Source organism: Saccoglossus kowalevskii, chromosome 7, assembly GCF_978046115.1.
Source record: "Saccoglossus kowalevskii chromosome 7, keSacKowa6.1, whole genome shotgun sequence".
Classification (NCBI taxonomy): domain Eukaryota; kingdom Metazoa; phylum Hemichordata; class Enteropneusta; family Harrimaniidae; genus Saccoglossus; species Saccoglossus kowalevskii.
Window position 1 is genome coordinate 30,137,483 of NC_140647.1, and position 72,089 is coordinate 30,209,571.

Genomic DNA, 72,089 nt, shown 5'->3' on the forward strand with positions numbered 1-72,089 from the left:
TAATTTCTTAAACAAGTAGAATTGAAACAATCGTAACCAGGTAAACGTAATTTCAAATATTCATACGCGAAAACGATGACTCATAGATTCACGCGTCCGCACCTGTATCTCAGACACATCAAATATTGTATTAACCAATATATTAATATTCCCACTATTTCAATCATGACATGTCCATCTCACAATGGAGATAAAAGGCTAGCATGCCCAAGGACACATGAAGCGCATCAAATAAGAACATTGTTATTTAGAAAGAAACACATCCCGTACTGTTCATTTAAATATATAATATATACTCTAAAAGGTCAGAATATTGAATACTAGTAGTCGTCTTCATAATTTCATAATTTTAGTGTAACACGTCTATATCGCTGATATTTGTACAGTAAAACGGACCCACAGACACGTGTTTATGAAGTAAAATAAATGTAATTTCTAAAGCAATTTGTCAGATCATCTGATAAAATTACATGTTCGGGTTTCTTGTAATTGTTATATTGTGAGATGACCTTTTTTTGACGGTAACATTTCATCTAGGTGACTGAATGCATCGTTAGGCAACGTACAGTGTTTATTGATGTGGATACTTGTGGTGGAAGCTGCTACTTGTTTGCCAACCTGGATGGTTGGGGGTTAGATTGTTGAATATTTTAGTGCTTTTCAGCGTATGGCGTTTTCTTATGCGTATCATCGTATAGTTTGTAAGTGTATCCTGTGTGCAAGTCTATTATCAGTTTATTTAGTCTCCCATGTACTGTAAATTAAAAAGCCATGATTTACCTGTTCATTAATTGAAAATTAATAGTCGTACATGAATTTCAAAGCATTTAACTATATACTTTGACAAAGTATATTTACACATATATTTGTAGATGTATACGGTAATACATACATTAATAAATTTGCTACACAAGATGAAATGAAAGGGTAATGTTTGAACCAAGAGGTGCTTGCAAGAAAGTGAGCATATCCTGTCCTACTAGCATCACCTGTCATCGGAGTAGTCAATTTATTACATTATAGATACAATGATTGATGTTGAAACAATCAGAGATCATCTGCCTAGGTAATTTGTAATATTTTGTTTAGGATGTCCACCATTGAAAAGCTTATATAAAAATCCTTCTGATTTAACAATATTCTATAAAAGTTTCTCAAACGCATCACATTCAGTTCAGGCTCTAGTATATTGAACAAGCTGGGTAATGTATGCACCATATGACTATAAATAAGGGGGAAATTGGTAGTGGTACAAATCATCACTTTGGTCATACATTTGTCTTGTATCTAGTAGGAAGGTTACGCTTAAAATCAAAATCGAGTTAGTTATATACATATGAGATGAAAGAACTTGATTCAGTGAGTTCAAGTTCAGGTGAATATATCATAGAAAAAAGTGTAGAAAAATAGAGTATCAGTTATACCTGAGTTATGACCACCAGACTTCACAAAAAAAAGCACAAATATAAACACATCTTTTGTGTAGAACGGGTTTGCATCAGTTGTTAAAATGTACTTGTATTGCGGTGATATATTAAAACTTGATATCGTTGAAGCGTAATTTAAATATGCCATGTACTATAGTGGGAAAGTAAAAAGTAACAAAATAACCAAGGTTGAGATCTTTGAAAGTTCTTTGTTTAAACAGTTAGAACCTGTTATGAATCTTGCTTTATATGATGTTTTGTGCAGCTTAGCTATCCATGGAGCTTGACAAGTCATTGATTTTTTTCCAGAGCGGAAATCGCTAATGTTGTCTTGAATGACTAGATGTTTGTTAAAATGTCATTCTTGCTGGATGTAGACAGTTTGTAGGCAGAATTACTGAATGCAGCAAGAAACCATGTTCCTTGATTAAACATCATAATAATATCTCCTACAAACAAAGACAACAGTATTAGCAGCTTCATTATCAGAGGTATTAACATATTTGTAATGAAGAGAAGAAAGACGTTTGCATGCTTCCAAATTACAAAATTTATATTAGGGCTTACTCCAGAAGAATGATTGCTGTGCATACTGCACCTCTAACAGCTTTTATTCATTCTAACAGTGTGCCAGGTTCAATCTTCTCCAATTTAGATCACTTATTAGCATACTTTTCAACACGAGGATTTTTTAAAATGACACCGCCAATTGATTTTACGATGCTCAATGGATGTTGCCACATGTCATTATTTTTTGAAGAACAAATTTATTTCAATCAATGTACTATGCAGCCAATCGTTTAAATTCGTTTTTTGTATTAAAGTATTCATTGAAGCAAATAATATATTACGCATACATAGACAAAGGTTAATATTCCTTTAACATCTTCCACTCGACTGATCTTGTTTATGTCTCACTTGGATAGTCCGGTTATTCCATATTCTTTATGTCTAAAACAATTGTATTATTCACTATGTCCCAATATGATTACAGTTGATTTTTCGTATTATCACTCTGTCTCGAAAGATTAATAATACCGGATGATTGTATACATTAAAAAATGATAACTGAGATATGCAGTTTGCCCTCATACAAAAGCGACATTCATATACATATATCTGCATAAATCTGCAAATACCTCAAATAACATGAATATTAGAAAGCCGGCGTGTTTCAAATATCTATTCTTAGTGTGGTAGTTTAAATTATATCTGATTTAGTCACGTGGCAGTGCACAGGCAACTTTTAGTTTTTTTAAATACGCTAACATATTTACAGTTCAAAAATAAAATAGGCAAAGTAATAATGTGAGTTATATCCTAATAGGATGTTCATGTTTTTTTAGACCAAATTTTATAAAGTGATGCTTTATAGATTTTTAAAACTGATCGTTTTGGAAAATAAAAATAATAACAAATATAGCTACAAAGCAGCATTTATAATAAATATAATAAATACCTGGTATTAGATTAAATGACACATAATGTGCATCGGAACACATAGCAAAAGTGTATGTAGTGTCTAATTTGCCTAGTGGATTTGAGGGCTGGGAAATTTTACTTATTTAATGTGACTTCACGCGCATTCGACATGAATAGTTCATTGAATTTAGACATTGAACCAATGTAGAGGATAATCATTACGACCTAGTACGGAATGGATCATGTTTACAAATTTATTTTATAGAAAAATTTTTAAAACATTTATTAAAGATTAGTTAATTGTGATATTTTTCAGCATGATTTAATTATTTTGTTTGATATTTAATCTTTGAAAATTAGTCCACGATTATGATTTATCTTCAACAAATATTACTTTAGCAGTATAGATGAATTGATTTAAAATCACTAGAATGTCGATTAATATAAACGTATAGATAAATCCGGAGTGCACGTATTCTTATACTTTCATTGTTACATCAACAAGCTGATACTGCTTTTTCACATATTATTTCACCACTTTCGTTCAGTCTGTAATTCCTCAAGGCACAGTTCTAGGCCCTCCCTGTTCTCTTCAAACTGTTCGTTACTGATCTGAAAACAGTGAACACCCTTGCATGCCGATGACACAAAGATATATTCAGCTATTAAAATTAAAAACTCAGCTTAAGCATGATCTTTAGGAACTACAAAACATGTTTACATCCTGAAAAATGTAAGAAAATATTAGAAGAAGTGTCTAGTGAGAAGGATTTGGGTGTCACTATTGACTTTTCTGAGTATGCCAGTAACTTTGTCTTGCTATCAAACCACAAGTCGTTGTTGTCGTCGTCACACTTTTAAGTATAAAACAAAAATAATTTTACATCTATCCAAGGCACTCATAATGCCTCATATGGAATATACATCATGCACATGGTCTCGATACTCAAAGAAAGATAATACTAATATAGAACGTGCTGAGAGGCGTGCAATAAAACTTGTTCCAAAAATACGAAACCTATATTATACTGAAAGACTGAGAAGCCTCAAACTCCCAATGTATTTTATGATTTTGCAAACAAATTATTACTCGATATATATATATATATCAGTATCACGACTAACATGGATTATTTGCGTAAAGAGCAGAATAGCCTACAGTGGCAATTAATAGTTTTTGTAAAGCTGGTAAAGCAGTTTTGTTCCGTTTATGTAGTATTATAACAAACGATTTGTTCTTCAATTAAAGTTATTATTCATATAGTGCAAAGAAGGGAAATTAGCTTGCGGCACATGAAATGTGATTAACGATGATAGATCATTTTAAAATATGACTTGATGACACATGACATGTAAGTATATATAACAATACGTTATTTATTACGTTATTTAAATCACGTTACCTTATCTTTCTAATTCGTCCTTGCTTCGTGTAATCTAATTTACAGCCACGAATATATATAAGTCTACCGTTACGTCAGAATTCACATCAGTGTTATCCGACATTTACTGTTTTAACAAGGTGAATTCGTGTACGATTCGTGTGAGTGAGAATATCCGTATTAGTTTGCAGGGAATACAGAAGTTAGAAGGATTAATAGCTTCACCAAATGTTCGACACTAAAACTAAATCTAGTTTATGTGCGGAGATGATATAGTGCGGGACGCTATCGTTTGAACTATTTATGTGTCTGTTGTTTAACGTATTATGCATACTAATGACAGAAACAAACTGCAGTGTTACCTGATGACAAACGTGTATGGCAATCTGAAATAGAGTAGATGATGTAGCAATTTGAACATAAATGTACATACGATTTTTGGAGTATAACTCTATTCCTGCGAATTGTGGGTACCGGACATTATCTTTCATTATGATATAGGTTTCAAATCACAATAGAATTTGTATCAAGGCAAAGAGCCGCGTAGTTACTTGAATATAATACTATGTTTGCGAGGCATGGTGTGATTCTGTTTTATTTAATAACATAGTGTAATAAGCATGCCCTGGACTCGTGTTTAGCAAAAACAAGCTGTTTTGAAATGGCGGACGGATACACCCAGAGTGAGCTGTCAGCTGCAAAACACAGGGAACTAACTCAACTCTAAGAGCTACGTGCGTTAGAGCTTTAAGCTACTACAGCAAGCCTCAGAAGTATTGGAGCAGCCAATTTGCAAAATGGCTGGCGAAATGGCTATATATATGGATTTTGACTAAACAGTTGGCTTTCGAATATCGCTGGCGCCGACTCGTGGTCGCATCCACTCTGGGCGAGTCTATATTGCATTAGGGGACATAGAATACTTTTCCGTAGGCTGGTTCATGTCTTAATTTTCCTGAATGATTTACATTCGCGAGACGTGATAATTTAGAAGTAGTTTCTCTGGTCAGACTGAGAATTACCACAGTCAAATGGCGTACAAGTGACAATATGATAATGCGATTAATTCACTGATATTCACTATATGGGGGTAGCCATCTTGAACACTGCTTGAAACTGAATAAAGAGACAAGTTGGGAAATAGTTTCCTACAAATCAGGGAATAGCAAACTTTCACATTCAAATGATCCGTTGAGGTAACATTAAGCCTACATTAAGTCTACCTCATTCGTCGTTTTTGCGTGGACTATCCCTTGTATACGAACACCTTATTACACGAAGATCATAAAACACTTTCCCTGGTATATTTGAAAGCGAAATCGCCATCCAACTGAAAGACCGTCGCTGATTAGCTCTTAAAGTATGACGACCGTCTTCTACTGTTATATAGTTACACCCAGAGTGGACGTGGCCACAAGACGGCGCCAACGAGATTCGAAAGCCATCTGTTTAGTCAAAACCAAAACAGTTCGCTAGCGATTTTCTAAATTGGCTGTCCCAATACTTACTGTAATTGTCAGACAGGCGGTCGGGTGGAGATGGATGGAGAGTGGAGATTTATGATTTCAAAACTTGTTGTTTGTTTTTTGACAGAATGTAATATATTGCATCTGTTTTATCTAACCCCAATAAACTCACGCACAAGACTGGCCTTAAATTAAATGTGTTTTTTCCTGTAAGATATCACACACACCTAAACCATGTTTATCATTACACGCAGGGTAATTCTATTCAACACCAAAATTGGTTATAACATCAAGGTATAGGCAACAATGAGGGCACAGAAAACAAGAATCATTTGTATTTATAATATAAAATACCCGCGGCGCTAAAACAAAAAAATGAGATGGGTTACATCATAGCAATAAAGATTTATGTAATGTGTATAATGTACAATGAGTTAATAGAGTCCATATGTGGTATTCTGTGTTATTTGTTCGTTTATTTTTGTACGTTCCGTAGCGTTATTTGTTTTTTTTATATACCGTAAAGGCATATATTATATGGACACGTGTTAATTCAAAAATGTATGGTTATTAGATTTTAAAATAGATCTTTCGATTGGAACACATGTACAAACCATATGCGTAGTGCGATTGTAAAGGATTATTTGAGGACATATGAATTGGTTTGATAATTAAAGTAATTTCTTATTACCACGTTCTGTATTACATTATTACCGTTTCTAAAAACGCGCAGATAATAATTTAAAAGCATTGTCGATGTTGTTCTCCATCTGTGATGCTATTCATTGTTATAGAATAAAGGAATGATCATTTGGAAGTCTTCAGAGGATTCTAATTTTAATAGCAACATTACATTATTAGTGTGTATTGACCAACGGCGCCGTACGTTTCGACGATGTGTTGGCATTTCTGGGACATCCGATTTTATCATTCTTCGACAGTAGGAACGTGTTTTCAAGGCATTTTCATATTGTAGTAAATAACTGCGATATTGTTATTCCATGGTGTGTTCACTCATTCGGTATCACAAAGGTAACTTTAGCTTATTGTTACACGAATTATTGAAAAAAGCAGCACGTGCTTCTTGAATATAATTGGTACAACATGTGGAGCAAGAAACAGTATTCTACGTTTTGACTATTGATCTTTCTGTCGATTTGATCATGCATACAGTTATATGTCATCCAGACTGCGTTGAACGGCTTTACAAAACGAGGTAACTTGATTCATTATCACAATGCATACGATATGGCGAGTCATCTTTGTTGAATCCTGATTGACTAGTATTTTATGCCTAGATACCCTGGGCCATTCTCGTGTATTCCCTCTGGAGTCCTGGAGAAAGAATGCAATGTTCAATGTTTGACGATCTCGCAGACGCAGTGGTATCATTGGTAAAACAAACAAAAACACAAATATGTATACAAATATACATATGAAAACCCATGATGTATTCCTTATATTGATTTATAACTATTATCGCTCTTTCGCACATATGTTGTTCGATACAGTTATAATTTTGCAAAGTGTGCACGAATTTGTGTACAGTCTTTGTTAGTTCGAGTATAAACTTGTACAAGCGTGAGTGTGTTGCAAATTTGTAGAAACTCATTTCATATTGGAATTTTTTTTTAATATCGAGTATAACTTCATTAATCGTTATGCAAAAAATACCAAATTTAAGGAAATGATATAACCGTAGTTATACACCATATATTCTGTAGCATCACAAATATGTAATAAATACAATATAAAATATGATCATTTAATGATGAGAACTGGGTCCGACGTAGTTGTCAGTATAGTTCCTAATATCATCGACCATACAAGATTGAAACGAGGGGTTGGTAAAACACAATGAAACATTTACGTTGTTAGCACTGGATGATGAAATATCCTTCCGACCGCTCTTATCCGGTTTAAGCTGGAATAATTATTGTAATATGATCCTATAATTGTGGCTGGGGGATAGTACAAAACAAAATATATGATCATGCCGCAAGAAATAGAAGACAAACCATCTTTTCATAACCTTCTCAGTTTGAGCTGGATTAATTTTCTGCAACATGATACTGATTACTGTCTGGTTGTGCAGTGTTTTTTATACTATCAACGTCTAGGGAGAAATACAGGACATGATCGCTCGAAGTAATATGTTTCCGTGTCAGCTGGATTACTTTATAGTAACAAGTTTCCTGTTTTGTTTAGGTGTACATGATATGAATATATGCTCTTGTTAGGGGAAGAGGAGACTCGATTCCCTCTCCTGATCAGTGCAAATTTTGGTTTCTGTTGGATTGATTCATAGTAACACGATACACACCACTGTCTGATTGTGCCATGTAGGGTGTGATCATATATGATAGTATATTATGTATATTATGCTTGTGCTGAGCTACCAGCATCTACGAGTGGTCAATTGAGCTGCCCAAGTAACAGTGAGGTTTTTCCGGCGAAATCCTGGCGGTTAGAAAAACATTGGAATAGCTTTTCATGTATTTTCATGCATACGGAATGGTGGTCCTAACCGGGACATAATTCTTTGAGGTATAATTCTTCTAAAAAGCAGCTTTAAGCAAATTTAGTGTACAGGGTTTGGTAGGGTGCGGCAATGCACTGCAAATATCGCATGGTAAGCGGAACTTGTCTTTAACCTGCTTATTAAGTTGAAGAAATTGACGTGTAAGTGTTATTTTATTCTTGAACTGGTATGAGATGCTATTTGTCAACTAATGTTTCATTTATTTTTGCTTCAGCCTAAGCAGCAGAAGAATTGAATGTACCCACACATCTCACTTCATAAACATATTAAAATGGAAACAAATACAATAAGAAAAGCGTCCTCTCGACAATTGATATTGCGCCAAGGCAATTGACTTTGACACCTGTATGAGTGATCTAGAGCAGTACAATTGAGCTTCACTTAGTAATACAAGTTGTATTTAAAGACCTGCATAAGCTAACACGTAATGACTAGGGCTAGTTTCAGGCAATGATGTGATTCAGTGCGTGTCATATGCTTTCAAAGTCAATAGCATGCTGCGCTTATATTGGAAACTTATGAGCCAACTAGTACAGGGAATATACACATGATAGTCCGAAGCCCGATGTGCGAGAGGGATATTTCGGTCATAGAGCTGTGAAAAGTTTTTTATTTGATGTATTGATTGTCGTGTCGTGTCGTGCTCGTGGGGAATGGGATGACATTCTTTGGCTTTCATGTGGTTAAACTACATATTTTTAATGTTGATGAGTTTGGACAACTATGAAGAGCATATGCATTTAGCTGTAGCACAACTTCAAGCCACATAAAATGCTTGTTCTTTTTATATGGACTGAGCATCTACACTGAATTTATGATGAATTTCGCCAACAAGGAAATGCTGAACACAGGATATTGACACTACAGTCTGTGAATAATCCCAGTTCATGGATAAGCTTATAATTACCACACACTCACGCGTTAGCTTACCAAGAACTATATGTCTTTTACTGACCAAAATGAATGAGACATATTGATTTTATTATTGTGGTATGTGCTGTACTGGAGTAATTTAATCCTTATTCAGATACATCCATTGATTTCATGTCTTCACTACAACTTTCAGGACCACTGGAAATGCATTGCAGCCACCAACAACCTCACTGTAGTGTCTACGATTCTAAAAGATGCATTTCAGATATGGCTGAGGAAGGACTATTTATTTGCCCCATGTTATATTTCACATTAACATTTGTGTAAACTAAATGGAGTCCCCAAACATTTTTTTTTCTGCCACGTAATCATTTGGTCTCTGGCTTCTAGATCTTCAAATATGTCTTAACAGTCATGGATGTGGTCTTACAATTTGAATATATGCAGATTATCCGGCAATTAAAGATGCATCTACAATTGTAACTCTCTTAGCCATGAACCAGCTACTGGCCAAGCATAGCATTTCTGTCGAACACAGGCATGTTGAAATCAATTGGTACCATAGGATTGTGGAGCATTGCCGAGCAGTTGTTTGACTGTCGTTTTGACCAGAGCTGCGACTTTTACCAGGTGCTCAGAAAACCTAATGGGCGTTATTGTCATTTTGACCTTGAATCAAGGAGAGCACTTGCATAATGCCTAAAGTTGCATAATGCCTAATCAGAATGTTTACCAGAAACACACTCGTCAACTGTAGTAGTTGATAGAGCATAAGCTGCCCAAAGTGTTGGTGGTTGTAACCTCTCCCTGCCTGACGAAATGTAGGAAGGTCATTGATCTGATATGATTCTTTCAGGTGTACACTCAGTCACCAAAAATGAGAAGCATGTCTTATATCATCTGTTTGGTGGGCCACTTTGGTTTGGTAGGTGTGTTTGGTAACACAAAGCTTCTTGTATGCCACCTGAGACTAAACTACTAAGCACCAAATCTCCTTTTTATTTGCTTGAACTTGAAGTCAGCCAGACATAGTTTCATATATGCCTTATGTGTTGTCCAGTCAGTCTACACTAAAATGTTGTGTATGTTAAGATTTGTAGACACATAGAAGTTTAATGTTACAAGCTGCACAGTCTTTTGATTGAGCATTGAGCTGTAAGATGTAGTCAACCATTTTGGCATTTCTCAGCCACAAGCTTCTTCTAGATAGTATTTCATGAATTCAGCTATGACATCAAACTTTTTTGATGGACAGGTTTGTGTTTGTTTGTGCTAATACATATACTCCACAGAGGACACTATGAAGTAGACATAAATGGCCCACTCAAGTTAGTTGTTAATGATCCTTATTTTCCGTGGGTTGTGGATGGTAATAACCATAAAGTTCACCACCATTATTCAACCAAATGCTAGTCAGCTGTGTAGATAAGAGTTTCAGCTACCTCAATTACGATATTAAAACCTTAACTGAGAACAAGCACTTTTTATGCATTTTGAACAAAATTGGTAGCACTTAGTCACTTGGCTTTTAGGATATGACAGATTTACACCAGAAGATGTGATAGAGCCATACATATTTTTCTGACACTAAACCTGGTTGATTTAAGACATGTTGTAATGTGTCAACCTCAACCTCTTTGTAGTAGTTTTTTCCTGGAGCTAATCACATTATTGGTGAAAGATTGCCTGATTAGCAAAGCTGACTTGACTAAAGCGTACATCTTGACTATCGAGCCAGTCCTAAAAATCTTATGAATCGACTGAAATGCAGTCGAGAATTACATGATAACTTACATAATAAACTAATCACTCATCATATCAGGTGTCCAAATGTTTTTTGTGTCAGACCTGTACATAACTTTCAGGAGCGTCACATACATTGAGGCTTTCAGGGAGGCTAACCCACGCACTCATGACAGCATGACAGCATGAAAGCATGGCAGTTGGAGGACAAAAATCCTTATTGTACCTCTGTAAAATAGGTAACTACTCAAGTCTTATTTTGAATGGGGGCGCACACCTCTTGAAATATGGCTTGTCCTTGCGTTCCTCTTAAAGGCTAGCTGGTATCAGGCTTTAATTTTTATGCTGATAATTGCATTATAGTCCATTGAGTTCCAGAAGGTTTCATGACCATGTCCTACACATGTCTCTGAATGTTGTTGAGAAGGCTGCCCCGGACCAGGAATTTGTTTATTAAGTCATAATTCTAGCAGCTTGATATATACAAAATGACTGGTCAATAAGGATCTCATCAGTCAGTAGGCATGGGCTTCTGTAATGATTGATGGTCTTGTGTAATTTGTAAACGTGGCCATTTTGAAGCACGAACATTGTAACGGATTTTTTGCAATCAAAATCTAAAGGCCAGACAATTGGCTTGTTCCTAGTTGCTTTACAAATCACTTCTCGCACACCCGTTTGTAGATCTGAACCTGCCTTGTCTGCATAGACATTATTATAAATGTGCACTACATCCTCTACAGAGATTCGCATTATGTTGAAGTTCTAACTCAGTTTTTTAATCAAATTGAGCTAATTTGTTGACGGTCTCTCTTCCAGCCTGTAATTTGGCAAGTACAATTTTTGCTACTTGCTACAACCGTTCTCTCCCAAATTCAGCATTTACTTGTTCAAGTGTAATACCTTGTATGAACCTATTTCACTTAAGTTTATTGTTCAGCCATTTGATGCTCAATTGTACAGCATTGCCAACCTAACCCTTTTCAAATGTAGCTCTTTCATATTCTCTGTTGTTTAACCAATTTGCCCACCTAAATTTGTAAATCAACAACTGCCGGGTGTTTATGAATGCGTTTTAGAGCCTGTATTTACTATAAGAATAATTAACACAGGGAAACTCGTAGCTTCACTTCCTGATACTGAGTACGAATTACACATATATTTTATTTAACAATATACAGCATACAGTGTTTCCAATCATACACTATCCCGCTTCTGACATTAAATGTCACAAGGTCGGATCAATTATTAAGCCAAAGCACCCAATAATAATAATAATAATAATAATAATAATAATAATAATAATAATAATAATAATAATAATAATAATAATAAATTATGTGTGTGCTCTTACTAAGTTAATAATTACACAATTTGTGTAATATAGGGTATTTAGACTGATGGTCACCAGTATAGTACAATTCAATTACATATAAATAGACATGAATGCACAGTTGCCAATTTTACACATACGACGCCCAGGAATAACCATCATTTGTTAGGTAAGCCATAATTATGCTTGATAATCTTACCCTTATTATTGTTTGCCTCTGCAAGAGTTCAGAGATAAGCGCGACATTCACCATACACCAACACGGATATGGTTAGCCATAAAAAATAATAGATACTTTAAATTAAAAAGCATGGTATAATAAAAACCGTGTGGGTGCTGCAATATTTGCTCGTGCCTGAATTTCCAGACAAGTGTCAAGTTATTGCGCATGCTAGAGAAATACAGCAACCATCGTGAAGTTCACAAGTTTAAGTGTAGAAATTTACCTTCGCAACTGTATCCCCAGATTGCCTTTCGCATTACACGTCATACGTATATATATATTAAACGACGATTCCGGCTGTGGTAATACGTGAATCCGCTTACCGCATTTCAGGGTTGCCCAAGGCGTGGACCCTCATTGTCAGTCAAAATCTTGAGAAGGAACCGTGTGGAACCACTCGGTTATACGTCAAATACTGGCCATGACATAACAGTATATTGTATCAATCTCTCAATGGTTGTTAACACATTCATCCTCCAGATTCCCATCAGACATTTGTAGGTATAGTGTTAAATATATTGGCTGTTTATGATATGATTAAATACATAAATAAATCTTTCGTGTTAAACATATAATCCGTTTTAATGAATAAATGGAATGTTTTTTTCTTGGCAATATCTTGTTTCTAATTGTCAAGCACTTCAAATGGTCACATTGGAAATTAGTGGCATTTACGCATTGAAACCAGCCGTAACGTTTTTTTCAATGGCAGCATCAAAACACCACTTTTATTTTCACAACCGTACACGAACCTTTTCACAGTAAAGCTTGGCGAATATAAGAGTATTCTTCAAAACCTCTTTCACAACAGAATATGAAAGAGCTTAAAATAAGTTTCTTTATACCCTTTAGTAATTGGTATATCATAATGGTACTTCAAGTCACATAATGACGGACCTGTAATGGTGTAATGTGTAACGCGTCAATGTCCTTTGGTATTTTGAACTTAGCCCCTGCAAAGATAACTCTAATAGCTGCTCTGAGATGATGAGAATAAGTGGGTGAGTACAATGAAGTATAACAATGGAAATAATATACACTGCCTTCATTGTGTTTATTAAAATGTGTAAATAACATATCCAATGGTAAATCTTTCTATAAAAGTCGTATATAAAAAATTACAAATCCACACACACAAAACAAACGAAAGATATATGAACTCCACGGTATACATGAAGTGATGTCACATGTGTCGCCCGTAATATATCATTCTGATGCATAATCAAATGGTTTCTGAATGAAATCTGATGTGGGTATCCGACAGGTTAGATTGATACGCTGTTGTTATTGGAAAGAAAAATGACAAAGCTAGTCAGCCTCTACTAACCCACAGTTTCAACGAAATAAGCCCGTGTCCTTAGATAGTTATGTACCTATTCAGAAAAATAAACGTTAATATCTTAAGACAACTTTTTTATGACCCAGACATAAATATAACTTTATGTGGCGTTTTATGGGCCCATTATGAGTAACCAATACAATCTAGAAAATTCATCTTTCTCTTTCCTGATTGGGATAATGGTGTAATCCATTATTTGTCATTATCGATGCGCATACACAGTTAGAAACACGAATATAAATAGAAACGTCGCACTGACTTTTTTATCTTACAATATCAGAGATATCCCTGACAATATCTAAATATATATATATATCTGTCAGTGATTGCTTTTACAGTACAAAGGCCTTTTCGGGCCAATGTCATCGACTGATCAACTGCTCGGAAACGTGGTTTATTATCTGCGTAGTAGATTCAAATGGCAGATGTAGGGATATTTTGAAGGAGAAACGTCACTTGAAACGAATGAGCGACTCGCCTCGTTAAAATCATAAAACGTACTGAAAACTATATACATGAAAATGACTCGAATAAAGATTGACATACATCGTATCGTAAAAACCGTTTTCATGGGAACAATACATATACAGATAGCGTATATTTAGGTGAAACGTAAACTCTGTGAAGTTATTTAGTAGAAACATTTGAAATCACATTACCGGGGAACCGAGAAAACATATGCTTGGGCAAGACAATAAATGTCGCTTCAATGGGATGTAAAAGTGAATGAAGAGATTTTTAATGTCCTGTAATATATTGCCAATTTTCAAAATACAGTAAATAGTTGAGTTAACTATGTGAGTGAAGTTTTGCAATCGCACATGTTATATTATCAAAACGAATAGCACTGGTGTTGTCTGCACTCGACTCCCCCGAACATTACTAATATCCATTTGTTTCATACGATTATTAACACAATTCTCAACAGTATCTTTTAAAAGAAGGCGGTGATGGGCGATAATTTTATAAAGGTAGTCAATATATAAATAAACATTTCCTGGTACATATGTGGTTTGCCAGTAATGAGGTACTTTCAATTCATTTAAGACTTCAACGTTAACTGAAGTACTGACCGCATAAATTAGTAAATCAATTCAAAACTATATAAAAAGATAATTTCAATTACTAGAGGCAATAAGGTGAGTTTGCGACATAAGTTACCCATTTATAATCTATAATAATGCTAATTATTTTATTGCAGTAACTTGATTAAAGTATTGAAGACGTTGAAGAATTGGAACGTTTGTAAAACAACGATTAGTATTTATGTCCACTCACGTAATGTATCTTGACGCGTTTTTGAAGTTACTTTATAAGGTGATTTATGTTACCTACTAAGAACACTTCACATATGTACGAGGAATTCAATCAAGCTTAGAAACAATTGCCCTCATCGCATTTTCCTTGAGCAAAATATACTTTCGGAGATTGTGTTGATTCCATTCTGATGTTTTATTTTAAATAGGTTATAATAACAGCAGTATGATTCTTTATTAATCGTATGATTCCATCCATCACGATGGTGCAGATGTCTTCATGTGACGTTATTAGGTTATAGTCGAGATTGTGCACACAGAGAATCAAATGTAATCCGAGTCACTAAAACACGTTTACTAGTAACTGGTGTTGTGCTAATTAAATATATACATCAAAAGTAATCCCAGTAGACTGATGCATACCTTTATCAGTGTAAACCTGCCATGCTGTGAGTACACTTCACATACTTAGGCATGTTGCACAAACCACCAATACATATAGTCTGTACTGCTCCGCTTTGTCCATCTTTCTATTATCGAAAGGGAACTTTGCAACATTCCCATGTGTTTACCATTGATTACAATTGCTCTTTACATCTTTGTTTAGCGTCTGCACTATACTGTAATCTGGCTTCAATTTTCTCGGATCAATAGATGCAGAATATTTATATGTTTATTTCATGCATTTGTCTTCACTATTACAATTTTGAATTCTCTGTGGTGACGCTCTATGGCACTATTTAGAAATCCATTATTATTCAATATCAAGATTTGTCCTCCATATTAACCTAGCACGTCCAACGCAGTGTAATATTCCCCATAACAAGTAATAATAATTTTAATCTTATTTGTACAGAGAAACAGATTTAGCAGATAATGGCTGAAAACATCAACATCCAGGATTGATTTAGTGAAAAATATTGAAATCATTCAATAAATCCGGTATTGTATGATCATGCATTAAATAACGTGCATAAATAATTAAATCAGTTTGGAGGGGGGGGTATTAGCTCGTCTAACAGAACAGCACAACTAGCTGCTTCGGTTGGCGGGTGCAACGGGCAAGATAACGTCACTGTTTTGTGGCGTAATTACTTCACTGATTTACTGCCTTCTGTGAACGATAACAATAATGAAACCTATGAGAAGTCTGGAATATCGGATATTGCATTTGAACACGGTATGATTGTTGCTACATCAGAAATCAAAAGTGTTATTAAAAAATAAGTATGGGTAAATCAGCAGGGTCTGATGGTATAGTTGCAGGGCATTTGATGTATTCTCGTACTATCCTCTCATACCATGTCTTGCTGTCGTTATTGCTCACTATGAGTGACGTTCGTGAATATTTGCCTCAGCTAATGTTAGACACTGCATTGGCTCCAATTGTAAAGAATACGTCTGTAGATACTAGTAATTCTAGATTATATGAAGTTATCATTTTGACTAGCTGTGATATGTGTTTGGAAACTAGTGACCATCAATTTGGGTTTAAAGAAAGTTACTCAACTGTGTATGTTTTATGTTAAAAAAGATTATTAATCTATATAAATATAATAACTGCCCATTTTTTTCTTTTTTTAAAATGCCTATTTTTTTACAATTAGAATATTAGTGTTCTAATATCAATATTATGTGTATGGGGATCCACTTCGTCCTCCACTGTGACGTACGTAATCAATATCTTCAAAACGAAAACCGAATTTCGTTGTGTGGCTATTTGTCATTATGAATACAATAAACAGATAACTTCAGAGCGCGACGGCGTATAAAAACACAGTATTAGGAGGCATCGTGGTAAAATGGCTTTGAATCTAGACTCTGAAAATCGGATTGTCAATTCTGCAGTCGCGTCTGTACCATGTAATTATTCCCCTGAGTATGGAACTGCACTCTTTGAGCGTCTGAGCGTCTCCCCATCCAGCAGTAGATAGGTATGGTGATGATATTTAGCTAATGCTCCATGAGTTTACAGGCTACGATAGTGATGATGGTTTATGAATTGATTTGTATGGCCCAGTTACTAGGTCTAATATTGTAAAGCGCCTTAGCATTTAAGCAATTCCATAATATTAAAGCGATTCACCCCCCCCCCCATCTAGAAGCTAAGGTGTAACACGCGGATGATCATGTTTAACTGTCAAAGCGTAAAATGAATTTGATTTATCTTATAATTTTTGATCGTAAATAATTAGTACTGATGTTACAATAGCAGTTGAAACATTTCAATGAAGCGTTAAATTTATTAAATACAAACGCCACATTGAGAATGCAATGAAAACAGACACAAAATGTATCAATATATATAGTTCCATATGCCTCGCTTGGTTTCCTTTAACTTTCAATTTATCCACTTGTTTCAGAGATGTATATGGTATGTACAGAATATACACACTGTGTTTTGTGTTGTCATGTTGTGTTGTGTGGTGTGATGTGATGTGATGTGGTGTGTTGCGGCGAGTTGTGCTGTGACTTGGTGTAATGTTGTACTGCTTTGTGCTGCCCTGCGCTGTGTGGTGGTGTGGTTTTGTGTTAACATTATTTTTCATCGAAGTAATAAAACAATTTTACAAGACACAGTAATATTTTATGTTAACACAAACAATCAAATAATAAAACACTTATCAATATTAAACCCACATATTACTGAATCGGTTGTATAACTTTTACGTGTGAAGTTTAGTATTTGAATTCCGAAATGGTACACGTTTCCTGCAGCTCTATCGCTATGCGATATTTAAGCCGGATCACTTTCTTCTTTGTATGACTATACACTGTGTGCACTGATCCGGTTCAGTTACTCAATTGACATAGATAAGGCATATACAAGTTTCAGTAGGGATCATTTGTATAGTTAAGATAATTACATTTAACATCACTTGTATGATGACATCAATGACCTACTGTTTAATATCGATGTTTTATGCTTTGCGGCCTACGTGTGTCTTAAAAAGAAAACACGTTGTAGTACGTTGTGTCAGTTACGGTATTTGAAGAATATTAATTGTATCTTCATGTCCGTGCCGACGTTTCAAGCGTGTTGTTTCCTTGCACGGGCGCCGATGTCGACAAGGATCCAATATTGCTTCTGGCGATGCCACCTTCTGCTTGATTCATAGTACCGACGGTCGCCGAGTGCTTCTTCAAACATCGCGGCATAACGCCACGGAATGATTTCCTGAAGTTCTCACCCATAAAGGCGTAGATGAAAGGATTGAGACAAGAATTTGCATACGACAAGCAATTAGCAAATAGATGATAGTAATAGATATTCTCTGTAGCATTGTAACTTTCTGGGTCGACTCTGGTCCAGATGGTTTGAATGTGAATAGGCATCCAACAGATGAAGAATAAAAACGTTACCATGAAAACCATTTTGGTTATCTTCTTCTTTTGTCTGAGACTCTGTGTATGATGAGTCGACACCTCACCAGGTGTTACGTGGCTCCATAACTGACATAGCATTTTGGAATAACAGATGGTAATAATACAAACTGGCAGAGCGTAGACTGCAATAAAAGTGTACACGTACCACCCAAAGTCCCATTGTAGTGTGGGGAAAACGTCATAGCAAAATGGACGAACACCGAACCAGTTAATGTAAACGACTTCCCGGTATATGGCAACGGGGATTGAGACAAGACAAGAACCTGCAACATAAACAATGTAACTTGTTATAACAGTGCCATAAAAAACACGACGCCGGTGTCTTTAATTTAAGCTACCGTTTACTTCCAGTGACACACATATTCTTATCTTATTTCAGCGTTTTACGTGTTTTACATTTAGCTGTATCCATGTTATGTATATCAACAATATACACAGTGTGTAGTGTCACGTTGTACAATGTCATACTTATTCGGTTCTGCACTTCAATCCCATAATGCAGTATTATATTTGGTAGAAGATTATACCTAAATAAAGTCATATTGTTTCCAAGTTGAGGTAACATGAATGAGATACTATTTTTCACACTTCTAACATAAAATCCGGATTCACAATATATTGCTTTATATTAAGATTTCCACGGGGATTTGGGGTTGCATTTGTGTAACCTGGCATTCAGATATATTTTCGGGGCTTGCAATATGTAGTACGCGTTCGATTTCAATTCTTAGGTATGAAAACGCATTGCATGACAAAATTTAGTATATTTCAACTAAGTGGCGATAAAATCGCAAAGCATTTGTATGATAGCAAGACCAAATCGGCAGTTTTCACGAGAACACGTCCCCAAGTATGATGCTTTTAGTTTAGTTGTGATTGTGATTTGTGAAACAGAACTAGACAGCAGACTAAGCGAGTGGCAATGATGGACGCAATGATGACGTAACGTATTCGAGTCGTATACTCTGTAGCAAGGAACGTCCACGTCGTGGTGTGAAGTTTTTTTGCAAATGCGTTAAAATATTAACAATGTTTGCAATAATAGTTAATACTAGAAATAAAATAATTATTATTGCTTTACAAGGTTTACCTGTTTTCAAATTGATCGATTGATCACACAACCGCGAACACCATTAACAGTGCTCCTAGTTGCATGTTATCAATGTCGTTAGATATTTATACCAGTTTACACACTTCAGTTTCATGTCACAATGCTGTCAGATGGATTGTCTCCATAATAATCATTGCTTGCTAATTTGCAGCAATGTGACGAAGTTTCGTGATAATGCATGTGGTTAATTTAGTTGTGGCCACATCTAATGTTTCACGTCATGATTTTATTTCACCGCATTCTAGAGCTACGCTACATGCTGTTAAATCGTATCGGGGTTTCAGATCGTGTTACAGTGATCAGTGAGCGTACGAAATTTATGTGAGCACCGCTGTGAATTATAAGGGTCATTGCAGAGTATATTCTCATATCACGTTTCAAAAATGATGCCTTATCTTGCAGACATGGGTGAAGAAATCAGCGTACTAGGTTACGTTATGATGAGACACGTTTTGAAGAAATGACTCGACTTCAATCAAACACATTAAGCCGTATACAGACATGTACAACTAAAAAGAAAGGGTGGTAAAGCCGTATATTGATGCGTTCTGTGCTGTCTCATTAAATCAGGATGGAGTGATATAACAACAATCATTTATAAATATAACCACATAAAGATGATCAAATCTTACTGAAATGTTGGTTTTCATACAATTGTGTGGGCAAAGTGACCACATATAATGCGATGCGAAAACTAAGGATAGAGTAGTCGCCATTTCGTCGTTCTAATCCTAGATAATTTGGACATACGACGCACACTATTATAGGAAATGACACATAAAATCATTAGTAATACACCGCCAGAGAGAAACGTAGCCTTCCTGGAATGCGACGTATTTGATATTTTGCCATGAGCCCGGTAAATTGTCATATTGTACTGTAATCCCTGAGGTTCGCTTGACAAAAATGAATTTTAATAGATGACGCCTTTTGAAGACATCGTCGCAACCCCGCGTCCGTCTTTTTTTTACTTGCAAGTGGAACTGTTTTATTAACAATAAAAATCGGGAAAAAATAATAAGGCTGAAACATGCATGTACTTCGACTCATTGCATATTCTGCATCCGGGGTTTGAATTCAGATTCATTGTAAATTGCTCAAGTACTACGTATACGTACTTGAGTTAGACCGGTGTTATATTGCAGACAAATGACATCGTACAACGCATTGAAGTGACAATATTAAGCAAAATATAAACCCTGATCTTGTTCATAACTAATTTATTGACAATTTATACTGACAATATCGACAGTATACAACGCCACACATCATCACTGTACTTACATAACCAGATAGCAGCAATGGCACTAATGGCCACCTTAGGAGTGCGAGTCTTCAGAGATTTCAGTGGATGCACTATAGCATAGTATCTATCAACACTCATGGCAGTCAGTGTAATGCATGTCGCTTGAACTGTTACCTGGGGATGACAGTTAGAATATCATGAACAACGTGTAGGTAGCTATGTTACTGTATCGTCGTATCGCTGCGATTGCAACAAGTTACAATATGTTGCGTGCCTGTTGAAAACAGACGGTCGGTATTGTGATTATTGCGTAAGAATAATCGTCACGTATGCCTGTGTGCTGCAACAAGAATATGTCATCGGAATCACTGTAAATACTACTATGAAACAATGTATGAAATGATTGTCGATGTATCAATATGATTCATGCGTCTATCTTGTGGATTAGTATAGTACAAAGAAAAACAGAAATCCCAGATGTTCAGCATGTGTCTATAACAGGTTAAAGTCGGCCATTCATAACCGGCTCACGAAACCGTGCGTGATCGCGTTAGGAAAAGTTGTATTTCACTGCAGTTGGATTAATCATTTGATTGGGCGCGCGAAGGAGCTGTCGCAACCAATCAGCGTTGCTGTATCATAAATGTGAAGCTCTAGTATACATATAGTATAGTATAGGTTTTGCGCTGATTCATCCGGAGTCAAAAACAGAAGGTCTATATTCGTTGACACATTTCTAAAATTTTCTTATATCAACGTTAAAAATTGTTTGTGGGCAAGTGAATGAAGACGATTGAATGTCTAAATATTTGTGCAAACCGTTTTTTTAGTAAATTGACCAAACTGTCGAAAGTGATAACGTATTGACTTGCCGGGTCCGGTCTATTATTTCATGGTCAGTTCACAGAGAAAAATCTAGCAACACGTTTATTTCTATATTCCGCCATTTTTAATTGTATCAAGTAATATGTCGTTTCTATCGTGAAAACTGATTGGGTAATGCAAATGAGCCAAAGTGAATCTTATAATCGTTTGAGGGCGTGGTATATACAGCACATCGTGGTGAAATTCGCCAAGGATTTATGCTGAGGTTTCGGTAGAATAAATGGTCGAAATGGTTGAACTATGCACGGCTATCGCTAATATGGATTTTATTTCATCTGTTTTAGTTGAATAGTCAAGGATGATGCACCAAGCCTTACTGCTCGCCCTTACTATTAGCGAATGAAAATAAACAAGTCTGTTAATGTCATAGTCCCCGTCGTGCGTTTAAATATATTATTGATATATACAATTGCAATGAGCTTAGAAAGCTTTACACATTCATTGAGTTTAATTCTAATCAGTGATTGGCCAGTATTGGAGGAAACACGAATTGGCTTTCTCACTAGCTATTCGTATATATATATGTAGTTTTGTTGTTTGAAATGCACATGAAACACTTTTTAGAATAAGTTTTAATTTTGTTACATGTAGGGAAAAAAGAAATGTTTGAATATAATACATATATTTTACAAAGTACTTCTTCATAATCCAGAAAGGTGTCAATAACTGTAGAGTTCCAGAATTAAATTGCGGGACTATTGATGTCGATATTTTCTAATTAAATTTGCACGTCTGAAAAATGGTTAAAACATGATACTACCGGTAACATCCAAGCGGGCGAAACGACCACTTGGCGTAGTCATAATTGGTAGTTACAGTGAGTGTAAAGTAATAATATTTTAGTTGTTTTTCCAGATAAGCAATGCGCGATATTTATAATAGTACAACAGTTTTCGTTCATAAACGAAGGCTTGATAAGTCAATAGGTGGTCATCCTCATGGAAAAGTTATACAGCGTATCGCCGATAAATTTAAGTTTTCTATGTACAATGTGAGCGAATTTAGTATAAATAATACAAGTGAAGCATTAAGAGGCGGTAGTCGTCGCACCGCGCATGTGCGAGAAATGGGTCTTATACAAACGAAGATATTGACTTTTGCGCACTCCAACGAGTACACACAGAAAGGTTACCAAGCTTTAAATAGGTTTGTTTTTGGTGTTTTAAGGTGTCGAAGGAGTCGCCGGTGGTAACTAGTGCAAAAGGTGCCAAGGGCAAAAGTCGTACCTGTGATTTCATTAGAAAAGCGCATTGGATTGTGGGAAATTCAATGTTGATCAACACAAATGTCACACATGCGCGGCGCGACGACTACCGCCCTTTAAAAGGAGAAACAGAGAAGTCATTGAAAATTAACTACGCCCGCGTCGTCTGGATCGCGTTCACTGTGACAAAAATATACTACGTGACTATGGCGGGAAGAGGCGCATATTGTTTGTTTTCTTCGAAACCAAAACTGTAAGTGTATACCGAACTTCAGACCAAACACAGCCGGCCCCGTGCCTGGCTGATATTTGACGACAGTATGTAAAATAAAATGCAAAACTTTCGCATTGATGTAAACACCATGCAATGCTCATCGGAGAAACACTCGCAGTATTATTATTATTATTATTATTATTATTATTATTATTATTATTATTATTATTATTACTTAACACTTACTGCAATCGTCTCTGATGACTATGTCGATTATTTCGCTTTGATTAGGTGTTACCGGCAGTAAAATGAAACTAACATGACCACCAATCGATTATTTTGAAACAACTGACGCGTATCAGTAACCCACTATACGTCACATTCAGGCACTTCTCGAATAAAATCAACCAAGGCAAGCCTAGTACAAAGTTGATGACAGAGTAATGTTTTTGTGTATTTTTTGTTAGAAAAACGACTAATCAAATGAGTTGGCTGTATGTTCAAATTTTATTTTTAAACAGTCGGTTAAATCTTATTAATATCTAAAAAAAATCATGCACCCAATTATATTTTGTCTTTAGACTAAATTTCGGCAAAATCTATGAAAGTGAATCTGGGTAACGGATAACAATCCTGAATAGACTAAGAAATGCATCAGTAAGCCATCTTGGGCGATGTCAATGCAGAGTTTGAACGACGTTGTCCCAGGCATGTCGAACAGAATGGTTTATTCAAATGTGTTGGTGTTTTTTACAGTTGATCAAAGGTCAACGACGCTAGAAATAAATGGACGTGCGTTATTACGTTATTACGACAGGAATGTCTGAGAAATAAATGGACGGAAACGACACGCACACGCATACTAAAGGACAAACACAGGCCTAAAACGTAAGTAAGCATTTCGAACTTTGTCTTACAAGGGCGAAAATGTTGTGATTGCAGCTGATGAGTATATGAAGATATCTCTTCCAATGATCAATCATTCCCCTAGAATGTGCAATTCCACGTATTTGGCTCCCGTTCAATAATCCCGACGTTCTCAATATAAGAGATTGATTGCCATGGTAATTCCTGTAACTCGTGTACCTAACCTCCCAGTGTTTCCTCATTTGTTTCATCGTTCTATCATTCACCACATGGAACTAAATTAAAGTATTTAAAAACATATGTTCCAGACATATTAAGCATTAGCAAAAATCAGTATAAGAGTTAAATTGTCTGGAATCAGCTTTCGGTGTCAAATTTATTAGTGCAGAGAAAAAATGTTAACCAACCATAAAAAATGTATTTTGCAATTTTTAATCTCTACTACTTTTGAAATCTTACGTGTTATCAGGTTTCCTGCAGATAATCGCGTATCATATAATGCATTACTTACAGAAACTTATTTAATAATTCAGTCGGAAATATTGTTTGTAATCTTTCCAAAGGATGAACCATTTCATTATTTGACTGTATCCTAATTATCCCCATACAGAACCGGATGTTCGTATTTTACTCGGTTATAAACGTTGCGAAACTGGCCATAAATTGTTGATGCAAACGAATAAAAACAAATAAAAGTACCAACTGTTCATATTTTTGTCGTAATTGTTTAGCAAGACGCATTTCTGTTCAATAAGAAAGGAAACTAACTGATGACTTTTGTATGACGTGGTGAGTGTAATGAAGTGTAAAATTGCTAAGCCGGAGAATAAACTGCCCATGCGAACGAACGCAGGTGTTTAGTGTACAAGACGGAATGTAATTGTTTTAAGTGTATAGGCAATTTCGTGTGTACAGGGGCAAGAAGCAGGTTCAGTTGAGAGCTGTATAACTTCTTTATTTATAAAAAGGTTTTCGTGTGCAAGTTTGCGAACATTTCATCCGATTTACGGCAGTTTATTTTTATTTTCACATATCATGTCGTAAAAACGCTCTACTGATTATCGTGAAACCATTAAATACGAGTTTTACGTCATCAAAACTGAATTAGCCTCTAACACAATACTCATATAATAAAAAATTAAAGGTTTTAACACAATGCTTTATTTGTGTATTGAAATAAACATCGTCTTCTATCAATCTACTGGTTATGATATGACCTACTCGTTGAACTACTCTTATTTTTTAAATGCGCATATTAATTACAAGTTGAATTGAAAACGCATAAACACTTGAAATACAGCTATACTACGACAACATCATACATACGATTAGAGACAATGGAACCTAGATTTGATTCTGTGTTCAGCACAACTACACTTAAATAAATAATTAATATGTAAACAAATGATTTAAAACGTACAACGCTCTCCACTACACACAATAAACTTCACACGTGTTCACAGATTACGGAGAGGTGGAAAAAGCTTAGGGAAAATGAGCCGTATAAATATAGAACACGTATACTACGACCGGGAGCTCGTGCATTTGTCTGTTTTCCTTAGCAATGACGGCCGACCTGCTAAACATATGATGAACCATCATTATCAGCTCACTGTAAAATAACGTTGCACCTCTTTGGTGGATTTACTCACCTGTATAGCGTAAAAGCTGAATTTGCACATGAATTCCCCAAATACCCATTCTGAAACGTGAGACGTGGCGCTGAACGGCACTGCACATGTAAGATAGGCGACGTCAGATATTGCCAGGTTCAGTATATAGTAATTGGTGACAGTTCGCATCTGCTTGTTCTTCAATATCACAACAATCACCAAAGCATTCCCAACAATACCGATCAGGCATATCGTACCAAATATGAGAGGTACTAACCAAGTCTCTACTCTTACTGGTGGGTCGCCTTCATAGTAGTCGTACGTAACATCGGTTACGTTCATAATTTCGGTCAATGCATTAGTCGGTGCTGTATCGGTTGTTTCAGACATGTTGCCGGCTACAGTGTGATAGTAACTGATAACACTAGTGAAGCTCTGATCACTCTTATTTTGCCGAGCGGAAAGTGATACTTTAGCAAATATAAGATCATGTGACGTTAATGTTGTTACTGTGAGGGCGTGTACATTAAGTAACCCCACGCACATCTGTATTCACCATATTAAAAGTACGCACGCGTACACGTCAATGATCATAGGTCAAACGAGCTATATTGATGAACAATAATATTAAATCAATCCAAAAATAAAGTATTTATTCTTTCAGTAGTAGTGTAATGTGTGTTGAGTCAAGATTTGTTTTTTTCAACACCGATACAATTCCCATTTTCTGTCATTTGCTAAATGCTATCGTGAATTTATTAATCACAAGAATTCATAATATGTGACATTTTAAACTACAGTTAAACTCTTCTACGTGTTAATATAATATTAAGTTTCTGAATATTGTAATTTGAATGTATTTTCCTCGCTTGAATGAGTTACTGATATTACAAGCCAAGCCAAACTACTACGTTGTTTTAGTGACTGAATCAATTGAAAACACCATCTTTTATAATAAAGCGAAACTTTAATGTCTGTGATCAGAAATCCACTGTAATGTTTAAGATCGGAACTCCATCGTGACGTCTGTGATGGGAAAACCACCGTGACGTATGTCATCTGAATTGCACTGTGAGGTATATCAAGCAATGTGAGGTAGTTTCGATAACTGAACTTGGTTGTTGACATGTATATCATACATTTAGTAGATGATAAGGAGTACATTTTGTGGTATTGAATAATATATCCACTACATTGAGGAGCCGGATTGCATCTACTCTAAACACATAACAAGTTTCTTTTCTCTGTTTATATTAACGAAAAACGTATTTTTATGTGATGTTAAAAACAAAGATTCACAACACCACGGGCATGGGAGGAGATTTCACACAAGAGTTAGATCTTTTTTGCCTCACATGACAAAATTCCAATGAGTGTGAGAAATATCACCCGAGACTCCTGGGGTATGAGTTTCTATTATTTTGTACCTGAAAATCGCCAAGAGAATTCTTCATTGATACCATGATTTGTTCGTAATAATATTAATTGGATTTTAATTAAAGTGCACCATAATGTACAACTATACGATATGAATAGACGTTTGGGCCCTCACACAGCAAATGTGATACACGCCACGGGATAAATTTGAATTTGATGCAATCCTGCTTCCTTTATAAGGTAACCGTTAAGACCGCTTCACAATATTATTGAAGGCATCATTTACTTGTTAGCAGCCCCATAACACTGTCATGTAATCAATATGACCACGAATATATCGTATCACTAATCAATGCGAACGAGGTTGAAAGTTCAAATGGTAATGATTTCATTTATTTTATTGAATTAACTACATAGACAAAAGGAAGCGAGTTGTGTTCGAGAGAAAATATCCAAATTCTCTGTCATTAAGTTCACGATCGCTTAATCGATGACATATTGTAGACACTCTGAAGTAAATCAGATGTCTTGATCTTATTGTACGAAATGGGAATCTTAAAAAATTCGAAATGTTCTATTTCCGAATAGGAACATCCATACAGCAAACACATCAGACATCGTAGAGAGTAAATGCCATAATTTCAGTGATAGGGGAATTACTGATTAGTTGGATGTCGCCTGCAAAACAAATGTAGGAAATGTTAATTTTGACAACACGATCAAAAAAATCGAATTGGAGTTTCGAGACGTATTTCAGAATGTTTTACAATATCGTGAGAAACCCAAGCTTGGAAAACATAAGAGCAAAATACAAATGTGCTTTGACATTTACTGCAAATGTTGAGTGCGTAGAAAATTTAGTAATAAGTCTAGACAAATAGTACTTCACTCGAAACGTATCTAATGTCATTAACATATTCATTTCACAAAACCTCGCTCAAGCAATGAAACGTGAAACATGCCAGCAGCGATAACCTCTCCGTGAGTCTTGATTGAAAGTTATGATTCAATCCAGAAGCAAACAAAACAAGGATGAGATCAATAGGCTTGTGGTAAACTGATATACGACTAAAGTATCTGGCTTACTCTAACGTGTTTGTATTTTTCCCATTAGAGAGTGCGTATGGGATTAGGAAAGTTGGAGTAATCACAGGCATTTTTATTTTAGTTATTCCTTTTTTAATGATTATAGATCTTGGGATTTTAGTCGAAATAATTGCATTCAGCTATAAAATTGCAGCAAGCTATGCGTCAGTAATTTGATTTTACAAATTTGTTTCTAGAATATCATCTAATACAAAATCTGTTTATTTAATTTTACCATGCCTAACCTCATCTTTAGTCATATTTTTGGTAATCAAAATGTTCACTTTACCAAACATTATGTCAATATGTGTTTTCCAAAATTGTCATCAAATGATAAATCACAATAAATAATCACAAAGTCTGATCAGACAATAATTACGCTTCCGCATACTAGTAGGCTGATTAGTACTCTTGGTATAAAGTGAGAAAATATAAGGCAACCAACCATTTAAATGCTACCATAATAAATAATTAATAAAATAATAATAAAATAATTTGTTTTCGCGTATCTGTTGACCGACTTAATTAGCTGATTATTAGCGAATTGTTGTGTTATGTCTGTCATCGTTTAGACCTATTTGTAGTTTTGGACGGAACTTGGCTCAGTGATTTGGAAGTAATTACGAGATAACCGTCGCTATTCTGACTATTAATTCTGACAGTTGGTATTCGTAGTTATTAATGTAGTGAACGATTAATCAAAAGATATGACGTATTCAGTACTTAATGTGATTGGCTTTATGATTGAAGGTTACGTCTTAGAGTCTTTTAACTGCTTTGTAATTGGTTAAGGTTTTGAAAATGAATAAAGAGAGTTTGGGTTGGTCTTGGCGAGTACACCACGATAGACGCAGTCCAGTCCTGGAGAGCATTGGGGAGAGTCTTGACGCAGTCTAGGGAGTCTTGGGTCAGCCTTGCGATAGTCTTGGGGACTTCTCCCCAGGGCACTGTGTCTTATAGAGTGCTCGGCTGACCGACTAAGACGAGAGCTGAAACGTATTTCGTTGTGTGTGTCTTATTTGACTGTAAAGTTTAAGTGACTTTCCCGATCCCGTACCTCAAGGGGACGAGATATAGAGACGAGACGAGATTCCCCCCTGACACGTGTGGAGAACGCCTGATACGTCTATGCATACGGCAATTGTATCACTTAGAATTATTATATATTGATAAAAAAATTGTTAACAGTAAAACAAATTACACCATAGTTTTTAAGAGAAAAATATTCAGGAGCAAAAACATTTGAGATATTTACTCATGTACACTCGAAATCCACCCGCAACTGAGCAATTACCATAATTTCGTCCTTTGCTACAAATAATTATTAATATTATTTTCAGATAATACCAGGCGCAATCTAAAATGGATCCACTAGATATATACGTATTAAAAATATACGTTGATAACAGTAGAAAATACGTTCGGATTACCTCAGTATGTATTGGATAGATACCAGTAATGGATTCATAGTTTGCCACAAGTGATTTTTAAAACAGGATCATTTAGTTAGTTACCACCTAGGAGAATATAATATCATATTCATTAAATGAGTCAATGCAGTAAAACTCGATTGCCCCAGGTCTGGCATGAAAATTAATAGTTTTGTGATTCACACATTGCCATGAAATTTAGCCGACGGGAACAAATGCATTTTAATAAATAATATATTGTAGAATTACTAATTTTATACCCTGTTTTATTTCATGTTTCTCGCCAGTTTAATGCAATACGGTTCCTTGGATTTGTTTATACCCCTCACTTGATAACTAATAGGTTATCAATGATTTGATTTGGTTGATATAAGGAATTCGAAAGTGTGATGCCTACATATAGCTTATTTCACTGGCAATTCATTGTTAATTGAGTGTTTGACATAGGATAAATAGGATCTCCAGTTCGTCGCCGTGCACTAGCAACTCCAGTAGTAATTTGCATATGTTTATAGTCAAAGGCTTGGATTGCTACACTTGTTAAATAAATTCAATATCACACTGTAATTAAACGTCGTAGGGCGGCTTGTCTTATTTGCATAAATAATTACCGTTCACCAAGAAATAGTACTATCAGTTAACTCTCATACGATTAAAGAGCACGTTTTATCATTATACGCCTGGTGACAGGATTTACGGTCTTTACGGTGTCATTTCAATCGGTGGCCTTTACTGAGGTCAATTAAATTGCGCGAACCTGTTGAGGTTGACAGAATTGAAAATGATGTCTCACATATATCGGGATTACTAGATTTTACTATAGTTATTATAGATTCAAGAAATAAAAAAAAAAGTCACCACGCGCCATCTTATGTCGTATGTATGCATATTTAGCATTTTTTACACCGTAGAGGTACCAAGTTCAATCCAAAGGAATACACATAGCTCATTTCAGATAGTCCAGCTTTATTCATCTAAACGGTCAGCTGAGATAAAATCTCGCTGTCTCCTTCCCTTTTCCTACAAAATCTTACAAAACTTCCATAAAACTATAAGATGTATCAGAATAAAAATGCAATCACCAATCGCTGCAGCCGTTGGTTCGATCACAGGATTACCAGGGATGTGTCCCACGGTTAAAAGATTAAGAAATTTTCACTACTGAATACAATTATTAAAACATGCAAATTGTTTATCCTAAATAATACTGCAACTTCGAGTGAAATAAAAAGCATACATGATGTCATTATGCTATGAGCTGTCCCTTTAGTTAGCTGAAGTGGGAAAATCTTTATTTACAAAATATTACCGAGTTCTATCGAATTATATAAAGGCCACAAATTGGATTACTTCGAAAAAATAGAATTCATCAGATGTCAGATATTCACAATGAGTCGACTCCGTAATTACATGTTTATCGATTACTACTGTGGCCCATATATACAATTGGTCCGCTATATGAAAATCTGTCGGCTACTTGAAAAAAAATTCGGTCGGCAAGTTGAAAATTTGTCGGCTACTTGAAAATTGCGCCGCTACATGAAAATCGCTCCGCTACTTGAAAAAAAATCGGTCGGCTACTTGAAAATTGCTCCGCTACTTGAAAATGCGCCGCTACATGAAAATTGCTCCGCTATTTGAAAATAAATCGTTCAGCTACTTGAAATTTGTCGTCTACTTGGAAATGTTTCCGCTACTTGAAAATAGTTTCGTTATTTGAAAAAAAATGGTCTGCTGTCTATAATCGGTTGGCTACTTCAAAATCGCCCCTCTATTTTCCAAAAACATTCGACCCGCACATGTATGACCCGGAAGTAAATCTTTTACGATTCCATGTCATTCCATGTGGGCAAGGTTTACAACGTATCACTGATATTGGTAAGTTTAAACAATTTCTATCGCTTTACTATGCCAAAAATACCGTATTATTGAGAGACTGTGATTGAGTGAAAATTCATGACACCGTCGGTGATCCAAATGTATGATCCTGGACCTTGTCGGGCGAAATGACCTCAGATAATTTTGGGCCAACTTACCACTGCCCCAATGCTGTTATGTATGAGCAGTTCAATCAAAATTAAAATTATCCCTTCCACCATAGTTATGATTTTAATGTGATTTTTTCACTTAGCAATAGTAGTTAGTGTATTGTACTGTACCTTACCGTACAAGTATATTGTGATTCTTTATGTGTTTGTAATATTATTTAGCTTTATTTAGCATTCTGTTTATTTTATTTTATTCTATTTTATTTTTTATACGACCATAGAACAACTCACTGTAGTTTGTTTGAATAAGTATTATTATTATTATATTAAGCGATGTAAAAAAATAATTTTCAGCATTTATCAAGTTTTCATACAATAGATTTTTTTTCTAGAAATATTCTACTTTTAGTTTAGATTTGGAGCTAACCTGCAGTAAGCATTATATTTCTATTTCATCAAATTTGGTTAAAACCAGGTGTATTGTACAGCTTGCATTTTTGTGGTTACCAATATAAATTGAAATTGAAATTAAATACATATTTAAAAAAAATATTTAAAATCTCGGTTTATTATCAGATGAATTGTAGGTACTTAATTATACACAATTACCATAACAATTTGACAATAATATTACTAGTGTTTCAATCTGAGTCCTTAATCTGAGACAAGATTATTAATCTAAAGCTGAATATAAGACATATAAGCTTTATGCTTGTCCACATAATACTAGTCAAATGCTCTTTCCAAATTCAGGCACTTTTTTCATACATCACTGTAATTGTCAGTCAAAAGGACTATTTCTGTTTCTATTGCACATAAAAAAATACAGAATATTTACACCAATAACTCGGGTGGAGCATTGACTTACAATAGGCCCAAATATTAAAAACTCACCATTTTAGGCAGTAAAAAAGTGTTTCTTCTAAAAATTAACGATCCCAAACTGTTGTTTTATCCCCAGAGTCCCCGGGCGATAAGTGGCGACTTTGAACATCGGGTTAATCTGTATTTTTCTGACATGATCTGAATACTATGAAGTCCATATACCTTGTCTATTTACAATAATACCCTTAGTTTTCACAAGTTTGAAAAAAAAAGAAAAATCAACCGACCGACCCAATTTTTCAATTTCCCGATTTGAGGGCAATATGAGGTTTTTTTTTGGGACTTAGTCCATCAAAAGTCAGGTGAAGTACACATGTTTCAATGAAGACTGGTGCATTAATTGTTATATCAACCTAATCTTTTTTGCAAATTAATTTATTTATAGAAATACTAATGGTATACCTATATAAGGCAGTTCATGCCTATAAGGCAACCGATGATGGAGAGTTGACCATTAAGGTCAACGATATAATTGAAGTTGAAGGATTGCCATGGCAGTTTCAAGGCAACCCAAAAGAGCCTCGTGGATGGATTTTAGGAAAATTTAATGATGTGGAGGGTAAATTCCCCTCTTTTGTGGATTTTTTTGGGCAGAGGTTATCACCACGACCCCCGACTCCACCATTATCTTCATTAGTTTCAAATAAATGCAATAGAAACAAGAAACCTATACGTAAGTATCTTAAGAATTAACAATGAATAATTTTATTTATTTATTTATGTATTTATGTGCATGTCATGAAGGCATGAATATATAAATTTAAACTTTTATAAATGTATGGCAATCCTGGAAAGACGTGTGGCTAGTGAGCATTACCTAATGACTACTAAGCCAATAAAAGTGTTTACACTGAATTTCAATAGAATGTTAGGGTCTCCAAAGTATATGTTTTAAATATTTCGTAATTTCATGCGTTAACGACTAGAATTGCGTTATACAATGGACGAAATATGGCTTAATTTGTCAATTAACACCTCACCTACCAGGGCAGTACTGCTTAGTAGATACATTGAATTTACATCTTAATTAAAATTAATCTCAACATCATATTTAAAATAATGGATTATGATGTCCTTACAAACCTTTAATTTTCTACTTATGACACATAAAATGCTATAAACATGTTTCTGTTTGTTTTTAATAATTTCCAAGGACAGTTATTTATCTATTTTTAAAATTTTGCAGCAGTAAATCTACATTTACAGGTACAATATGATATTCTGTGTTTATTTCTACTTTTGCAATATTTTACTCTGAAACTGTACCATACACATTTTATTTATTTAATTGGTTAAAGGGAATGGTGATAACTTCACTACTGTATGTTGTTCACGTCAGTTATTATTTGTAGACGGAATTGTGTAGCATGAATATTATCTTTGTATGCATCAAGTATTTTTATTACAATATGATAAAATAAAATTTAATAAAATAGTTATCATACAATATTGAAAAAATCCATGGTACTTAAAGAAATATTTTACCAGAAATGTTTTTTCACCCAAGCTTAAGAAGAATTAGTCTAATTTTATCTGCTACAGGCTCTTTCAAGGAGATGAAGATGAGAACGTCCTCTATGAGAGTAAGAGAAAAACAAATCAGGATGTAGGCAATTTAATTTCTTTATTCATTTGTTTCAATAATTGAGCTAAGCAACTGACATTTTTGGCGATAGCAGTATAGTTTACCTTACATAATTGAGTAAAATGTATTGTATTTAAATATACTATAATAATACATAAAAGTAATCAATGTTTTGTTCCGCCAAAATCGCAAAACAATTTTGTACTGGATGTCAATAAAATTGATTGATATACATGTACTTTGCAATTTAACAATTTATTTTGCAGTGATCTAATAATTGATCAAATTGAATGAAAATAGTTTTATTCTGTCTTTTATTTTTGTTATTACAGCTAAGATGGTCTGTAGCAAATTTGATGTTCAATGCTCATATCGTTATAGCACCCTCATACTGTCTGAATGAAAAAAAAATGTTGGTTTTTTTTTTTGGGGGGGGGGGGGGGGGTTCTGTGTGTGCCCAGCTCAACTGGTTGATGGTGATGTACTGATGTGTGTATGTGTCACACATTGTCATTCCGGAACAGTATCTCAGTTGTGTGTGGACGATTTAAATTTGGTACATAGATTAAACATAATCAGGCATTTTTTGGATCAAGTTTAAAATGGCCAACTAGTGTCCGTTTTCTTTTAAAGAATGCAGCTCCACAAGCCTCATCTCATACATGCCTAGATGGACCAATCAAGCTTAAACTTTACACATACTCGTACATCTATAAGACAAACAGGGCCTATAACAGTGCAATTTACATCATGCAATTTATCATGTCATAAATATTATGTTTTTTAATTAGTATTCCATTTTGAATTTTCAGCAAGGAACTATGGGTAAAATTACATTTCATTACAATGACAAAATACTTTCTTTCATAACTTGAATATAATGCAAATTAGGTCAAATTTTCAGTGATCATATTAATATATATTGTTGTAACTTGTATAAGCTACTGTCATCAATAAATTATAAAATATACTAGTATACTAAGAATTAAGCAATTGGTAGAAAAATGTAAAAATTCAAAAATAAATATTTTCAGTTCTGTTGCCATGATGACCAATTAATATATATAGTTTTCGTTTGAAGTTATGGATGAAATAATTTTCTTAATTGTTCACACCAGTGTCTAATGATGTTTTACTTTACCCACAATTCTATGCTGGAGAATCAAGATGGACACACCAATGAAAAGCTCATTATCTAAAGAATAAAATGTATAAAAACTGTTAATTGCATTCTGCTACATTTGTAGAGCTCTTTCATCTGGGAACATTATGTTTGGCTAGATTCACGTTTTAGTTCTCTAACAGTTTTCAGCATGTTTTGTTACAACAGATAAATACAAATACTAGTAGTTGAAAATAGATTTTAAAAAGTTTGTTGAGCATTTTATGTACTTTTAAGGTGCAAGTGAGCATGTTATCACTCAATGGTAGAAATTTAGTTGTTTCAAGAAAAGTTGAAACAGGATTTTGTGTTGTTGTATCTGTGCTGATTACAGGTACTGAACTTTAAATAAATAAGTACATGTTTATTTATGTTCTTTGCAAATACATTTGGAGCTATAAGTCCTGGACCACTATTGTACTGGATTGATAACCATTCAATGGTTTTGTGCTATCAGCCTGTTCTGTTTAAGATCATACACATATCATACATGTTGGGATACGTATGCACATGGATTTATGCATTCAAAACTTCCAGAAAGGGAAGCCATTTTATTGCCAAAATTCTCCCAAGTCATGCATTTCTGTCAATTCAGAATCAAATCTCAGTTATGTTATGCATGTTACTTTGTTATGTAGATCAGATTCAAATATCAACATAAGTCTGACATACCATGCTTTGAGAAATACTTACAGATTGATTCACTACAGTATGAACTTAACTTGTTTTTAATGTGTTGCCTTTAATTAATTAATTTTCTCTTTGCAGCAACTGCAGATGAACTCTTAAAATTGGCTGTTGCTGAACAATTAGAACAAAATAGATTATTGTCAACAGAAGCCAAATATGTATTGCTATACAAGGATCGAAGTCTTGTAAAATATATTCCGGGGTCAACTGAAACATTCATGCTAAAAAAATACAAGATTAAAATGAAGCAACCGTATACCAAGTTGTGTTTTTATTTATGTCTCGAAACTGCATATGCAGGTAATTTTTTTAAGTGATATTTAACACTAAACGCCAAAACTGTGAACAATATGCACAATGTTCATGTTATACAGTGACTAATAACCCTCTTGCTACTTGAGGCCTTGTAAAGTAGCAATCACTGTGAATATGATATACAAATATAAAATATCAAAAGAAAATGCAACTGTATGTGATCATGTCTGTGCCTGAAATAATATTTGTGACTCCCGTGTGCTAAGCACACAATGGGAGTCCTCTGCAGTTAACCTGTCTGTGTTTATGTGTGTGTGTCTGTCCGTTCCGCTGATATCTCAAGAACCGTATGTTGGTTTCTAATGAAACTTGGTGTATAGATGCTCTGGGCTAATGCGCAGATTTGATATCTATGTTTTGGTTGAAACCCATGCATATTAATTACCTGATTTGCATGATAATTAGCTAATTGTTAGCTGTTCCTTGACTGTTCCGCTGATATCTAAAGAGCCATTCATTAAATTTTGATGAAACTTGGTACATAGATGATTAGTTTTGGGTAAAAAAATCCATGCATATAATTAACCTAATTTGCATAATGATTAATCAATTTTCGCTTTTCCACTGATATCTCAAGTACAAATCATCACATTTCAATGAAACTTACATAGATACATAGGAAGATGCACAGATACATATGCGAAATATTAATTACCCAATTTGCATAATTGATAAATTTCCAGCTTTTGATATTTCAAGTACTATTACTTTTCAATGAAACTTGGTACAAATTTGGTGATGTTCTAGGACAATGCACAGAGCGGATTAGTTTTGAGATAAAATCAGTGAATATTTAATCAACTAATTTTCAAAATTAGTTAATTTTTGGCTTTTACACTGATGTAATGGCAATTATTTCATTTCTGATGAAACTTGGTACATTGATGCTCCAGAACAATGCACAAACCTGCTCAGTTTTTAATTAAAATCAGATCATATTAATTACCAAATTAGCATTATAAATCATAATTTTTGGTTCTAATCACATTCCAATGAAACTTCGTACATAGATGGTCTGTGACAGTACTTATCTTAATTCAATGATTTTTGGTACATATATACTCTAACACAATGTGATGATAAAATTAATTTTAGGTTCATATACATGTATAATAATTACCCAATTTGCACAATAATTTACATTTCTGCTTTCCACTAATTTAGTTAGGATTAATCATCACATTATAATGAAACTTTGTACATGTGCACCCTGAGAAAATTTACAGACCTAAATCCATGTATAATAATTGCTTAATTTGTATAATAATTCATTTGGTTCACTGAGGTAAACCCTAAAAAATATAAAATAGTTTAAGTTCTACATTGTTGAATAAAAAAAATCAGATTTAAATTGAATTCGTCGCAGAGGTGCTTTCGAATAAATTATACTAAAAACCATGGATGAAAAATCAAATGTATTTTCTGCATGTATTAAATTTTGATGATGTAAATCACATTTTTTTCATGTTATGCATCTCAAATAGCAGACAAAAATTAGTTGCCAAGCTTCTCGTTTGAAAATCAAATCTTAAATTTTGAATTAATTCTAATGTGTCTCTAATACTCTCAGCACACAGGCGTTCTTTCTAAGCTTTTTTTGATTATTTAATATGTTCAGACTTGTCACATTCACAGTAAATTTGTTTCAATACTTGCAAAGTTTTTTGTTTTTTAATACTGATACAATTTTATATTTGTCGTCCATCTCAAGAGTACAACCAAATGAGCACTGATAAAGATTATCACTATGTTGACACAGATGATAATAGTGATACTGTTGATGAACAAATGAACATTGAACAATGCCATCATGATATTAAAGGGGAAGAAATAGAAAATGTAAGTTTTACTACTACAGTTTTGGATTACTGGTATATAAGTATATAACACTTTGAGTGATGTCAATACCAAGTTTAAATGAGATAAATCTTGGCATACCTAAGTTGATATTCAAGTGTAGATTTTTGGAGGGATTAGCAAATGCTTCTCTAGGAAATGATGATAGACGTGTAAACATGATTAAAATGGTTCTCCTTGCCTTGCTTGCAAGGTGGATGAAGGTATATGAGTGTGTTTGTCTTTAATAAATAATTATACCTACATGTATTATAGTGATGGGTACACAAAGAAGTGTATCAATTAAAACAACATGAGTGGCATTTTACCTTTCAAATTACTGAATTTGAATTTTTTTTTAAATTACAGGAACATGAGAATGAAATTGAAACCATAGAAGATGGTAACCCAGATATAGATACTGAAGTGGCTTTTGGAAACAATCCAAATATTGATTGTACTGGTTCACTCGATGATACTCTGCCTATTCTGTGAGTATACATGCAAGCATATTTCTGTATTAATACACATATCAATGGCAATACAATTTTGAATCTTGTACATACAAATTCAATCTGTCAAAAGTTCCTTGTAATTTTGTTTTCAACACTTTTGACAGTTTTTAAAACTACTTTATTTAAATCTGGTTTTTGAAATTGAATATCCAGTAAAATTTTTGTTACAAAATTGACCTTGCCCAAATCAAAGCTTTTTAGCTCATAACATATCCTCAGTAATAACAGGATTTTGTATAATATTATTGCATACAAAGTTATCACAAAGAATGTATAATAAGCATTATACCGGTAAATACATATTTATCATAAATTTTCATTTCAGAACCCCATATGGAAACTATTGCCAGGTGATGAATATTTCTGATGAAGATAATGAAGAATCTGATCAGAATATTATGGATCATGAACAAGTAATCATACAAACAATTCAGAGTCAAAGGTGATTGCTTAAATGCAAAAATCAATTTTATCTTGTTTTTTTTCATTTTCTGTCTTGTAAAGTACTTCAACTGACTGGTTAGCTGAAAGTTTTTATTAGTCCCCGTTCGGACGAAGTTGAGGACTTATAATTCAGTCTCCGTCCGTCCGTGTGTCCGTGCGTCTGTCCGGAGTCATATCTCAGAATCCCTTGTACCGATTCCGTTCATTCTTTGCATGTGCCTAGTACTTTATGTGGGACATATGCACATGCAGTGGTTTAGCGATTCGATTTAAAATGGCCGACTGGCAGCCATCTTGTTTTTTGAAAATGTTGTATTTTGGACATGCTTTGTCAATTTTCATTCAAACTTGGTACATAGATTATACATGTTGGGATACATGTCCATGATGATTTATTTCACAATTGGATCAAAGATGGCCGACTGGCAGCCATCTTGTTTTTTGAAAATGTCGTATTTTGGACATGCTTTGTCAGTTTTCATTCAAATTTTGTACATAGATCATACATGTTAGGATACATGTCCCCGACCGTCTTTGAGTTCCTGAGTCTGTCCGTCCGTGTGTCCGTCTGTATGTGCGTCAGTCTATCCAACGTCATATTTCAGAATCCTGTGGACCGATTCCGTTCATTCTTTGCATGTGCCTAGTACCTTATGTGGTATATATGCACATGCATTGCTTTAGCGATTCGATTCAAAATGGTCGACCGGCAGTCATCTTGTTTTTTGAAAATGTTGTATTTTGGACATGCTTTGTCAGTTGTCATTCAAACTTGGTGCATAGATTATACATGTTAGGATACATGTCCATGACGATTTATTTCGCAATTGGATCAAAAATGGTCGACTGGCTGGCATCTTGTTTTTGTTTTTTTATGCGGTATCTTGGACGTGCTCTGTCATTTTTCATTCAAATGTGGCACATACATGTACTTTATACATGTTAGGATGCATGTCCATAACAATTTGTTTCAAAATCTGGTCAAGGATGGCCGATTGACAGCCATCTGACTTTTTGGCCTTACTACTATATTTCCACAATTTATGTACCATTTTCATTCGTATTTGCCACATACATCATACATATCAGTGTGTTGCATAATCAGATCAAAAATGGCTGAATAATGGCTGTTTTTATTTTGGCCATATTACTATGACACGAAACACGTGTTTTGATGTAAATAAACAATCTGTTGTATACGCCACTTGGAACTCAAGTTTCAAAGACACGCTCGCGACAACCCCTCCGCTTTAATATGACGAGCACAAAGAGAACTTAACAGGGACTGTGTCATTTTCAATGACTTGTTAAATAAGAATTTTCACTTGTACAAGAATACTGCATATGCTGTGGCAGTACTTTCATTAGCAAGAGTTTGAATTCTGTGTAAATATTGTATTGTAGGCGCGTACCAGCCTATGGGTCTTATATCAAACATGATAGATTTATTTGGTAATCAAAATATATTTTGAAAGATCATGTTATCGGTATATTTCATATAGACATTTTTCTATAATTTTTTTTGTATGTTTATGCATTAAAGAAGTTTACAAGAATTGTTGAGTGAGTTTATTCAGAGTGTTCAGGTTGATGATGTCAGCACTGTTATCATTCGAAGATCTAAAATCCTGAGAACTACTCTAAAAGCCATTAATAAGAATGGGTTTAATATAAGAGGAAAGCTTTTTGTGGAGTTCAGTGGGGAGGATGCTCATGATGACGGTGGACCACAGAGAGAATTTCTAAGGTATGAATACAAATCAAATTTGAAATCCCCAAAAAGGGAGTCGACTTAGACATATGCATGTTTGTTAATAGCTTACATGTATCACAGTTATTCAAAAACTATGTACCTTGAACATGATCATTGTTTTAATTACAAGCATTTTTATTCTCAGTTCAAAAATTTTGAAAACTTAAGTGACTTATAATCAGTTTCAATCTGTCTCGCTTTCCGTCTATCCATAGTTGTATTTCAAAAACCTCTGGAACAAATTTGTTTATTCTGTGCACGTCCTTAGTACTTTATTTGTGACATATGCACATGCAGTGGTTTAGCAATTCAATCAAAGATGGCCGACTGGCATTCATCTTGCCTTTTGGTCCCAAAACTATATCTCCAAGGCTTATGGACCATTTGCATTCATATTTGGCACATACATCATACATGTTGGAATACATGTCCATGTCAGTTTGTTTCATAATCATATAAAAGATGGTCTATTGCTGGTTATCTTCCTATCTGGTCATACAACTGTATTTGATATCCATAATACTGGAGGCATTTTACTTGAGTTTGGATGTAAAATTGCATAAATATGAGAAATAGCAAATAGTTTGTGTCCATAAATTACCAGTAGATTATAAATCATTTCATTTAATAAATATGATTTTTGTTGATACTAGATTAGTTTAGTTTTATTACAAAATGTACTCTCAAATACAGACCGTACACCAAAAATTCATTCAGAAACTATGTATTTGGTCACATGACCATCGATTTGCATATCCAATTTGATTGCATATATATTATGCATGTAGCAATACATGTTCTTGAAACATACATTTATGTGTTGAAAAGTTATTTATTATTGTTCTTTGAATTATTTGAGTAATTACAAAATGTCATCAACATCAACAATGTAGAACTTAAGCTGCATTAAAATATAAAATAGTTTAACAAATTTGTTCATGCTAACAGGTTGTTAATGCAGGAAGTTGGTGCTAGTATGGGGATTTTTGAAGGGGACCAGTTAACCAGAGTTTTCAGCCACAATGTACGCCTAATCAGTGATATGATGTATTTCAAGGCTGGACAACTTGTTGCCATGTCATTGCTAAATGGAGGTCCTGGTCTTCAGTGTATGGCTGATTCGGTTTACAACTACATGATTGGTATTGAACCGGGAAATCTCACAATTGACTTGATTCCAGATAGTGATATGAGAGTTAGGGTACAAGAGGTAAAACATCAATTGTATTGAAGATGACTAGTATAGTTTTATAGTCTTCAACCAGTTTCTACACAAAATCCGATCTTCAGAGCGATATCTATGAATATTATTTTCAGTGACCCTTTGTACAATACAGTCAAAGTATGCACATTCAGTTATTCTTATTATATATGTTATCTAAGGCTGTGTATTTCTTATTCAAAGATGAACATTGTGACATTCATGTCTTATTTAGATAAATGACATTATATAAATCATATTTTATAATAATAATACATTTTATTTAGCTATTTCCATAATAATGACTCAAAAAAAAATAGAATTAAAATGATACATTCTCAATTAACTACTTTTTTTCATGCAGCATATATCCAATGACCTGACTATATTATCATGAATTAGCCACAATTTCGTGGTAATTTTGTTTTGATATACCCACCCTCTTTTTTTCAAGCTTCAGAAATGTTCCACTTCAATTGAATTAAATAAGTTTATTGAGCAAAATGGTGACTGGATTGCGGATAATGGATATCCTGATATCTTCACCAGTGATATCAAAGATGTTGAAGAAATTTGCCATTTTCTTCTGTTACAACTATTTTGTTCAGGTTTGTTGAATTACTGTTTCATGTACACATATGCAAGGTTATTAGCATGACCCTTTCCCACCTAAGTAGGGATATAGTCACTCTGCGGTTAGTTCTAGAATATATAATTATGAATATCTTTACTGTTTTCCCCACAGACCCTGATCAATCTACATTATGACTTCAGATACATTGTTGATATTTTTAGTGCACATCACTTTTTTTTCCCCGAGATTCGGCCTGATTCAGTTCAAAGTTGAATAGGGCATTTTCAATCAAACTTTGTATTATGACCTTACATATTAGGTTGGTGTGCAAGCCATATTTCTTTTTGAGATACTTGAACAAAAATACCCGACTAGCTGCATTTTTCTTTCATGCTATTTCCTCTGTAAGATATAGTCCAATTCAGTTCAAAGTTTTCACGTAGGTACTAGACTGACAGTAACACAATCTATAATCTGTGTTAGTGTTAAAAAAACATTGATCTTTCATTTCTACATGTCACATGTACTGAACATTTACATCGACTACAGCTAATAATTAACGGGGACTATGCATTATCAATGTTTGTTTTAATAAAATGTGCATATTTTTGTGTTGACATATTTTGTGTTGTAAAGATATTAAATGACCATTGTATCTCATATTTTACCGATATTTCATCTTGCACACTTACCACTGTTATTTCAGATCTAAAGCTGAAATGGATCAGTTTTTCTGTGGCCTGAATGATGTTGGAGGCCTGGGTCAGATTATAAAAGAAAACCCTGATCAGTTCAGGGACCTGTTCATTGATCGGGGAAAACGACTTTGCCGAAAGGACATAAAGAGCCTGTACCAAATTGACTTCAGTGAAAACGGCAGTAACAGACTCAATGAAGAGGAAGATACAATTTATAGTCTGGAGCTATATTTGCAAGCTGTTGAAAGTAAGACATTTTAAATTATTAATGGTATATACATCCTACTTAATATTTAAATGAAGTGATCAATCTCTAATTTGGGAATTATTTTTGGAAATTATTGCTTACTATCTTTTCTTACATTTTGTACTATTTCTAGATGGAGAGCATCCTGTGTCTCTTGAAGACATCCTAGTTTTTGCAACAGGGTCCAACAGAGTACCTCCACTTGAATTTGCAAAACCAATCACTATACAGTTCTCCTCAACATGTGAAAATGAAAAACGATTCCCATCTTCATCCACATGTGATTTAAAACTTTGGCTTCCTCGTGGTGTTGACATAGACAGTTTTAGTTCATTAATGAATAGAGCCTTACTTGAATCACAGGGTTTTGGAAAAATTTAATTTTCATCCTTCCATGAATAATTTACTGTGTACACTCCATGGATTGTAATGCATAATTGCACAAATTCCACCTCTGGATAATTTGAAATTTTACCTTACTAAAATCCTTACTTACCTTACTAAAATCCAATATTTATCTTTGGATAGACTAGTGGGCCAATTGTATTTGCACATGTTGGTGCTACTCAGTACATTTACAACTTCAGGCCTAACTCGCATAGTTAGCCCACTAGTTTATGCAATATTCTATACATTAGATTTTAGTAAGGTATGACTGAATGTATTACAAATTTAAAATAATCTGCAAACTATTCCAATATAGTAAGATAATAGTAAACATGTTTGTTGAACATGACACGTTTTTGTTGCCAATAACCTGCACTCTGGTATTCGTACATTAGAAACTCACATTTGTATATTAAATAATGTATTCCATTATCTGATAGTTAAAAATAGATATCAAGTGGCTAATGGCAGTCAAGGGCCCATTATTTGTCAGGTATCGTACCTATACTTTGATAATGACGGAAATCAACGACTACTTTTGAAGCCAAGGTCTGGTAAAAGTCCAACCTGTCAAGCGTCTAAGACTTTCATCTGATGGCTTCAAAAATAGCTGTTAATTGCCATGTATGTGCAAGTAGAGGTACGATACGTTGTATCTCAAATTGATACTTCAAAGTTTTAGGCGGTGATTTTTTACTTTGACAGGGACAATTTGAACCTATGTACCTATTTAAGGGGTGACAAAGGATGCTGAACAAAACAACTTTTTGAACAATAGAGAAAAGTCAAATAGCAGTATATATTAATCATTTCTCATTTTAATAAGTGTGGTAAAAATTGTACAATTTTAATCTCTGCATACACCACTACATGTACAATTTCGTTTGACATATTAGTCATGTTAGGTAGTAATATGAGGTTATTACAAGGATAGCTCAAAGTATGCATGAAGACAGCGGGAGTATCAACCGGTGCACAGCAAAGGTTGATGCGACAGCATACTGTATGAGTTCATACTTTGAGGTATCCTCGTAATAACCTTATTATTATACATCTTTTCCTTCCAAGGATACATCATGGGAATGCCGAATTCCAAAAAAGTTTAGAACAAAATCATCAAACCTTTTTGTGTGGAGTCGGTCAAACCCTGGTGGCAGCAATGTTTGTTTTTATTATTAGATTCCATATTTGGAAATCGCATTTCCTTATATGGTAGGATTAAAATACCCCGTAAAATACCGCAAAATTATGGCACTCTGTAACTTAGTATGGTGTTACGGTGACAGATGTATAATAATATTATAATATGCAGCTTTCTAATCGGTGGTTTGGTTTCTGACCTACTTGATCTTTATGAGTTGGACTAGAAACTGAATTTTTAATGTTTGTTATAAACCACAAAACTGTTATGCAAGATATTTTTATTAGTTTGAAATAAAATTTATACAATCACTGTGAATCTGCTTCTACCATTGCCTTTAACTGGCAATATAAATGCTTTGCCTGTTCTGTTGTTTTTGGTAGTAAAAGTTTGTAGCGCTTCATTGCATGGTCAATGTATTTATCAATCTGCTCATCCCCTACATAATTAGGTGTATGTGCATGATGGCGAACTTCCTCTGTGGTTACCGGTTGAATCATATCTCTCCAACCTATAAAAAATTAAATAAAATGAAGTTAAACTTGTCATGAGACACGTGGTTGGTTGACAGTGATTGATAAGATTTCCATATTTGTAGATAAACATCAAAAAAAATGTTTGAGTTATTGTAACCACACAACGAAGAAAAGTTTTACTGAAATTCAACAAATATCTTTAAAAACCTGCATCTATAATATGCAGACTAAATAAAAATCAAAGAATGTTCAGAAAGAACGTGTGTGTGTGTACTAAGGGTATTCGAAGCTTTAAGTACAAATAAGAAATACTGTATTTACTATATTAGAAGCACATTATGTTTATTGCATACAAAATCTTTGTGTCTTATTTTTTCCACTAATTTTTCCTCGTCGCAGATGCATGTGCATATTAATGAGGTAGACATGTGGTATGTTAGTCATATATCTGCATGTCATCTGCAGCAGTGCTTCATGCATTACACTTATTTACTACTATTTACAAATTTGGCAATCACTAAGCTATGTATCAAGTTTAATTAATATCTGCTAAGAGAAATTAGGTAATTAATATGCACAAATTAAGGTATCTGCATGTGTGTAAGTTAATACCAATGATTTTCAAAACTTTTCAAAATTTGCTATGCATTTTGAAAAGTATGGCCACTCTAAGTTAAACAATGCATGCAAATAAACAAGTGAAGGTTTAAGAACAACGTTTAGAATCCATAAAAAAAATGAACTTAGGCTTTACCTGATAATTCAGGACAGTGATATAGTATATTAGGAATACCACATGGTACATGAAGCTCCTTCTGATGCCTGATAGGATGATTGTTCCACTGTGTTATCACTTGATCTAATTCTATTTGGACTATTTCTAAATAGCAATGGCGAATTAGACACCTAAAAACAAGACAAGACAATGCAATGCGAATTTCCCAGTTCGAAGTTAAACATCAATCTACACAATAGACTGCTAAAGAATCAGCCTCATGGATAGAAGACTTCTGATGTCTATCTTCCTAAAAAAATGACAATGTACTGTGTCATTAGCTAATTGTTTTGGATAATTTTGACACAATGTTCTTGACATATCACAAAAAGGTAGTTTATAAGGCCGTTGTCATAGCAATGAATATTGAGAACCATACAAAGTTTTAGAACAAGCCATACTTTGTGTTATTTACCCCATAATACAATATCATTTCCTTGACACATATTCAAACTGGGACACTTGTTTAACACAACTACAGGTTGAAAATTATGGTAATCAAACTATATTTACTTGTGTAAATGATTTCTAGAAGAAAACAACCTTTCTTCAACCATTGATGCAAAATATTGACGCCACCATTCAGTCCAAGAGCGCAAAAGGAATGACCAAAAACATTCTATTCTCTAAATGAATAAATGAAGATAAACTAATTAAATAAATCAGCAACAAATTGATTTAAAATCACAAATGTTGATTGAATGTATGGTGCAAATATATCAATAAATAATAATAGCCAATGACAACTATGTAGAGTCCTATTATTTTCTATGGTGATTATACCAACTTTAATTTAAAATTATTTATTACCTGATTCGCAAAAAAGCTTGTAAAGCTGCCACCGTTACATTCTCTGTTCCTGGGTCTGCTCTGATTTGCAAAGGACATCCTGTTCACAAATGTCACAGTAATTACATAGTGGCAATAATCTGTTTCAAATGTAGTCTCTAACATTGATAAAGTGATATAGAATCAAATCTATAAAGTCAACACACAATACTGTAATGTATAGCGCATTAAAACACCATTTTATGGCGTCATTGCCTCGGACATGGGGGGGGGTATTCACTTAAAAATAGGCTTGAATAAATCTTGTAAATTTTTGAGGTTATCCCTCCTCCTTGCCCTATTTATTAAAACTATAACAATCTCTACCGAACCACAATTGATGAGAAGGGCAAGCCACGCTCATTAACCCTTATAAAATCAAAATTTACTCTTTGGGAGGTCATTATGTTCTTTGTTTAAATAAATTTACTTGTGAATACAGATTTACATTATCCTTTAATAATGGACAGCTACAACATCATAAAAACCTCAAATTCAAATAGTGGGGATTTAATAACATGCAATAATGAGCAGAATGTTGTCTTAATATAAAACATGTACCTTTCATTTCATCCACACAGTTGAGGTAGTAATAGGCAATAACGCTAGGGTCACTGTTTGTGCTGGCTGCCTTCACCCATAAAATTTTTCTTGAATATCTGAAATTGACAAGATATTTTATTTTACTCAAAATATGCAATACATTATAAAAAAGGCATGATACACACGATATGTGCACATATCTGTATGAGAATTGTTAACAAAAACTTACCCATCTATACATCCACTTATACATATGCTATATGGCTTCAGCTTGTCATAGCTATAACAAAGGATAACTACATTAGATAGTATAATGTCATGTAATATATTGTAGTCTTTCTCATGTACTATAAGAACCATAATCTTAGAGTCATCCTAGCCAACTGTCCCTCTCTATTATATAAACTCAGTATCAATTTAGCTAGAACATATGAAGTAACACTCACCCATCCATATGCCATGTTTGATTTTGGCCCTGAAAATGAAAAAAGTATGTTATCGACACCAATATTTCAAAGTCATGTTCAGGTACATCATACAAAATTGTTTCTACAGTTCAAATGTCAAGTATACATGTCTAATTTCACAGAAAGTTAAACAATTACCCCACTATGATACAATCCTCTTTTGAATCGTTTCTTTGACCTCATCTCAACACCTTCTGGGTCCAGAGCACGCATTAATTTTGCAATAGTTTGTCTACAGAGTTTAGGGAAACACAGTATCATTATGTATATATGAAATGCCAATGCTGCCTTATATTGCTGTCTAATTATATATTACAAACACAAAGTATGTAGTATAATGATGTTAGCATGTAGTATAATGATGTTAGCATACAATATAATGATGTTAGCATACAATATAATGATGTTAGCATGTAGTATAATGATGTTAGCATATAGCATAATGATGTTAGCATACAGTATAATGACGTTATCATGTAGTATAATGATGTTAGCATACAGTATAATGATGTTAGCATGTAGTATAATGATGTTAGCATACAGTACAATGATGTTAGCATGTAGTATAATGATGTTAGAATATAGCATAATGATGTTAGCATACAGTATAATGACGTTATCATGTAGTATAATGATGTTAGCATACAGTATAATGATGTTAGCATGTAGTATAATGATGTTAGCATACAGTACAATGATGTTAGCATGTAGTATAATGATGTTAGCATACAGTATAATGATGTTAGCATGTAGTATAATGATGGTATCACACAGTATAATGATGGTAGCACGTAGTATAATGATGGTAGCATATACATGTAATGTGACATAACAGTCACATAAAAATTCTTTCGGACAGGAGAAACACACTCCTTGGTAGTGATAATAATGTGGAATTGTGTTCTTCATTATTTATAAATTACTTATATATTGGTATATTAACAATAATAAAGTAATAATAATAATAATTACCTAGATACATTTAAGCTGTATTTTTGTTTCACCAAACGCCACATTGCTCTATAACCTAATTTTGATGAAGAGCCATTAAGTTCATACTGTGAAAAAAGATGTTCCAAAACTAACATTATTTTATTATTTATAACATTATTTAAAATAAAAATAGTTAGAAAGATTCTGGATCCATTGTTATTACAATTGAAAAAAAACACAATAGGTTCATATTATTAATGGTTCTGACCTGGTGTTAATCATCGAACACGCAAGTGTTCCGCTAATTATTCGTGAATTGTCACAGACTTGACCATCGAACGCGAGAGATCAAAAAATTGTACCGTCATAAATGGGGTCTGTTCTGGTGTTAATCATCTGACGCTAAAGTGTATCGCTCATACAGGCCGGGAATATTTCACAGATTTAAAACCTTGTCTTCAGTATTTTTGAATAATTTCCTTACTTAATGTACAGAGTATGGCCATTTAAAAAAACTAATTAATTGTAACCCATAGACTAGAAACCACTATTGTAAACAACGCAATCGTAGGGTCTGCGGGGAAACAGTCGAAAGCAAGATCTTTTAATTGTCATTATCTTCTTTTTGGTATGTCTTCGATCGCACGCAAAGTTTCGATACCAAGCAATTTTCGCCATGATGTTCTTTGCCAGCACGATTTGACCTGAAACAAAGTTCTTTGACCTAACAGGTCACGTCTTTCATTAACCAATCAAAATGCTGTGTCGTACTGACGAAATTTTCTGATTATTGAAGATCATTTTTTTCAACACAATGCAGAAGTTAATTACCGCGATGTTAAAATGCGATTTGTAGCACTGATTTCGACGGAAAAAATGATTTTTCCCTAAAAACTGGCAATTCGCAATTTTCGAAAGGTAATCTGTGTGTGGAAGAAGTGTTTAACCTTCACGGTCGCCAACAGGTCACGTCGTTCACATCCCTATCACGATAGTCTCAATAACCAGGTTCCAGGAATGGTCTCCATGGGGTTTAATTTTAAGCATTTCAAATGCCTCTCAACGCTACAGTTATAATAAAAAACTAAACCATTGTAATTGTATTTCAAATACAGTTTTAAATCTACACAACTATAAATTAAGGCCACATTGAGGCTCGCTTTAAATAGTTAAAGTCCTTTGTAATAACGAAACTAATGAGCACTTTCCATTGTATGAGAGTATGTTTTCCCTATATGATTTTTCAAAAAAATATCTGAACAGTTTAAAAACGTAACACATGCAAACAAACTCAGTTCTATGCTGTCAGTTACCAAAAGATGCAAACAATGTAATTGCTTTTGGTGGAAATGTGTGAAATATCGGCGACACCCCAACATCAAAGAAAATTAAGATATAAAATATTTGGAAACAGCGGATCTGAAGAAAACATGGAATACGTTCAGTCAATTCGCAATCAGAATAAACTGGTTTATAAAGTGTTAATCTACGTAAAACAGAAGACTCTTGCCAATAGTGTAATATCCTATAAATGTGAGCAGAGGTGACGAGGATTACGTAACGCCAAGGTTCGTGTTAAAAAAGGCGAAGATATATTTCGGTTGAAAGACCACACCCATGCACCAAACCAGCCCTGGGCGGAGAACCAAAGTGGTCGCCATTCAACCATACTTGATCAAATGGTAATGAAAACTAATGGTCATATGTAAGTCACCAAACATAGTATGGTTGTTAAAACTGAATGTGGCACGTACAGACGGACGTAACTCAAATTAATAGTCCCCGATTTTGGAAAAATGTGCATACCATTATTGCAGCCTCAGCTTCTTCCTCGCTGCACCGAGAGGACCTACTCAAACCAAGTGTCTTTATTCTATAAAGCAGTTGACGGGGACTGCAAAGCAATATCAAGAAGAAAATTATTTAATACTCTGGCACATCTTTGCGTCTGTGTAATCATGGAGCTAAAAAAAGCTCCACGGTGTAATGTTAAAGCGGAGGGGGTCGTCACCTGCGCATGCGCGGGAATTGAATTTACGTGACGATACACAAGCTAAAAACGCAAAGGTTTTAACAATATGGTAGTCAGTCACAAAATTTCAAAAACAAGAACACTGATATACAATGTGCACAGCCCATTCATAATGAAATATGCATATCTGTGTTATTCTGAACATATTTTCAGCATGTACAATGTAGTAAAGTACTTATGGCATATGTCAATCAAAATGAACTTACATTTCATATTTTATATCTAATTGTTCTGTCGTTTCTTTGAACTCTATCATGCATGCATACTTGAAAACCCGCATTGTTTTGATGACTAAAACAGCATATTTGCATTTATTTTAAATAATTTATGAATAATCAATAAATCACACAGTCCTTTCAATATTTATGTTGACATTGATGTTATACTTTAAATAATAATGTTGAATGTCGTAACAAGAATGAATTTTTGCTTTTCATTTTGCACATGGTCCATTACGGCATTACAGTTTCCACAATGAACGAATGTAGATTAATTTTCTTCCCCAACTACGAGTGAATGGCGTAACTCATCCACGCAAATGTGGTTGGAACAACCTGTTTCGAAATTTGTAAAGTGGTTTAAATATATTTAAAATATTAAAATATCCGAGTCGAATCCCCAAATAACCTATGTGTTTCTTTAATATGGCTGACGACATACACGCACGCGTGCTGATACTGAAAACAATGTAACTCACTGTACATAACCAAAACCTGTATAATTACCTTAAATGAATATCTTGATGTAAATCCAGTAATTGCAAAATCATGAACTGCGAGTAACCCGCATGAAATAATGCCTCAATTGCCTCATATTCTGCATCCAAACATAGCAATGAAACAAAACATAGCATGAAATGTAAGTTTACATTAAAGAATCCTTAAACAAATATTTGTTCACTAAACGTGCTACAAATATAAGTTATATGATGTCTTGCAGCGCCTACTATCTATTACATTGACGCCAAATGACTAATGATGTAGCAACCGGGCAATACATGACAAATGAAAGCTAACCTCAACGGAAATTCATTGTAATAAATGTATTGAAACATTACCTACCATTGCTGAATTTTTGAAGAAAAATTGGTCTGTTCGTTACGCAGGCTGAAAAAAATGTAAAACTTAAACACTTAGGGGTCGCCTAAAACTAATGGGTGAATTGGAAAATAAATCCTGTGCTGCAAAAGCGTGGCAAACACCCTTGTGAAAGAAGGCCATTCTTGTAAATAAATAAATAAAAAGAAAGTATGCTGCAATGCTAGACAAGATACATTTTGAAATGTCAAAATACTAGTAATCTCCACGTAATATCATTACCCCTCCCCCGCACAGAGCTACTATATTGGTCCACCCCTTACTTAGTGTATTTGTATGCTAATATACTAAATACTAATAATGTGTATATAAACCTTTTGAAAAACGTTGGCCATTTTTATTTTACACCGTCTCAGTTTGAATTAAAATCAAAAACTTGTCAGATTTTAACAGAAAAAGGAAATTACAACAACGACGGTGCAATGACACGAGCATTTTCTATGCAATCACATTCTCTCAACAATCCGGTATTTTTGCAAAGTCAAGTGATAGAAAATGTTAATTTCAAACTTACCGATATCAGCAATACGTTGTAAAACTTGTTGGTATTATCCCGCAATTATACATATACGTAAAATGAACGCACTACGACACGTACGGCTACACGAGAAAATCGTACGATACGATGTACTTCCGGGTCATAGTTATGCTAATCGATGTTATTTTTCAAGTAGCGGAGCGATTTCCATATAGCGGAGCGATTTTCAAGTAGCCGACCGATATTTTTCAAGTAGCGGAGCGATTTTCATATAGCGGAGCGATTTTCAAGTAGCGGACCGATATTTTTCAAGTAGCGGAGCGATTTTCATATAGCGGAGCGATTTTCAAGTAGCCGACCGATATTTTTCAAGTAGCGGAGCGATTTTCATATAGCGGAGCGATTTTCATGTAGCCGACGATATTTTTCAAGTAGCGGAGCGATTTTCATATAGCGGAGCGATTTTCAAGTAGCCGACCAATATTTTTCAAGTAGCGGAGCGATTTTCATATAGCGGAGCGATTTTCATGTAGCCGACCGATATTTTTCAAGTAGCGGAGCGATTTTCATATAGCGGAGCGATTTTCATGTAGCCGACCGATATTTTTCAAGTAGCGGAGCGATTTTCATATAGCGGAGCGATTTTCATGTAGCCGACGATATTTTTCAAGTAGCGGAGCGATTTTCATATAGCGGAGCGATTTTCAAGTAGCCGACCAATATTTTTCAAGTAGCGGAGCGATTTTCATATAGCGGAGCGATTTTCATGTAGCCGACCGATATTTTTCAAGTAGCGGAGCGATTTTCATATAGCGGAGCGATTTTCATGTAGCCGACCGATATTTTTCAAGTAGCGGAGCAATTTTCATATAGCGGAGCGATTTTCAAGTAGCCGACCGATATTTTTCAAGTAGCGGAGCGATTTTCATATAGCGGAGCGATTTTCATGTAGCCGACCGATATTTTTCAAGTAGCGGAGCGATTTTCATATAGCGGAGCGATTTTCAAGTAGCCGACCAATATTTTTCAAGTAGCGGAGCGATTTTCATATAGCGGAGCGATTTTCATGTAGCCGACCGATATTTTTCAAGTAGCGGAGCGATTTTCATATAGCGGAGCGATTTTCATGTAGCCGACCGATATTTTTCAAGTAGCGGACTAATTGTATATATGGGCCACCGTAGATTACTATAAAAATACATATAATGATATTTTCGGAAAAAGCCCGGAGCAAAGGACATTCTTTCATAGAAATCACGATCATACTTCACTATATGTGTTTTGGTATATTCACACGAGCTGAAACAACAGGATGGCCGTATACGCTAAGACACGTCGGAATGGAATTATTGAGCCGATCACGTTTACAAACAAATACGCCAATTTATTTTCGTGAATTTAGACTCATGTGCGATTTTATACAGATCTTTTTCTATGTAACGCTTTCATTTATTTATTAAAACACGGCTAATGCATATTATAACGCCTCACAACGAGATTGAAAATAGTACATGTTGAATGTCTAGTGTACTTTTAAGTAACTGATAATATCTGGAATGAACTAGAATTGGCGTAAATAATTATGTTACACTGCTGACAGTAAATTCGCCCCGAAATTCACTCTCCGAAAATATTGGGGTGCAATTTTATTTGTTACCAAACGTCAATAGACTGTTTTTTGTTTTGTTTTCATTTTGTCTTATTTCGCAAGCGTACCGGGTCATTTGTTCACGTTACATCATGTCTTTTGTTTTGAGATTTGAATCGTAATAAAAAAAGCATTTTTACAAAATAGCAAGTAATGATATACTGAGTGCAGAAGTATCAAGCCAACTTTCACATGGAAGTGTAAATGTCAAAGAAGATTAACCAGAGCGTTTCTATATGAAAATGTGATAAATAAAACAGAATAACAACAGAATTGAAGACTTGCATAATTAGATAAATACAAATAAAATTATGTCAGCCAGTCTCAAGTTTGTTAGTAAACGTATTTCGCTGTAGATACTTAGACATTTGTATCTTAAATAGTAAATAGTAATTTGAAGGTCAAGTTAATGTCCGAATATACGAATCGTATGATTTTTTAAATTTGGATGTCAATTTTAAATAAAAACATATGAAAGAAATGCACCAACTCATTAAAACGAGTTATATGAACATAGTAATTATTTAAAATTCGCGTGAGTTTCAAACAACACTCATATTAATACTAAACACATTGAGTTGTGAATTTATTAACACATTATTGAATTGATATTTAGCTGTGATATTAATAAACAACGAGTATCTTTCAATTTGGTAATTAGATACTTTATGTGTCATCTAAGTTGAACTCAATTATTTTGAGCTTCTTGAATAGTAGTAATTTTCATTAATTCGTCTTCATCTCAAATGACAGATTGTTTATGATATGCCTCGTCTATGGAATTGAGGATACTCTTTTTTTTTTAGAAAACCCCTGAACAGACGTATTATGGTCAAATCATCCAGTGAGCTTGTATGGCATTGATGGGGCACAGCCCTCTACATGAGATTCGAAGCTAGTCATAGATTAGTCTTACAGGTAAAAGATATCTTGACATGTAGACTATCGATCCCTAAAAGTACTATGTCATGGAATCTCTATGGAGTTGGTCCACAAAACAACAATTGAGCTTGTTCGATTCACAAATTTTGCAAATAGATTATGACTGGAAATTAAATAAATGAAATTATCTGTAATGGGATTTTAAAGGTTAAATTTGGTATGGTTTTAACCCCAGTCGGATATAGTGATTGAATTGATACTTCCACGATGCATAATGTAGTTCGTATAGCAGTGTGTAGACTGGCAATATTGTACACGATGTGGGAGTCCCAAGGTTAGTTTTCAAACGTATTTCGATTTGTACCATCGTCAGTAAAGTCGACTTGTTAGTGCAGTGGTTAGAATATCATTTCTCAGTGGGTGCTTGTGAATGCCTCACTGGAAAAGTTCAATGTTTAGTCACATCATATATTTTAAGCAGGTACACGCTTTCAAGAATTTTAAAACCACAAAACTGAGTTTCATGAAAATAAAACTCATTGAGTTAAATTGATAGGATGATGCTTATAAATGACATGTATTAATTAAATCTAAACCTACTCATAAGATATACATAGGGATTCTTCAACTGACAATGCCATTAACTTGAGGATTTGCTGTATAATGAATTACCTTGACAGTCATCATTTCATGTGATCTGGGGATATCGTATATCATTTCAGGGAATGACCTAAATAAAGGTACATCACTTTCCTCTCTTTTGTTGTTGAGATTATTTTATATATTATAGTTGCGTGCAAATCATTTCCAAAACCATTATCTACTTCAGTTGATGACCCTCGTGATGACATCAAGTTTTAAACTGACCTGATACACGCTATAGTTTCAGAGCACAACAAATGCCGTATTCGCGCACGCTATTATACATGACAAACTCAATACCAAATATTTGAATACATGCGCAGGTATATCGTATTGTTTTCTTATGTATGCATTGATTTTTCATCATCCCATTTCTGTAAATCAGAATCAAGTAATGTTTTTTTTATATTTCCACAGAGTTAGCAAGGTCAAACGTGCTCTATTTTATACTTGTATGATATCGGAGAAAATGCATCATAAAAGAAACAATTTCTCAGAAAACCTTATATATTATTTAGTGTTTTCTTGTCCCAGTCAGTTTGAGTATATGTGTGTGCGTGGGTTTGTGAGATACAATTTGCACCTTTAACTTTACACATATATATTGATATATTATCTTGAACACAATCTGGCACAGGTTTGTAACTATCGTGAGTGTAGTCTTGTTTTTAAATGAAATGACATGTCTTTTAGTATTATTCAAATATATATACTAAGCCGGCTCTACTTTCCAATAATAATCGCAATTCTGCTTTTTATTTCCGTGAAAAGATTACAGTCACTTAATAATATGGCATGTATAAAATGTCATGGACTCAAATCGTGTTATCCATTCGTCTTCTGAAGTGTGGAACGGTCTTGTGCAATCAGCTCAAGTGTGGTGCCCACGGGATTTAGTATCTTGTGTTCAACACTTCATACCGATTCCATTTGATCACGCCTGATAAGCTCATATTATATCTAGCTGGTACATTAACTGGCACAGCTACATGATTTTATACTTGCCGGTAGTAGAAATTATTGCAAAAGCTGCAACATTACATTATCGAAAGTGAGACAAACTGTGTAAACCTAATATATAGTATAGTCGGGCGCAAAACTGTTCGAATGACGACTGTATAAATAGGCTTGACAATAAACAGTTATATTACATGTTAGTTTCATCAAGCATATTCGTAGCCAAGGTATCGATTGCCAAGCGGGTATTCAAGTCTTCAGAGAATTATAAGCGGAATGATCGATGTTGCTAGGGCAGTTATCCAACTAGAGAAAACAAAACACATTTTACTTCATGTGGATGCCAACAAGTAGCAAAGGTGTAATAAAGTCATGATGCTGCAACTATATTCATTGTCTTGACTAGTTGTATTTATGTTTACGATTGTGCAGCAAACGTGTGATAATTTCCAAACGTTTTTTTTTTCTGACGGACTGTTAATACATGTTATCGAAGATGTCCGTAAGAAATAGAAAAACCTCCACTCTATAATATTATTTTCTGCAATGATCAGAGTTGGTGAGAAAAGAAGAGCCGTTATTTTGAATGGTAGGACCATCAGTATTGCTGCACGCATCAGATAAAAAGGGACAATTATTTAGGAAAGGCCAACAACGTCGACATTCTGCGTACTGCGTCACAAGAAACAATTTTTAAAGAACCCAGAACAATACAAAAACCTATTTACCTGATAAAAAGCACATATTTTGATGGTATTTTGTGGACTAGTTTCAATTCACGTTCTGGATATTATGTACAGATTGCGGTAAAGTGTGAAATATATTATTTGTGGTCATGTTTATATTTACGCTTCATTGACAAATATAAATAAATACATCGATTCACGTGAAGTATGTATTGAACAAGTAAATGTAATTACAAATATGTTTAAATGAGTTAGAACCAGTAGTGCTGCAGGAGGAGCAAATCCTATGTGAACTAATTTAGATTTGTTTACATTGAATGTGTTGTATACATACACTCAATTTTATGCACAGTTTTTGCAATGCGTCAGCCTTATTTGACAATGAGTTTTGACCGTGATTTTCGCATTTAAAGTCATGAGATTAAACTTGAAAATAGAAAACCAAACGTCGTGTGTATTCCTTGGAAAATGTAGCGAGTTGTTTAACATATATATATTTATTTAACAGCAATTGTTACAGCTTTGAAAACAAGTTCAATCCTCAATATCACTGTGCTGTTTGTACATACTGCAATATTTAAGGTTTGACAATATCTCTTTTAGAAACAAGGTTTCCTTTGAACTGGTTTAATGATCTATGTTCTTTTTGGATAACAATGTTAATTGTATATCTAGTTTAATATTAACCATTATATTGCAGACAAATACAATTAAAATAGGAAAAGATGGCAGTTAATGACATCATTTCGACCGGTCTCGAGACAGACTGGATTTGAAAATTGCAAATAAATAAATCATTCACACCTATTTTACACCAATCGTGCATATTATCAACGCCATATATACATGAAAAAGTTGGTCTTGTACTACTGACATGCAGTAGATTTGCATTTGCTGGCTAAAATTGTATGTACATTATCGCTGAAATCATTGTTACGGTATTTAGAAATAAATAATGTAGGTATATGTATGGACCGATGACGAAGTTTCAATTTTTAGAATCAAAAAGTCAAAAACAACGAATGAGCAGTACTACAACCATTTATCGTCTTCATTTGTATTCCATAGACGAAATGTAAATTCATTATAAATACACACACACATTTATTTCCCTTTAGCGGGACTCCCCATGTGTATTTAGATGCATGATTCAATTACGTGTAACTTGGTCACCCAGGTACGCGATAGAATAATGACGAACATCATTTTTGGACTACTTTTTAATTATTGAAACACTTTCGGATAATAATCATTTTATATATATACGAAATATTGTACTGTACATAATGTGTACTAGTCCTAATTATACATATAATCGATGCTATCAACGAGTGATATGGTTCATGAATTAAGAGTAACGTTAATTAACAGTATGTTATTGCATCAATAGACTTATGTAAAGGCTGTCATTGTTTGCCAATTGTATGTTATCTACAACAAGTGTTCTTTAAAATGCAATATGCTATTAAATAAATGAACTGTTAATCATAAACTAAAAGAGGAAATATTGTATGCAGAGTGACTATTGTAATTGAGTGTAGTATTCCATTTACTTGAACACCGGCCCGTGTTACCAGTACATTGCAGTTGTTCGTCCATACAACGGTGGATTGTGCGCCATATGTGCGTCATCACCTTTGTATTTCCGTCATTTTTTTGTATTAACAGATCTTCAAAGAGGCAACGGATTATTTGTTTGACATAAAACGTCAAACCATAAATTGTCTTTGTTTTAAATTGTGATTGAACGCGTGTTTCAATTGGTTCGTTGCATTGGCTGCGTTTAGACAAAATCAAATCGTTGTAAATGTATAGGTCTGCCAACGGCATAGAATTGCCAAACGGGAAAACTACAATATATCAACATCCAAGTAATGGCATAATCATATTTTGGTATATTTAACCTCTACACAAATAATACATGATTGAGAAGACAGTATTGAATCTCGCCCGCTGGCAACGTGATTTCTGTTGAGTATTATATAATATGTCGCATGACCTATGTGATATGACACACCTGTACATGACCAATGCACAGGAAAAGCAATTAAGTGATCGTTCGGCAAGTCGGCATAGTCTTTGAATACAGTCACCACTAATTATCAAGAGAATACATTACATGTCTGGCTGATGCAAATGCCCAAATGTATTCAATAAAACATGGTTCTAAAAATAAATGTAATATAATACAGTAAGCGTGCCCCAAACTGTTTTCCATTGAGAATTCTTAATAGACACGAGTGATTGCCACCTCATTGTTGTATAGTCTGAAATATGGTTACTTCAAATTGTATATCGCATGCATACTAATATTTTTTGGGAAAACGAGTTTATGTTTGTTGATGACGTCACAGAATGTGGACCCGGGTAGCAACACGCCGTATGTATTGAAAGGAGATCACTTCTCCATACTTACCTGTAGAACAGAAGCAGACAGTAACAGAAATAATGCTAGTATGATTTTGAAAGAATGGTAAAATACATTCTGAAAATTAAGCACTGACATACCAATCTATTGATCGAAAATTACTATTCCTACAGGGATTTCAACAAAGTACAATGGACAAATTACAATACAATATGTTACGATGGCCACTATTGAAACAATATTTAACTAATAATTGCAAACGTAAGATAAAAGCATGTACAACTGCCGTTGTTGTCTCGGTGATAAAGTCATACCCGAGGAGAACTGTTAAAATAATTTACGATTGTAACGATGGCTATTTTGAAAGAATATTTAACTAATAATTGCAAACGTGAGATAAAAGCATGTACAACTGCCGTTGTTGTCTCGGTGATAAAGTCATACCCGAGGAGAACTGTTAAAATAAATTACGATTGTAACGTTTTCGAGGTAGATTCAAATAAAGTGAGACTGCTATTCTTGTGATTGGGAGTTTATAATTAGTTTGTGTCGCTGTTTTGTTTTTCGATCTTAAATGTCGCTATTGTCTCCTCTGATTTTATTACTGAACATTGCAAGTGCTCGTGGTGGCATATGGTGCGTTCAGTCAAAACGAAATATACATTTCCTCATCGGGACTGCAATGATACGAAGTGAAGATTCATCGAGGAAAGATTAGGGCCGTGATTTATATATTTTCTGTCTGTTTTAAGAAGGTAATTACAATTCTGGGAATCAAATTATTGAATAAACACACCTAAGTTAACTGAACTTTATTTCATTATCCAAGACAGGCAAGTCATTTCCGTTTCTTTTTTTCTATAATTCAGGGATAATAGAAAAGAAAGACTTGGGACTGTATATTGTCAACATAGTCAGTCAAGATATTGATGTTTCAACCTCAAACAGGAGTCAAGAACGGGGTATGCCCCGGGGCCTCGACCACTGGGACATGAGATCAGGTAAGGGCTAGTCGATGTTTATCACTATCGAATATCAATCAGAAACACTGTATTCCACTATGCTGTATCTGTCATGCTGGAGGCATAATTACTGATACTTAATCATTGTACACCACGGCTTAGGGACAGGACAATTTGTTATCAGTTGAATTACACATAAGGAATTCCAATTTATAATAAAAGTAAGACTGTGAATTTATCAACTACGTTATACATACCAAAATATTGAAAATATTCAATATTCTTATCTATGTTCAATGCACCTGTGTGGCATGATTGCGACAATCACGAGTCGTGACAACATGCCGCGTGATTTTTTCAAGAACATAAAACTTCTGAGAATTACGACTTAGCTTAAAACGTGCACGTGGAATTTAATTCTTTTCCCTGGTTATTATATTGCTTTTTACTAGCTATTGACCACTTTGTAATAGCTGTAGGCCCAGTGCAGAGATTATTCAGAACAGAGCGCTTGTCATTACGTGATGTATAAACTTCATAGGCAGAAGATAATTTCCTGACGTTAGGAGGGCAAATACTCCCCTGACACGAAGGCAGAAACGCCCATTTCAGGTCTGCAGTATTATCGGTGCATGTTTCTTTGCTGATATACATGCATTCCAATCCCTGAGACAGTCACAAACATCACTAAATCCAGCCGAACCCGCGAGCGCCGCCATTTTGAACCCAGTTTTCTGCGTCGGGTGGCCAATAAACGTTTCACTGGAGCCTAAAACATGCCAGTCTAGAATAGAAGGATTTTTGGAAGGAAATCTCAGACTGCCGTACTAATTTGTTTGCTGTAATACATTTTCTTGGTATATATGTACATTAAACATGCGTATCCAACGTGTTTAAACCGAATTTTATTATCGTGTGTGCCTCTTTCGTGAATACGTCACAGGAAAAATATATAATTCACATTTCTCAGCGCACCTCAATTATACTTGCACGACTTTTTTCTGGCCCGTGTATAAGTCACTGCAAAAGCGTGTCGACCCTGATTGTCCCCAATGACTACCTGTCCAATAGGCGGTAATCGAATTACACGGTGTATTCACCGCCAATAATTTCTTATGTAATTTGTTCACTCGTGTGTGATAGTCTAGTCTCCTGAGTTATATTGTTGCACGTAATGAGCTACTAAATTGCCATGTCTAAACCGACTAATACACTGATATCCGCAAGAAGAGCCTTTTCCCAGTCGTACAAATATTGTTCGTAGTATTTCTCTTTATGTCCTTTATATATTATTCTACAAACACAGAATGTATTCAGATAAACGGTCACACACGTAAATGGCAGATTTAATATCACTAAGTAATTGGTTCAAATGGTCACGTGCACGTGAATAAATGGACCAATTAATTAAATGATGCACTGAAAACGCACTGAGGGTAGTTTCATTTCAAATTGTCTAGAAAATGTAGAACCGGAACCGGAATTGCGTAAAAAGAAATACGTGTCTTACATTTGGTTTAGGCTACTGTTACAGTAAACCTACATATCTCTTTACTATAACCCTGATGTAATGACACATTAGGGTAAATATAACTAGAGTTTGAGTTTTTATTATTTTTTAAAATAGATACAGTTTGAGGACGAGGCATATGTGTGTGGCTCGATTTTGGTCACTTTTTTCTGTTTTATACAGATTCAAAGTGTTTCTAAGGGTTACATAATCATGTCTAGCAACTTCCATTATTTATACAAATAACTTGTTATATAAATTTGTTTATGTTCAGTTACGAAAATGGTGCTCACAATTTTGGTTCAGTAAACAGTAGATTGCATGTTTTTAGCTTAATTGTGAAAGTGTGTTAAATTGTTATTACTTTAAACTTTTATGGGTTGATTTTACTGAATAGAAATTTTAAATTTTCAAGTTGTTTCCGAGTAACTACTGTTATATGTAAATGTTGATGCGATTTAGACCATCAGCAAGGCCTGACATAATTGTTATGCAAATTGCCGATTTTGTAATTCCGTGCTACGTTATTTACTTTGTTTAGAGGTTTAAAGGTTCCAAAAATACAGGTTAATAGATGGACACGTTTATATGCCTGTGAAAGAGAAACAAGTTTCACAAAATTACAACTGGAGCTAACCAAATTAAATATATATTATAATAAATATATATTATAATAAATATATATATTATATTTTTTTTATTTCATTACAAATTATGAGTTCTAAAATACCTTGGGTCTTATTCTTAATTAAACTCTAATTATTATTTCTGTATATGAGTGCAATTTAATACTAGTATATATTATATTAGTGAATTAAAATACAATTAAAATGCAATTCAACTGATTTAAACAATCTAAATATATGAAGACTGCACAAATCTGGCCAAAATATTACCCCGTTTTGATTTGTGTTAAATGTTACGTACCAGACTTTCAGCTGAGTTTCCGAACCGGGGTGATGTAGAACTTGAATTTATCATGTGTTCATATAGGACAAGACTACTGAACTAATGTTCAGTTACGATTCTGCTGACATCGTACGTAATTTGCAGTGATACATAAAATTAAGGTATGTATACAAAATTGTAATGCTATTACTCATCTCCAAAATTATTTTTTGTCTTGTATGTGAATTAAATACAAGTCTCAAATTTCCACTCCTTTTTTGACTTGATACTGCTTTCCTATCTTCCAGGAATCCGGAACATATTGTGCCATCGTTGCTATGTGAACCTGACGTCATAGATATAGTATCTTCCGAAATACAACACATTCAGCCTTATTATGGTATTATGGTATCATTAATATTATTATCATAACTAAAACATGTGACTGCCTTCAGATGCAACGCTTTATCACCATTTCAAAGCTTATCTGAATGTGCAACCAAGGAAGTGTTTTCTATCAGGCATGTTCAGTATTTCTTGCTTACAACGTTTAAAGTAACAATGGCGCCAGTGTTTAGGCCCAGCAGCCCCCCCCCACTATTGCCTTGGGTTTTAAAACTATAGATACCGATGATTGATGTGCTCATCTGTCAAATTTGGGGTTTGCACATAATTCATTTAGCAGGAATCTTAGCAGACACAATTGATGTTCTCAACTATATCCCAAAATCCCTTGAGGCAACTAGGAAATAAAGTCATACTTTGACATTTAAACGTAAAGTCTGCATCAGACAAAATCTACAATACAAAAGACAGGGTGAATTCAAAAAATAATTACTCAATTATATAAGATTAATATGATAATCGAAAAATATATATTTGAACAAAACTTAACATAACAGCAGAGCATCGTATACAGGGAGAGAGAGAGAGATTTTGGCATAAAATGTATTCTCTCTGTACTCTTTAAACAAAACATGATATGATATAGTCGACTTTGTCATATCTAGTCTGACCCAATACCCAAAGTAGTCACCATCCATGCATCTTGCTGTTTTATGGAGTAAATTCGAATTGCATGCACGACATTCGTGTTAATGATCGCATATATATGCATATATTTTTTAATAGAATTTATGATTTATTTATGTGATTTGGTTTATGAATATTTAATGAATGAAAATGAATATCTCTGTAAAAGCTGTATCAGTATACGATGCGTTTCTCGGTGATTAATATGTCAGATAAATAAATCAGTGAGTATGTGTTTGACATATCCCCGGTGTGGCACCCGTCATCATAATCGTTCACAGCCTGAGGTGACTTAAATATATTAAACATGGATATCACTGAGTCACGTGAATGATGACACTGAATTATGGTAATTGCTAAATTATCCTGGAGACTTTTAAAGGTGCGAGGTTCGTCGACATGTTCGTCTGATCATAACAATTATTTATATTCTGACAGTTTCTACTTCAAAACGAACATCATGAGAAGACACTGAAATAATGCAAACAATACTTTCTTCTTTTGCATAATTTGGAAGGTTAAATATAATACGGAAAGTCTAGTTTATTCGGGTTATTAATGTGAGTGATATAGACATTTTAGTATAAGCGTCTGTGAAATGTACAGTGGGTGAATTTCTAATTTTAACGTTAAGTGGGTGCTACGTAGGTGCTTCTTCAGTGACACGGGAACTTCTGAAAATGATATATTCAGGTCGCGAATTGAAGTTACTTTAATAAATGACCCATGATCAAAAGTACGAGGATAGCTCGGTACATGAAAGAATTTACATAACATATCAACCTGGTTTCCAAAATAGGTATTACAGTTACAAATTCAACGCACGCGAAGTAATATTGAAAATAACATAGAATTTAGTTGGATAAGATTATTTATACTACAAATAACAACAAGAATCAATATGTTTAGAGCAAGTAGATGTAGAACTACGATCGCCGTCCACCCTGGTAGAAATATCAAGAAACAATATCCCTTGCTTGTACTGTATATGGCGTAATGTTATTCACAAATTAGATGAACGACAATATTCTGCTCTGACAATATATGTGCTCAGGTGGAAAATTACACGCTGAGACGATGAGAGTTGTTCTGCTTGTGATTAAATGTGAATATATCGGTTTGAACTATAAGTTATATTAGACAGATTGTTTTTGTAATAACAAATATGTTTATATTATGACTTCTGGTTACGTTATGGATATTTCTTCCTAAAATGGGTTCAACGATTAAAGACAAATGAGCATATTTATTGGAGACTTATGTTACAAAAACGGCAACCATTTTTTTATTTTACAGCAGTATGCTTTGGAAATAGTCAGTCAGTCACATGCAATATGTATTTAGCGCTAAAACGTAACAACGTTTCAGAAATCAACTAAAGGTGGAGTCAACTGTGCATATAATAAACACAGTAAATTTATTGAGTAACTTATTTTTAAGTAACGCATTGATAAATAGGTTAGTAAACCCCATTCATTATAGCCGTTAAATATAAAGTAAAACAGACATAAATATACATTTATTTTTCAAACAAAATATTAAAGTTCGGGTACCGGGTGACTATCACAATGACTTGGAATCACTGTAGAGCAAAGGTGACAATTGTAAGCAAGAATACGTTAAATACTGCCCACTGTGAAATCATTCGCAAACGTTTTAATAACAATGAAAATTGACACAACCTATATAAAGTATATGATCCGATGACAAGAATGCCAGTACGTGATTTCAAGGCTGATTTTTTATCGTAGATGAGTACACGTAACGGTTATTTTATTAAAAAAAAGTTAGCAATTGAAATGTCAATTAGTAATTGAAATGCAACAACATGCACCGGCAATGAGGCTCTACATCAATCATGTTATTACGTCATCTGTAGGACGTTATGCACATCGACGTGTACATTTCAGTAGCCAGTATTCGGTTTCCTATATCAACAACAATGAAATATTTAATTAGAACAACAATAATCTAAATATAGTCTACAATATGCCTTAAATAGTCAGGTGCTATTTATTATGGTAAAACGTAATTGTGGGTAAATAAGATTCATATGTGAACATTGTCCTAACGTTTGTAGCTGGCCACTTCAAACGTTTACCTACTCAAATAGTATCAGTCGCAAAATGTAAAGTGAGAACGCTTATCGTGAATAGGTTACATTATTTTTTTATCAGATTCGTTGCCCACTGAACATGTACAGATATGCATACGGCGCTTACATTAACAAATGAATGAATGCAATGATATGGTCGAGACACAGCAAACAAAATGGTTATAAAATAGTGAATAGATGATTATGCAAACATACATTACAATAGGTTGAAGCATGTCATGGAACCGACTTCAAAAGAACTCTTAGACAAAAGAGAGGAAGAAACAAATGTTATATACACGGCTGACGTGCGTTACCGTACTATTCATCTTCCTATTTTTACACCATATTCGTTGATATTGATTTCTGTGGGTCATTGATTTACTCAAAATCCAATCTCATCTAAGAAAGTAACTAGTTTTTATTTTGCAATTTATCGGAATTCAAACGTCAGGCGTAATTACATCATATATATATTGCTTTGTGTTGTTTTATAAGTAAATCCACCCAGTGTGGCGAACATGGTGTGGAATACATATTTTATCTCTTACAATACACTAGCCATGCACGTTCGTTATTTTTAAAATCGTAATATTATATTCGATATTTTGTGAGTACACTTCTACGAACCCAATTGATTTAACGACATATATTCTGCTGAATAGTGATAAGCATCACTCAGTGTGTTTTTTCGTAATTAGTGTTATATCAATCGTCATTCCAATACTGCTGTATTTTGTTTACCCAGATTTAAAACAACCACAGCTCCTACTGTCAAGGTTTTCTAAAATATTTTATATGACACCTGGATACCTTCTTCATGGAATACAAGTAAAGTCGCATTGTCCACAAAACGGGTAAGTGTACTGAAACAATGCATGTATATGCAGCAGATGAATTGACTGTCCACATCTATAAAATAAGTGATGGTTTCAACAAACGTTGCAGAACCGACTGATTGGACAACATTCCGTAACTGTGGTCCAATACCGTAGAATTGAGCTGCTGTATTCTATACCATAACACGTGTTCACCCTACGTGACAGGTTTTATCTACGAGTGTTAACCCGGGAAAATTAAAACCAACGTTCTCTTGCTTTTTGTTATTATTTTTCTTCACAAATCAATAAATCTCATAATTCTGAATAATTCTGGACAGTTTGTGTATAATTTGGAGTAATTTGTTATGTTTAGTTTAAGTTTTCTTTGCTTGCGCATCTTTTCCGACCGAATTCATCTTTTTGACGCAGACACAGTGACGCTAACTTAGGGGGTATTACAATCAGCTGTCCTAACAGCCATATCACGGAGCTCAACTCAACTGTCGTACTTTTAAAAATCAATTGTATAGCATATCCGTCGCCGATTGAAATGGTATTAGGGCATCGAAACTGTTCGGCGAAGCTGCTAGGTAAGTATATGGCGATTCAATACTAATATTGATATTTACTAGCTAGCTATCCCACTATGACTTGTTCAGTGTGCCTGCTCAGACTGCTGCGGCGTCTCGAGTCGTCCATTTGATTCCATCATCATCATCATCATCATCATCATCATCATCATCATCATCATCATCATCATGTTGTGTTCAATTCCAATTTTAAATGTGCATCGATTTCTCAAAACAGTAATTTATAGACATGTATATAGTTCATCTGATCCAGAAAGTGATAGTTTAAACTTCATGTACATGTCCAGCTTGAATTTACATGTAAATAATCTATATGCGGACGTTGAGCAGGCGGACAACAACAGAGCCACCGAGCGAAATGATATTTTCCGTTTTGTGTTTCTTCCATTTGAGATGCATTTCTGTAAAATATTCCATATATGATGACTTTCTAGAATTCGCTGGTGTTGTCAAGAATTGTAGCATCCATTCTGGAAAATCCATATTTTAGCAGCTATTTATTTTCTTGAAATTAAAATGTTTTAATATGCAAGATTTACAGTAATTAATGAGGTCTTGATGTTAGTAATTTATATCCATAACCTCAATGGTATTCTTGTATAAAACATGTCAGTCACTTTCTTATTTTATCATATTTTTCTCTATAACATGACGAGATAGAACAATTTGTATAATATATTATACACTTGCGTAAATGACAAAGGTGTGTCAATAGTCAATAAAACAGCCTAGGCAATACTATAGTCATTTAGAAAAGACATACAATTTTGTTATTAATCTTATTATTATCTTATCTTTGTATTACATTTTAATTTGTTTAATAAGTTTTACAATACAAACACCATCTTTATTATTGCTGCATTGTGGATATACATTTGTAAATGTAGCTCCAGAATGTGAGTAACCATTTGGAATTCCTACTGAATTTTGGGACGCCATGAATTCACAGAAATGCTTTCTTAATTTCATTTCCAAATACTTGCTGTGATAGATGAATGTTTAAACTATACTTTATACATGTACCATAAGTGAATGAATAATATTACTAAAAAAATCCTTTGAAAATAAAAAAGTTTGCCATGCAATCTATTTGTATCTAACTACCTTGGCCTGTCTCACTGACCTGATGATCAATGGGATAGTGGCTTCCTATAGAGGAGAAATGTGTTAACTCAATATTGGATTTTGCAAAGAATTGTGGGATTGAAAATTCAACTGAACAATATAACCATAACATTTTTAAAAATAACTTGCACGTTCCTTGAAAACAGGAGAGGTAAAAAGCTTATTTTAACGGAGGGCTCTATGGAAAAGATGTGAGCCCCCCTCCCCCCAAATGCCCTCTTCAGTTCAATTATCTATCCCACAACTTTTTGCAAAATCAAATATGGAGTTAACACAGTTCTTCCCTATACATGTATATCTAAAACTGGATATTATGAATCACTGCCTTAACTATGAACCAAATAATAAGGTATAATTATTCCCTTAGAACCTAACCTGACTCACTGCACTAACAATCAATAAGACATTTGTTACTCATAATTAGGACTAGGTATTATTATTATTTTTAATAATTTTTTTGTGCCAGGCAACAGTTCCGGACATTGAATGTCACTGTTGTCTCTCCTGACTTTTTTTTATGTGCAAATTGCAAGTGCTGACACATAGTGCATTTTTGCCACAGAAGTCATATTCAAGTTTGGGACTACATGACAGGGCTGTGCGGCCATTTTCCTATCAAATGGCAATTTAATGCGCTATCCTAGTGGACCTTAATCAAGGTTCCCCCAAAGTCGCATTCGTTAGTGAATAAATCTTGGCCAGTGGAATTGGGCTTTCCATGTTCAGCCTGAGTAGGATTTGAACTTGGGTCTACAAATCATGAGTCTGATGCGACAACCACTATGCTACCAGTGACCGGTAGGACTAGGTATTATCAATCGAAGACGACCTGACCCGACTCACTGCACTAACAATAAAACTAATAATAAGGTATTATTATTCCCCTAAAACATAACCTGACTCACTGCACTAACAACCAATTGGACATTTTTTACATACATGTATAACAACAGTGTTCTCCCCAGACCTCTAAAGCGTCATAGTACAGTGATGTGACCCTGTGAGAAGTTCTTTCAAGGGTGTGGCCCCTCTAAATCCAAATCAAATACTAGAATATTAATAATTTGCCCATTGCACGTAACAGCAACAATGTGACAAAATAAGTCTCACAAATCACAAATGCTGCATACGTCTGGAAAATATACTGATTTGGTACACTGCTGTTATTTGCAGTTTTTGCTTTAATTTAAAAAAAAAACAAGTGAAATTAAGTCCCATTGAAAATAAAACTGTACATAAATCGAAGCAAAAATTATTCAACTGCAGGCGAGATCGCCAAAGAAAAAAAATGACTGGCAACACTATTGTTTGGAGGTGTCAATCTGCCCAACGAATGTATGTCTCGGCTACGCTGGTGGCTCACGCTTTGCCAAATTTTGCCGAATGACGAGTACACACATTGAGTTTTAAGTTGAGTTGCCAAATAATATATTTTATAGCCAAAATTGACCATATTTTAGGAAAGTAATGATTATTTGAATGTATAAACCATCTTTATAGTAATGTTCTTGAATGTATAATAAAGAAAAATGAACGACTTTTACCATAACATTTTTTCTGATAGTCGATTTTTCTAGGATAGTTGACGTCGCCATGTCTACAACAGAGCTGGTATTATGTTACTGTATTTTGCCGATCATGTATTAAAAAACTCTTGAAAATATGATACATCAGGGCAAAATGTAAGATAAAATATTAAACTTCGGTCTGAGCTTTTGCATCACTTCCTGTTGAAACACCATAGTTCCTCACAAAGTCGTATGTTATCGCATGACTTTGTGGACATTTTTTTTATCATCCCCAGTTCTTTCTAAGATTAAAACATTAACTCGAGACACATGTTAGATCAAAAGAAATACCTGGATTGCCAAGTCTGTTTATTAGTGGTTCTAAGATAATCGCCAATGAATCATTTTCAGGAATTTTTTAGCTCCGCTGTCGACTTTGTCGAGCGGAGCTTATCATATGAGTGATTTTCCGTCGTCGTTCGTGTCAATGTTTTACTTTTTCGACTTTTTCTTGAAAACTACAAGCCTAAATGCTTTTATACTTGGTGTATAAGTACCTTGGGTAGACTTCTCTTAGATTTGTTCATTTCATGATGATATCTTCAATTCTCTAATTTTGGTCAATATTTTTGTAATTTTTGATAAAAGGTGATATTTTCGACTTCTTGTTAAAAACTGCAAGTCTGATTGCTTTGATACTATACATATAGGTACCTCAGGTAAACCTCCCTCAGATGTGTTCATTTCATGATGATATCTTTAATTATCTAATTTTGATGAATATTTTTGTCATTTTGAGTAAAAAGTGATATTTTTGAATTCTTGTTGAAACAGCAAGTCCGATTGCTATACATTCTATATTGTTCATTTTCTTATATGATATCCTCAGTTCTTTAATTGAAATGTGCCTTGTTAACAGCGGAGCTATCTCAGCCGACAGGCTGCTTGTTTTGCTGTTCTATTTCAAACTTTATTTGACTTGATAAATACATAAAAGACAATGGAGTAAAATGATATAAAATATCAGACTGTCTCGTCTTTATTTAATTGTAGATAGATTGTTAAATAATTTTATACCAACAGTTATTGTATCAGAATGTTCAATGGGGAAAATTATGCAAATTAGATACAGTGTTTGACATGGGATCTAGGGAGAACACTGAACTTGGACTGGATTTTATTAATCCTGAGGCCCTGACCTGAATCACTGCACTAACAACCGATGAGACATTTGTTATCTATAACTAGAACTGGGTTTTACATGTATTAATCCTGAGACCCTGGCCAGAATCATTGCACTGATGACCAATGGGACACAGGTTACCTATAACTAGAACTGGGTATATTAGTTTCAGAGGACCTGACTTGACTCAGTGCACTAACTACCAATGGGTAATTTGTTATCTATAACCAGGACTGGGTATTATTAATCCCAGAGAACCTGACCTAACTCACTGCACTAACTAGCAATGAAACTTTTGTTACTTATAACTAATACTGGGTATTATTAATCCCAGAGGACCTGACCTAACTCACTGCACTAACTAGCAATGGAACTTTTGTTACCTATATCTAGGACTAGGCATTATTATACCCAGGGAACCTGACCTGACTCACTGCACTAACTAGCAATGGGACTTTTGTTACCTATATCTATGACTGGGCATTATTATACCTATGGAACCTGACCTAACTCACTGCACTAACTACTAACTACCAATGGGACTTTTGTTACCTATATCTAGGACTGGGCATTATTATACCCAGAGAACCTGACCTAACTCACTGCATTAACTAGCAATGGGACTTTTGTTACCTATATCTAGGACTGGGCATTATTATACCGAGGGAACCTGATCTCACTCACTGCACTAACTAGCAATGGGACTTTTGTTACCT

The 72,089-nt window shown here is 34.3% G+C and overlaps 3 protein-coding genes, 2 long non-coding RNA genes and 1 pseudogene across 5 annotated transcripts in view; 4 read left to right on the plus strand and 2 right to left on the minus strand.

Moving 5' to 3' along the window:
• Positions 1-17,571: 17,571 nt before the first annotated feature.
• Positions 17,572-25,783, minus strand: LOC100376705 (G protein-coupled receptor 54-like; annotated as a pseudogene).
• A 5,463-nt stretch (positions 25,784-31,246) lies between these two features.
• Positions 31,247-32,947, plus strand: LOC146740925 (uncharacterized). Its single transcript, XR_014930013.1, has 2 exons — positions 31,247-31,304; positions 32,685-32,947. It is a non-coding gene; the product is annotated as an uncharacterized LOC146740925 (long non-coding RNA).
• Positions 32,948-35,289: 2,342 nt separating this feature from the next.
• LOC146740926 (uncharacterized) lies at positions 35,290-40,642 on the plus strand. Its single transcript, XM_085501904.1, has 6 exons — positions 35,290-35,380; positions 35,815-36,036; positions 37,763-37,890; positions 38,257-38,378; positions 38,728-38,844; positions 40,390-40,642. Exons 1-6 carry the CDS (start codon positions 35,296-35,298, stop codon positions 40,640-40,642), a joined length of 927 nt encoding a protein of 308 aa, XP_085358030.1. The 5' UTR covers positions 35,290-35,295.
• Positions 40,643-41,573: 931 nt separating this feature from the next.
• On the plus strand, positions 41,574-43,588 carry LOC146740927 (G2/M phase-specific E3 ubiquitin-protein ligase-like). Its single transcript, XM_085501737.1, has 4 exons — positions 41,574-41,809; positions 42,255-42,408; positions 43,081-43,319; positions 43,453-43,588. Exons 1-3 carry the CDS (start codon positions 41,576-41,578, stop codon positions 43,116-43,118), a joined length of 426 nt encoding a protein of 141 aa, XP_085357863.1. The 5' UTR covers positions 41,574-41,575; the 3' UTR covers positions 43,119-43,319; positions 43,453-43,588.
• Positions 43,589-45,110: 1,522 nt separating this feature from the next.
• On the minus strand, positions 45,111-48,952 carry LOC146740928 (uncharacterized). Its single transcript, XM_085501738.1, has 9 exons — positions 48,909-48,952; positions 48,075-48,168; positions 47,916-47,944; positions 47,699-47,749; positions 47,488-47,585; positions 46,909-46,987; positions 46,612-46,722; positions 46,078-46,229; positions 45,111-45,358 (listed from the first exon to the last, which is right to left on the minus strand). The coding sequence occupies exons 1-9, from the start codon at positions 48,950-48,952 to the stop codon at positions 45,156-45,158; spliced, it is 861 nt and encodes a 286-aa protein (XP_085357864.1). The 3' UTR covers positions 45,111-45,155.
• Positions 48,953-67,394: 18,442 nt separating this feature from the next.
• LOC146740929 (uncharacterized) overlaps positions 67,395-72,089 on the plus strand; it is a 6,660-nt gene continuing 1,965 nt past the window's right edge. The window contains exon 1 of the long non-coding RNA XR_014930014.1: positions 67,395-67,557. This is a non-coding gene — a long non-coding RNA (uncharacterized LOC146740929). The remainder of the gene's footprint in view (positions 67,558-72,089) is intronic.

Coding starts and splice junctions, on each gene's coding strand:
- LOC146740928 (XM_085501738.1), bottom strand. CDS start 48,952: ATGTGGCGTTTGGTGAAACAAAAATACAGCTTAAATGTATCTAG. Junction 46,988..47,487: donor CTGTGTGGATGAAATGAAAG/GTACATGTTTTA, acceptor ATTTGTGAACAG/GATGTCCTTTGCAAATCAGA. Junction 46,723..46,908: donor CAAGCTTTTTTGCGAATCAG/GTAATAAATAAT, acceptor ATTCATTTAGAG/AATAGAATGTTTTTGGTCAT.
- LOC146740927 (XM_085501737.1), top strand. CDS start 41,576: ATGGGGATTTTTGAAGGGGACCAGTTAACCAGAGTTTTCAGCCACAAT. Junction 41,810..42,254: donor TGAGAGTTAGGGTACAAGAG/GTAAAACATCAA, acceptor CTTTTTTTCAAG/CTTCAGAAATGTTCCACTTC. Junction 42,409..43,080: donor GTTACAACTATTTTGTTCAG/GTTTGTTGAATT, acceptor CTGTTATTTCAG/ATCTAAAGCTGAAATGGATC.
- LOC146740926 (XM_085501904.1), top strand. CDS start 35,296: ATGTTATCACTCAATGGTAGAAATTTAGTTGTTTCAAGAAAAGTTGAA. Junction 35,381..35,814: donor TGTATCTGTGCTGATTACAG/GTACTGAACTTT, acceptor TTCTCTTTGCAG/CAACTGCAGATGAACTCTTA. Junction 36,037..37,762: donor TCTCGAAACTGCATATGCAG/GTAATTTTTTTA, acceptor GTCCATCTCAAG/AGTACAACCAAATGAGCACT.